Source organism: Dendrobium catenatum, unplaced genomic scaffold (assembly GCF_001605985.2).
Source record: "Dendrobium catenatum unplaced genomic scaffold, ASM160598v2 fragScaff_scaffold_216, whole genome shotgun sequence".
Lineage (NCBI taxonomy): Eukaryota > Viridiplantae > Streptophyta > Magnoliopsida > Asparagales > Orchidaceae > Dendrobium > Dendrobium catenatum.
The window spans coordinates 76,441-139,509 of record NW_021318678.1 but is presented as its reverse complement, the minus strand read 5'-3'; the positions used below and the strand labels follow the sequence as shown (position 1 = coordinate 139,509).

General features: G+C 32.1%; 3 protein-coding genes across 5 annotated transcripts; all 3 read left to right on the top strand.

The window, feature by feature from the left end:
* Positions 1–2,878: 2,878 nt before the first annotated feature.
* On the top strand, positions 2,879–10,039 carry LOC110093118 (cyclin-dependent kinase F-3). Of its 3 annotated transcripts, XM_020817907.2 has the most exons (18): positions 2,879–3,070; positions 4,433–4,777; positions 4,861–4,939; positions 5,199–5,267; positions 5,412–5,501; positions 5,953–6,100; positions 6,191–6,293; positions 6,377–6,429; positions 7,113–7,179; positions 7,411–7,519; positions 7,599–7,664; positions 7,749–7,817; positions 7,892–7,952; positions 8,045–8,155; positions 8,759–8,790; positions 8,903–8,948; positions 9,486–9,570; positions 9,684–10,039. In XM_020817907.2, exons 2-18 carry the CDS (start codon positions 4,770–4,772, stop codon positions 9,829–9,831), a joined length of 1,344 nt encoding a protein of 447 aa, XP_020673566.1. In that variant the 5' UTR covers positions 2,879–3,070; positions 4,433–4,769; the 3' UTR covers positions 9,832–10,039. The 3 variants fall into 3 exon arrangements, 2 of the variants coding, with proteins under 2 accessions (XP_020673566.1, XP_020673565.1); XM_020817906.2 differs by lacking the exons at positions 2,879–3,070; positions 4,433–4,777 and having other exon boundaries at positions 4,850–4,939; XR_002302668.2 differs by lacking the exons at positions 2,879–3,070; positions 4,433–4,777; positions 8,759–8,790 and having other exon boundaries at positions 4,850–4,939; positions 9,684–9,740.
* A 14,034-nt stretch (positions 10,040–24,073) lies between these two features.
* On the top strand, positions 24,074–40,478 carry LOC110093122 (FHA domain-containing protein FHA2). The gene is made up of 3 exons (XM_020817912.2): positions 24,074–24,745; positions 38,892–39,049; positions 40,099–40,478. The coding sequence occupies exons 1-3, from the start codon at positions 24,127–24,129 to the stop codon at positions 40,306–40,308; spliced, it is 987 nt and encodes a 328-aa protein (XP_020673571.1). The 5' UTR covers positions 24,074–24,126; the 3' UTR covers positions 40,309–40,478.
* Positions 40,479–45,055: 4,577 nt separating this feature from the next.
* LOC110093121 (cyclin-C1-1) lies at positions 45,056–58,806 on the top strand. Its single transcript, XM_020817911.2, has 9 exons — positions 45,056–45,179; positions 45,263–45,369; positions 45,918–45,957; positions 51,349–51,393; positions 51,931–52,049; positions 52,156–52,270; positions 57,527–57,571; positions 58,091–58,238; positions 58,504–58,806. The coding sequence occupies exons 1-9, from the start codon at positions 45,148–45,150 to the stop codon at positions 58,642–58,644; spliced, it is 792 nt and encodes a 263-aa protein (XP_020673570.1). The 5' UTR covers positions 45,056–45,147; the 3' UTR covers positions 58,645–58,806.
* The last annotated feature ends 4,263 nt before the right edge of the window (positions 58,807–63,069 follow it).

Here is a 63,069-nt window from a genome sequence, read left to right as displayed (position 1 = left end):
TTATATATATATATATATATATATTAGAATTTTAATTGTCAAATAAAATATTTTTATCACAAACTCAAGCTAATGTATGTGGAGCTTTTACATTCTTGAGACTATGCTTCATGGGATGACTTTCTTACTACTTTCTCAATCAGCTTTTTAGTACAAAAAATTTTTGAATTAAAGTTTTTTTTTAACAAGAAAGATGTTTTTGAAAGCATTAAGAAAGTCATCCCATACGAAGCCTATACTTGGTAAGTAAGGCTTCATTTGAAACAGCCTTTTTATAGCTTTTTAAAGTATTTTTTTTTTACAAAATTTTTTTTGTACTTGAAAGTTGCTTTAGAAAATGGTAAGAAAGGTGCCCCAGATAAAGTCTAAGGGTTTGTTTGGAATAAATTTTACTACTTTCTAGAACAACTTTTATTAAAAAAAAAATAAAGTTTAAAAAAATTGTACTAAAAAATTACTTTAAAAATTTTTTGCACTTAAAAGCTTCTTTATAAAGCAATAAGAATTAAAAATTTTCAAGATACGTATGTAGTGTTTTCGAACTTGCAAGCAATCATTAATTGAAAATAGGGGGACATTGGTATGATCCACAAAATTAATCTAAATATTTCCATATTAAAAAAAAAAAGTACTCCAGGTTTAACTAAAAATCTTCAAAAATTATTTAGCACATGGACTCCATCTCAATAAATTTACATTTGATGAAAATAATTTGATAAGATGAACACAAAAGAAATAAAATCCAAGCTTGTGGGGATGAGGTTCTTAAAATTTGAGATGATGAACTTGAGGGAGGCCGGCAGGATGAGCTCCGTGGCAGCACCGGCGAACGTGGAGGTGGAAGCTGGAGGGAGGGAAGAAGCAGATTCTTGATCTCCCATTTTCCAGCTCTTGATACCATGTAAGAGTTTGAGAGAGCGGGAGAGAACGAGAACAAATGAATAGAAGGAAAATATAATACTATCTTATTATCTCAATTGAGTTGTTACAGAGTATATATAGAAGTAGAGGGATACAATAGTAAATACAAGCTGGTGTAGTATAAGCTAAATAGTAACGATTGCTCACAGTTTTCCCCCTAAAATGCCCAAATTAAGCTAGATTTAGTAAAATTAGATTGTTCTACACTTGCATAAGTGGCATTGGCCTTTGATCTGCCTCAACCCTCCCGGGACACCTCTCTCCGTGATTTAAAAAAACATCATAGACTTTATGTCAACAGTCGCAACCAAATTACTACCATCTACTCAATTAGTTTGAGGTATAAGGAAGTTAATTAAATTTTCCTAAGGGTGTGATTGTTGAGTCACATTTTAATCAACTAAGGGAATGCTCTTTGTGCTCATTATTACTAAGAATGTAAAATATTTTAGTATAATTCAAAATAAGGATCATATCATCCCACTTGAAGACTATAAAGGATCTCAGTTCTCCCTATATTTTCGCATTTTTAATTAGGAGCACTTAGGAATTATATAGAATCTTGGCAAAGGGAATGCTTTAGAGCCTTAAGACAACCATCCATGCACTTTAAAGTGCTACAAGACATTCGTCAATCAATGTCTCATAACATCTTTAATCAATTGACATCCGAGAACATTATGTTGCCAACATTCGTAGACCAACATCCAAATCGCAACGACAATTATGACCTTTCATATTCAATCCATCTTGACACCAATATTTTCCTTTGTTATCAATTCATGCACATTGTCATTTATCAAAATTACCACATCAAAAAAAATTATCTCCAATATTCCAAATTGTTTGCATTGTGTTCCTATTTTTCTCAGTAATGTGAGGATCAACCTTTATAATAATAATAATAATAATAATAATAATAATAATAATAAAGAGTAGTATATATATTATGATTGCACAAGGCAATATCACTTTTTCTCCCTATAAATTTTTCCAAAAAAATCCTTGTCCCTAGGTTCATAGAATTTTATCTCTCCTTATCTTTGAGAGTGAAATTTTTATATATGGTAAGAAGTAAATATGTAATTATCAATTTCTATAAATATAAAATTTTCAAAACAAAATAAATATGCATATTTCATATATCTTTACTGCATATTTATGTTCAATTTGTGCAAAAATAAAATAAAATTATAAATTAGTTTTTTTTTTAACATGGAACAAACATGTGTATATAAGTAATTTCCTATGTAACATCCAGAAGTAGGCTAATTATGAAATTAATGTCTAAATATTTATTTCTTAAATATTAACATTAAGGTTTCGATTGAGACGCCTTTCTTATTGCTTCTTAAAGAACTTTTTTGTGCAAAAATTTAATTTTTTACAAAAAACATGCTTTAAAAAATGATAATAAAGTTGTCTCAAACAAAACTTAAATCTAAAAGGACGCAATAAAATACTAATTAATATATTTATTTTTATCAAATTTTCAATAATTTAATTAGAACGATATTTTTTAATATAAGGAGCTAATTTAATAATTTGTTAAATTTGAGTGGCATTGCATACTATTTTTTAGGAAAATATTCTTTAATTAGATATTTATGAATCTATATAGTAAAATTTTAATTTGATAATAATAAAAAATATTACAATTATTTTCATTTACTTAATTGAAAAAAACCCTTCAATTAATCTAATAATTCGTGGTCCCCCATCCCCACCCCCACTGTCACGCGACTTGGTTTAGCCGGGCGGTTTTGGGCGGATCCCATCGCCAATTCCCTAAAAATTTTTCGAAACGGATACCACTACGATTCCGGGAAATAACCGAATCACCCCTATCTTATACGTTATTTACAATGCGCCCACCACGACGTTGGTATTTTCGTTATTTAATCTAAATATTGGGGCTTTATAGTAATATGAAATAAATATTAAACAATGTCCAGGACCCCTTTCTCTCCCTTCCCCCTCGCTCTGGCCCGAATTCCGCTCCTTACCGCCCGTCTTGCTATTCTCTCGCCTCTCCCACTCCCTCTCCCTATCTTCAAACTGAAGCAATTCTTCTTCAAATTCATCGAAGATCATATATCATTGGAGGAATTTTCTCCTTCTTCATCCTCACTTGGAAGTCGTTTAAATGGTGCGATCTCTTTATTTGTTCTCTGTTTATCCGCAACACTGCTGACGATCTCTGTTTCTGAGTTTGAATGATGCATTTGGGTGGTGCCAAAGAGAGTTGTTGTTTGATTTAATCGGAGCTAGAAATATTTTTCCTTTCTTTCTGTTTTTTTTTATTCCCTCTCTCTTTCTTGATTGGAGGTCTCCGTTTGAAGACCGCCGATAGTCGTATTTCTTTGATCGTTATAAATTTAAGAGAAGTTTCTGTAGTTTCTTGTGACGTTTATAACAGATTAGGAGATATGGTAGATGGGAAATTTGCACAGTTAATTTTTTTTTAATTGATGAAAAATGTATGCTCATATTCCGCCGCCCTTGTGTCTCCCCTTTCCCCTTTCTTAGTGCATTTATTGATTGCTAAAAAAATTTTAATTCTATTGAAATTTTCTTTTTTTCTTTCCTTCATAACCCTGTATCTTCTTTCTTTTTTTAGGATTGTGCTTTAAAGTGATGATTTCTTGAAGATTTTATTTCATTGCTTTTCTTTTGTTTTCCTCTGAGCATTCATCAAATTTACCTTATTTTTGAATACTTTGACGGGAAGGCATGTTGAGCCAATTTTGATTCTTTCATGGAAGGATCATTGGTCAAAATTTTCTCTTGCGGCTTATCATGTTATGGGGAGGACCTTTTGCTAGCAAGTCGGTATGTTCGGCACAAGAGAACTTTCGGCTTATGAGGTGTTACCTGTTTATGAGAATCCCAATAGTCAGAAAAACTGTTAGTTTCACATGGATCTTTTTGTATATGTTGTAAAATTCTTAATTTGGATAGTCCCAGACCCTAGAGGCCCTTTGCTTATGCTATAAGTGGACCGCTAATTCTCCCAATTGATGCATAATAGTAATGTTTAGGTGTTATGGTTATGTTTTTGGTATTTAGCGGCTCAAAAAGGTTTCTGCTTGTTTTTTTTACTTTGTTATGGTTACTCTTTGAAGGTAATGAATATGTTTAATAGATTTTAGATTGTCAAATCAATTAATTTTGCAGTTTTTATGTATCCATGATCAATGGCGTTATCTTAAGTTCTTAACTTTGAACACGGATAACCCATGAGTGGTGATTTTTCCCTTTTATTTTTTGGCCAGTAAACTTAAATATGAATAGAAATATTAAAGGGCAATAAAGGGTAGTTAAGATTGGACTTTCAATTACTTTGCTTGCCCTCGATCCTTTCAAGAATTTATATGTTTTGTTTGGGTCATTAGTAGAAAGACGCCATGTTTAGTTAACTGACTTGCACAGTCTACTACCATTAAAGCTCTTATTATAGTTTTTGGACTTTATTTCCACATAGTTACAACACATGCCTTCTTATTTGCAGCTCATTCAACTTGGTTGTTACAAAAGTAGAGCAGGTTTTTTGGTGAATGGATCTAAAGCATACAATCGCTAGCCTCTTGGGATCTGAGCTTTCAGAAAGCCTTTCTTTAAGTTCTCAGCTGCTAGAAGTTTTGGCTATTGAAGTTCTTGCATGCAGATGATTCTTGTTTTTGCAGTTTAGAGAAGCTCTGTTGAGAATGTTTCAAGCCTGCTACAGATTACTATGTTTTGTAACTGCTTCAAATTACGCAAAGCTCTGTAAAATACTTTGCTCGTTTCCTTATTTCCCTTCCAGTCCTGTGAAATTGTGTTGATCCCATCCTAGTGCATTGACAATCATGGAAAGGTTAGTTAGTGAGACTAGTTTATCATGAGGAGAAGCTTAAGCAAACAGTTTTAATTGGAGCTTCCTGCTTAAATGATCTGCAGGTACAGACTTCTAAAGGAGATTGGGGATGGAACGTGTGGAAATGTTTACAAGGCTCTCAATTTGATGAATAACGAGATAGTAAGTATTTAACTTTTATTTGAAATACATTTTACAAAGCATGGTACAATATGACCATAGTATGAACGATATTTAAGTATCTGTAGTGAAAGCATAAACTTGAAGATCATTTCACGTACCATGAATACTAAAGTTTGAATGGTCAATATCTGCATTTACTGTTTGCTGTTTTTATGAAGTTTAAATAATACTCTCTTCATTTGGCAAACTTATTCAAGGAAAAAGAAAGTTCGCTGATACCATCGTATGTGAATTTCAGGTTGCAGTTAAGAAAATGAAGAGAAAGTTTTACTATTGGGAGGAGTGTTTGAATCTTAGAGAAATTAAGGTTTGTCTCTTTTTACAATTATGGGCAGCCATGTTTTATTTTTATTTTTATTTTTATTTCATGTTGAGCACATACCAACCCCACATAGTGGGATTAAGGCTTGAAGTTGTTTTTTTAACACATTGTAACTTGCTGCTTCTGCAGTTGCTCCAAAAGCTGAACCACCCCAATATTGTTAAGCTAAAGGAGATCGTCAAGGAGAATTATGAGCTTTTCCTTATTTTCGAGCACATGGTGAGGAATTGGTTCTTTTATTTTACTTTAAGTATGAAATACAAAAGAAAGTGATATTTACAGTAAGTCAATGAGATTTTACTGTTGTTTAATTTGAAAACATATTGTTCCTGGTTACAAAATACACTTTTTCTTGGTAATGTATCTTATTTAGTCTATGTTTCAATAAAAATTTTTGTCTATTTTGGACTTCCATCATGTCATGCTTGCTTTTGTTCTACGGTGTGCTACCACTGCTGTGTTGTGCAGTGTGAGCATTTTTTTTTTCCATTTGTTGTGAATACTATATCTGGCTATCATTATTTGATGGTGAATGCATTAGCATTTTCATGTGCTCATTCTTTGTTTGGTATGGAAGCATCTAGAACCTAATCAAAACCTGACTACTGCGAAGTTTTTAATATGACGGGATATTGCGAATTGTTTATACTTATAAAATTTTTGTATTTAGGATTGCAATCTTTATCAATTCATGAGAGATCGTCAAATCGGACAAAGCCATTTTTCGGAGTCGGAGATACGAACATTAATGTCACAAATTTTGCAAGGGCTTGCCTATATGCACAGAAATGGCTATTTCCATCGGGATTTGAAACCTGGTCGGTTATTTGCACTCATCTTTGCTTTTCTTTTGGACATTTAGTGCGATAAATTTATTCTTAACGCATGATTATGAATTTGATTTTTAGAGAATTTATTGGTGCAAAATGACATCGTCAAGATTGGTGATTTTGGACTTTCAAGAGAAATAATGTCTCAGGCTCCGTATACTGATTATGTTTCTACTAGATGGTGTGTTTCGTCGGCCCACCTAACTTTAGACCTTGTGTAGCTTAAGTTATTTCATAAAATATTGTTGAATACTCTTTTACAAGGTATCGAGCGCCGGAAGTTTTGCTTCAATCTTTAGCATACTCACCTGCAATAGGTATGCTACGTCATCCTACCTACATAGGTTCAGGAATTCAGTAATTCTTTTCCGGTTAATTTAATTGCTGTCAATAAAAGCATGCTGTAATCTTAAAAACTATTCTTTCAAATTGCTTTGAAAGACCTATATTGAAATGCTGTTTGTCTCTAATTTTAGTTCTATGCGGTGAAGTTCTTGGCGAAAGTTTTTCTTATCTTTGTTCTACTTATTATTGTAGTTTGCATTATGAAATCATACTTTTTAAAGAACTTGGTCAATGCATAACCTCAAATCATTGAAATACTTTAGTTAGATTTCCTTTTTCTTTGTAGCTTGAACAAAGTTAAAAAAAGTACATGCAAATCAGTCAACATCTCTCTTATTGTGCAGCTATTATAATCCCCAAAATCCTGATGGATAATCTTCAAGTTCTCTTTTTTGTTTCTCATTCTGAAGTATGGCATACTTGATTACTATCATGTCAATATACACTATTTTCTCATTTTTTGCCTACTTGCATTAGTTTCTTATTCTTGTGCGGCAGCAAGCAGTAAGCCTATTTTAGATTTCACAGAGTGATAAAAACTTGTTGGCTTAAAAAATATATTCTGAAAATTTCTGTATGGAATATAGGGCCTTATATTTTGGTATTTCATTGCTTTTGTTGTTGTTGCTTTTGCTAACATGAAGAAAAATTCTAGACATGTGGGCTGTTGGAACAATTTTGGCTGAGCTCTTCGCACTCTATCCACTTTTCCCGGGTCAAAGGTAAACTTCTTTCTTTTGTCTAGTCAAGCAACAAAATTTTCTCCTTTTTCCTCCATTCCAACGGCTCTTAGCATTAAATAAGTCTCTTTGTATTCTATTTGCTAATGAATGTTTTAAATAATGACTTTTTTTTTCATGACTTCAAATTTTGTTTGAAGTTAAACTATGGTATACAAACTCAAAATATTTGTTAAATTTAGTCCTTGTGACTTCGGATTTTTGTTTTTTCAGTGAAACAGATCAAATGTTTAAGATATGCAATGTGCTTGGGACCCCAGATTACAACATATGGCCTGAGGGGATGGAATTGTCCCGAGCCATTGGTTTTAATTTCTTTCAGGTAGAATAATTTACCTGGAGAATTATGGGCTTCTAATGATTTTATAGCTTCCATGACCTTTTCTTCTGTAATGTTCTAGGCTCCACGGGCTAATCTGGCCGATATCATCCCAAATGCTAGTATGGAAGCAATTGATTTGATCCAGGTACTTGTGGTAATTGCCCATTCTTTACATGAATTCTACATAGTTTCTACTGAAACCAAGTCTTTTATAATTGAATTTAAATAGAAACTCTGCTCCTGGGACCCCCGTAATAGACTAACTGCAGAGCAGTCATTGCAACATCCGTTTTTCCACGTAACTCTTTGAACCATTTTTTAATTAAAATATAAATTGGATATGGCTCTCTCCAACTTCGGTGCTTTGTTCAGGTGGCTACATATGTTCACTATCCCCTCCAGGATTTTCTTCCTGTGAACACAAACCAAACTGGTGAGCTGCTGATTACTGACTGGTGATTTTTGTTTGTCTTTATTATGTTTTTCAATTTCTAAGATTTGAATTTCTGTATATATTGTTTTCAGGATCTAGTCCAAATCTTGAATTAAGCCTATGGGACTTTGACAATGAATCAGAGGAGGAATGCTTTCTTGGTTTGACTTTGGGAATCGAACCCAGCAGCATTCCTAATCTTGGTAACCATTTGCCTTCATTAATTCCCCTTAGGACCTTGTAAATCTAATCATATTTGGGTTGCAGAATCTAGTATTTAAAAGAATAATAGCAATTTGAAGTTTTAACATCATTTGCATGAAATGATGTGTTATTAGTAGTCTTAGATTTCGTTTGAGATAGTTTTCTTACTGCTTTCTATAGAGAGCTTTCTAGTACAAAAATTTTTGAGTTCAAAAAATTTTTATGCTAAAAAGTTGTTTTATATAGTAAGAAAGCTTTCAGAAATGAAGCCTTAAGGTTTGTTTGGGACGGCTTTCTTACTGATTCTTTAAGCCGTTTTCTAATGCAAAAGTTTTAATTTTTGCATTAAAAAGTTGCTTTAAGATACAGTAAAAAAGCTGTCCCAAATAATGCTTTAATGTATATAGAAGCATTTGATCATTTCTTTACTATTGTTAGTGCATTCTATAGCTAAATTAGTTTTTTTTTTTTCTAAGAGTTTTTTCTCTTTAATATAGCTAAATTAGTTCTTCATATTTTAAGAGATGTATTTGCAGCTTCTGTTTGGTTTGTCAATACTTTTTTATTGAATTAGGTTTTGATTGATTCTCTTACATTCACAGATACCTATCACAATTCTCAACGTTCAGAAAAGGTTAAAATTTTTTATTCAAAATCACATTCATGATGCACGTGCTTAATTTCTATTTAACTGGTTGAATGCTCTTTTTGGATTATTTAACCTCATAACTTAATATGATGTGCAGGAAATCTTGTTTTGCGCTGGATATGAGCACCATTCTGAGCAATTAGGTTAGTCACTCCACCTTTTGCATGAACATTCGCCTATATAATTGCTTATTCTTAAATGCATTACTTATGAAAGCACTTTCTCTATTGAGATTTGCAAAACTAAGCAGTTGCTATATAGAAAAATGTTCCTTTTCCTTTCAGCTGCTGTAACTTTTGAAACATGATATGTTTAGGCTTCGTTTGGGACAGCTTTAGATTACTATTTTTTTCCTACTTTTAAAATATTTTTATACTAAAAATCAGCTTTACATAGCATTAAAAAAAAAACACCATTTTTGATAAAAACTAAGCAGCTGCTATATAGAAAAATGTTCCTTTTCCTTACAGCTGCTGTAACTTTTGAAACTTGATATATTTCGGTTTTGTTTGGGGTAGCTTTAGATTATTATTTTTAGTTTTATAAAGCAATAAAAAAATCGTCCCAAATAAAACCTTTAAGAACACTTCAGCAGTTAAATGTAGCTTCTAATATGAGATATATTTACTAGAATTAACCAAATTCCTCAGACCAAAATCCTCTATTTTATTTCTCTGCAGTCTTCTGGCCTCTGATTACTCCTGAAAACAATATGAATAATTTGCCAGCAATGACTTCACTTTCATTATCATACATGCCGAATAGGTAAAACTTTTTTTTTTTTCTTTTTTCTTTGTGATGGGATTAAAGAACCTTAAATTTTTTTGTTTCTTTTTCTTCTTCATCTCTTAAATTGCTTGAGACTTATTTCCTTGTAGCCAAACTCCCATTCCTCCTTTCAGCATTCCAGAATCCTCTTCGTTTGACACCCCCCATCAGCAGCAGCCAAATTTGATGGACTGCCATTTGTTTGCACCGATGATGAGCCCATCTTTACCGATCCACCGTGACTTTTTCTTTCAGTGAATACAGTTTCTCAAATTTTTTTTTCTCTTTTTTTTTAGAATCTGTGCAATTAATGGCATTTAACTCCAATAAGTGTTGCTTAATTGTGGATAATTGTAAATCAAAAGTTTTGTTTTTGGTTATTTCTTTTCTTTTTTTTTTTAACTCCATTTGTAGATAAACAATTTGAGAATGGCTATTGAAATATATGAAATTGTTTTTTTTTTTTGTTTTTTTTATCTTTTTATGATAAAAATAAAATATTATTTTGTGATTTGTTGTGTTGAGGAGGCAGTTGGGTTTAGGTAACCTGAATACCTACCCGATCTTACCAACCTATTTGTGGCTGTGCTTTGTAAAGAAAGCATTATTGTGCATTATTTTATCTCTTTGAATAGTAAGTTTTCTTAAAAATTTAAAAAATAATAAGATTATTATTTAAAATAAAGTTTTATCAATTTTTTAATTTTTTATTTATTTGATGAAACTATTTGTTTATTTAAAAATAATAACTCATTGTATATATTTAATATATATTGTATAGTAAGGATCAATTCATAATTATTGAGAAGTCCTGATACATGCTCAATTTTGAAATGAATTTTTATGAATTATTTTTTAAAATATTATTTTAATAAGAGATTTTTTAATTAAAATAGAAAATCATAACTCAAAGTTGGAGCACAATAAAATTTATTTTGAGTGAAGTAGATGCTTGAAATTATAAATGTAATATTTATATTTTTAACTTGCATTGTAAAAATTTTAATAATCTTATATCTATAAAGTTTGATAAATATATCTAATAAGATATATATGTAATATCTACACTTGATTTTTTTTTTTAAGGAATGCTGAGTGATGGTTGTCACAATTATGTAGCGCTTAATAAGCAATATTTTGGCAAATAATAGGCCATAATGCTTTTAATATTATTTTAAAATTTGAGTGTTTATATAAATAAAAATTAAAATTTGTATTATATATAGAAATTTATTATAAAATTTGTATGTAAACCCCCTCGTAATTAAAATAATTTTTTAACATTTTATATCTATTCAAAATAATATTTATTTGATCAGCGGTTGTTTTATAGGGGCCACTGATATTAATTTTATTATTTAGATTTTAAAAATGTTAAAAAAATGTAAAATGTGATAATTAAAATCCAATCAAACAACTTTTTTTTTTCTAAATATCGTTTCAAACTCTTTATACGTTGTCCCTTTTCTTAAGGACAATTTTCTTTTTAAAAAATTTTTATTAATTAAAAATAAGTCTTGAAAATAATTACATTTGAATAAAGATAAGATTAGTTACAAATAAGGCAGAGCATAAAATAAATTACATATTTCACACAGAGACCTCCTAAGTATTTAATTTAAAAATATCAGAAATTCCCAAATATATGATCCCTAATATATAAATTAAAGAGCATATTTTCTCTTTGGTACCCTTTTAACATACAATTTACAACACGCCCCTTATTTTATCCAAACCATCAGCACACTTAAATATTTAAGTTTACCAACTTTAGTATAATTTTAAAATAGAATTGAATAAATATGGTTGTAAAAATGCAATGTTTTATAGAAAATAATTTTCAAATAATGCAATTATAGGGGACTAAATTGCATAGTGCCTCTTTTAACAAAAGTTGTTATGAGTATGGTATAGGAGCTATTTGGTTAGCTTAAAAGGAATGCACTAATGCAATGTAAAAATAATACAGTATAAAACAAATACTTTTGAAGTGATTTGAACGAGTATAAAGTAAATTCAGATGAATATATATTTTTTAATTTGGTTTGAAGTAAAAATAAATATATTGTAAAGTTTAAACATGATAGTCAATAACAATGGTGGTGGCCGACGATCGTCAGTGGTGGTCGGAGGGGTGGTGGTTGTGACTGCCAGTAGGTATGGTGGTCGGCAACGAGTGGTGGAGGCTGGCAGTAGTGGTCAGCAGCGGTCAAGTGAGTTTGCTTGCTGTGTAAAATATTTAAGCTCAAAATTGGATGAGTTTAATTTACCTCAAAAATAAACTACAATGATTTACATTATATTTATTTTAGTTTGAATTCATTTTCATCCAATCAAACATCAAAATTATTAAAACTATTGCATTATAGGGGACTAAGGCTTCGTTTGAGACGGTTTTCATATTGCTTGTTAAAGCAGCTTTTTAATATAAAAATTAATTTTTTGTATTAAATTTTTTTTTAAGAAGCAATAAAAAAGCCGTCCCAAAGGAAGCCTAAATTGCATAGGGCCTATGACAAAAGCCAGCTGTTATGAGTTTGGTATAGTGGATAGTAGATTTTTTATTGGTTTGATTGCTCATAATTATACTGATTATGAATTAATGCATCATTAAGCATGATTTTGTATTATAATGTTTGGGCGGTGGGGATAATCCATTTTTCTTTAAATGACCACCGCCCAATAAGTCTAGCTGTGGGCTCTATCCATTCTACTTTTTGGCTGATTTATTTTTATTTTTATTTTTATTTTCAGAAGTTGTCATTAGTCCTATATTATTATTATTATTTAATTATTTTATTTTATTAATGAGAATTATATGATATGATTATAAATTAATTAGATCAATTTATTATGATTACAAAATTCTAACTTATTAATTTAATTTTGAAATTAAGTTAAATTGAACAGAATTTTAATTTAATGTGTTTAGGCCACCAAATTTGTTGTGAGAATATTTTTTTTTATTATCAAATATAATAAACTGTGATAGTAATAAAAAAGTTGATATATATATTTTTTATTTCTATAATAATTATAATTTTTTATTTATTTACTTTTTTTTTACAAATAATTGCAGTCTGCCAAAATATGTTTGATGCGCTTTTGGGTTCAAGAAGTGAGAATATTTGGCTATTATCTATAGCAAATTGGTTTGGGTATTGATTGGAAAGTAGCTCTATTTGGTTTTAGGTAAGATCTAATGGTGGATTTAGAATTTGGGTATGGTTAGTGAGGAATATTTCTCAAATTTGTAGGAGAGCTAAAGTTATAGACAATTGAATATTTATATTATATATTATACCATATTATATAAAAATGAAATCAAGAGAATCTTGTAGGTCTTTTTATAATTGATTAAATTATGATTAGATGATATTGATTCTAGGTTGGTCTTAGTTTATGATGATGGTCTAATATGTATAATCATACATATATTCTCAAGTATCTTATAGATATTTAACAAATATTGATAGAATGATTCATACCTGATAAGTGCTAGTATAAAATTCTAACTCAATCAAGAATGGTCGGCCTCAACTAGACGTACCTGATAACATTGGAACTTGACTGGACAAAACCACCCAAGAAGAACATTCACAAGGGAAAGTCCGACGGTTCACATGGGACTCCCCAAACCTGGTGAACACATCTTCTTAGCAAGAGTTTCCTTATCCAAGCGTCAAAAAGGCATATGTGGTACTTATCACTCTAGTCTTTTGAAATATTTATCCTAAAGAAGATACAAATACACTTTCGCGTGATTGGAAAACCATCAGATTGCAATCGCCATATCTTAAGTAGATTTGACCTCCACATCAGAACAACCTAAGAGCTACAAGTAGGAGGTTGCCACTGTGGCGAAAAGACTCGCCAACATAAATTTTTATAGCTCGACTAATTAGAAGACTCTCTTTCATCAACTAGCTCATGATTACTCAGCATAAGAGAACGTACCCGGAGACTAAAAGATACCCAACAGATTACGACATGTTTCCTAAGTAGTTCGTATTGGGCTTCACTATTATTGTGAAATTTATCTTTTCTGATTTGCCCTTCGTGTAACCCGTGAATGCTTATAACTAAAGGGTGAAGATGCTTTTTTTTTTTTTATCTTTTAGATTTTTTTTCAAGCCCTGCTGAGTTAATGAAATATTTTCCTTCGAGCTTCACCTAGCATTACTCCTAAACATCCAAAATCCTCTTCTTTCCTTCCTATTGACCATAAGCTCTAGGGTTCTTGTCTCTTGAGTTTATTTGCTAGTAAGATTGGGTATCATCTTCAAACAAAGTTATTGTAATAAGTTATTTCTCTATTCGATGATGTAAATATATTATATTACAAGTGAAAATATCATAGTTGCATAGGTAATGAAGAATCAAAGTTTTAATGATTGAATTGGTGAGAATACTTTTGATAAGTTTCATCATCTCTTGAATGTGCATGCAAGAAACTCGTGATAATATCAAGCCATTTGTACATGTATTGCATGATGGAGTATTCATGGTTATCCAAACTCTCTTTTTTAACATCCTTGAGCCTTTACTTACAAAGTGAAGAACATAAATGCAACTCTCTAAGCAAAAGTATTCTCAGGGTACCATACAGAGTGATGTTACATATCAATTAGATCAAGCAAATAAAGCAAAATATCCAATTATTATATCCCAAGCAAAAGCTCAAGAAAATGTTAAGAGCCTAATCAAGATTTATCACAAGTGTCAACTAAAGAAGAAATAATTTAATTTTGAGTTTTAATATTTAAATTTCAAATACGTATCTACCTGACTTTTCATTTTTTAGAGAATAGGTTTGAATTTTCCACTTAAGGAATGTTTGAAGATAAAAACATTAATAAAAGTAGTTGACGCATGCCTTCATTAATGGCCACACATACTTTCTCTCTATAATTCAATTTTTCTTTTTAAATAATGGAAATCATTGTAACTTTATAAATAGTGATGACATTTAATTTAAAAAATTAACATTTTAATGACAGAAAAGTTTCAAAAATTTTATTATCTTTGGTTAGTACTTTACGACCTACATAGATCAACTTTGATGGGATTAATTGGTCACTCTTCTTAAATCTTCTTTTAAACATTTATAGCATCTTACTCCACATCATAGCCATCTATCAAGATCATTCATCCATAACTGAAGCCATAAGAATCATCCTAAACGTCACTTGGAATCCCATGGCCAAGATTAGGCTCCATTGTAACTAATTATATTCTTCAGCATTATATAAACACTAAACCCTTATAAAACTCAGCTAAAAGATTTAGATTTTAATTTCATATCCTAGATTAACCCTCCACATCTATTTCACTGTATTTACTCTTCACAAATCACATTCTCTAATGAAGTTAGTATTGGCTTTCCCTTCATCATACCCTTTAAAACCCCTCATCATTCCACCATAAACTCCAAATCACTTCTCCACATATAAAAATAATTATAAATACTTTCAGTTGTCAGTCTTCATCATAAAGCCTCCCATCACTATCACCTAGGATTTAAATAAACATGGGGACATACTCTTATGAAAAATTTCAACCCTACTAAACCCTCTCTTCTTCGATGTTATTAGGTAGGTCTTTGGGACCTTATCTTAGTTTATTTTTCATAGATCCTCATAGGCTTATAAAGTGCATTAGTTAAAAACAAATACTCTTCTATAATCACAGTGAGGCATCTTTTAAAGTCCTTGTGCTGCTTATTATTTTCAGTCTTCTTACATATTACCTTTCTCATTGAGTTCTTTCCACCAAGATGAGATAACATTTTCTTATAAGATATTTTATTTTCTTCTAATACGGTGGAGTCCTCTTCATTAATGTACTATAAATTAAGCTAAAAATTTGAACCATAAAAAATACTATCATTTACATTCTTCTTCTTCCTCCCTTGCTATATATTTTTTAGAGATGTCTGCCATCTACTCCCACTCTTGGGTCACTCATTCCTTCTATCAACAACAACACGTCAACTTAATTTTATTGTCCTTCCTCAAAGCAGAGAAGAACCTCGATTTAAAGGCTCTCTCTTTTCATCTTCTCTCAGGGCAACATCTCCCTCTTAGGGCAATATCTTCCCCCTCTTGTAATTAACATGATAACTTCTTAATGATAGACTAATTTTCACTCACTTGTAGTTCATAGGGTACATTCCTAATGATAGACTAATTTTCACATTACTAAAATATTCAAATCACACATATTTATACAACAAACACCTAACTACTATGATTTTAAAAATTATCACCCACTTCTCAATAACACCACCAAACAAATAAATTAATTCTAAATGTTTCATTAAATTCTTAATAATTTGTTTATCAAATGTGCTATTACATAAGTTTAATTTTTTTTTAATATTCTATTTATATATAAGAAAGATTTAAATAACATCCATATAAATTTTCTAATACAAATTATGATGGGTGGTTTTAGATAAACAAAAATTTAAATGAGAGCATAATTAGGTCATACATGAATTAAAAGAAAACAACCACATAAAAAAGGATATGAAAAAACAGAATAGGATACATCACCAAGCTAACTTAGGCTTAGTTTAGGACGACTTTTTTATTGCTTCTTAAAACGAAGTTTTAGTACAAAATTTTAATATTTGTACTAAAATTTCATTTTAAGAAGCAATAAAAAAGCCATCCCAAATGAAGCTTTGTTTGAGATGGCTTTCTTACTGCTTCTTAAATTATTATTTTTAATTTTTGTACTGAAAAGCTACTTTAAGAACAGTAAGAAAGCTGTTTGAAATGAAAACTTAGGGTCCATTTAGAGGAGCTAACTTAGGCTTAGTTTAGGACGACTTTTTTATTATGTGTTTGAAAGCTATTATGAATATCATAATGTTTGTACATATAAGTCATACATGCACTTATTTATGACTATCGCACTCTAACCGATTTGATTAAAAAAATATTTCTCATCACATAAATTTTTAAAAAATAATATGTCGACCAAAACATTGCTAGACAAGGCCTTCAAAAGCCTGATCAAGTGGCAGTTGGATTATGCTCTTTAGCGAGGAAGAGAAGGTCAAATGACATAAAATATTATGGCAAAATGGAGCATAATAAGACCTCTCTATAAAGTAGAAAGAAAATTAGCCAATTTGACTGCGTGAACTATAAGAGATGGATGTGCAGAAAGGAATATAGATTTGTTTAACTATGCAGTGGAAAGAAAGGATAAAATATCTCAAGAATTAGTCTATAAGGATACCATAAAGGATATAATGACCACTAAAAATGGCAGTGATCCGAAAATTATGGTTGGGTGGTTTGACAAAGGCGGTCGGTCTGTGCAGATTTGATGAAGGAGAGCAGGATGGTAATCTGACGATTGTTATTGAGAGGGAAAGGTATGACAATGACAATTAGATGGGGCCCAATGGTGGTGGCCAGATAATGAAGGTCTGATGGTGATGATATTGTGGTCAATGTCTGACATCAACTGTCAGACTAACTATGATTGAATGGTGGTTGATGATGTTTATTATATATTGAAGATGTGATAGCGACGATTAGATAGTGGTTTGAGAGTGGTGTTCTGGCGATGATGGTGGTCGGGTGGTGATCTAATGGCAACAATCAGTTGGCGATCGATTACTCTGGTAAGGAGATGATGATTAATTGATGGTGGTCTAATGGTGACAATCAAGCAGAGGTTCAATGACTATTGTCAAGCAATAGCCAATGGCAATTTTGCTCGAGTTCTAGAATTCCTCGAACATTTGTGCTCTCTTGAATCTCTGGACAATGATCCTTCTCATAGAGAGATTTTTTAAATTTGTATGTCTCATAAGTATGAAAAACAAAATTGGAATACTCCATTGGATGGTCCATACTATTTCTCTTAATCATAGAGCATTTCATTTGGCATTTAAGTGTCTTAATGATGCTGGAATTTAGCGATCCTGGGCTCATTGGATTCATTTCATTGAGATGCTTGATTTGACTACCAACATGCCAAATTTAGATATCGTTTATTCCTTCAGTTAATGTTCTAACGTTTTTTATTATACTTCAAGACCTTGATTTGAACTTATTTAGATTATGATCAGCTAATTTTCGGGGTCATCAAGCTCGCCTCTTTGAGCCAATCAGTTTAACAATAAGTTTACTAAAATCAGAATTTAGATGGCCCTAAACTTAAGCTTAGAATCTTTCAATTCAGGTATGCCTTAAGATTCATACTTAATCAAGCTAGTTTTTTATACTCTATCAAAAACAAAAAAAGCATCAAATATATAATACTTCCAAAAAAATTTATGACTTCAGAAAAACTGACTCAAATGCATCAATACCTTCTGCAGCAAAAGGAAAAACAAAAAATTCTGAGAACTTGGCCCAGCTTAACCACTATTTTACCTTAAATAATAATAATAAATATATAAATAATGGATGGCAGCCAACAACTTGCCTATAAAAAATCAATCATTTTTCCTGAGGCCTTCTCCAACCGTTCGGCACACAAGCGACTGGAGAGTCTCAGACGTGCCAACCAAACTCCATTTTTGCCGGCATTCAGTCGCTTATGAACAGTGCAACTCAAATATTGGAGTCACACTGTTCACTTTCGCCATTTCTTTCGCTCTACCGAACTCCATCTTAGAAAGGCGCGAAAGAAACGATGATGATTTTGGTGCAAAATAGTGTTCCACTGGAGATGAATCACGACACTTTTTTATTTTACTGCATTTTGCAGTGAAAATTGAGAGTTTCGGTTGGAGATGCCCTAACAACACCAGAATAAATGACACTTGGCCGCAGTAACATAAAAGTCCACCAGGAAGACTTATGTTATATTTCTGCTTTTTTTACTACTTTTAAAATAAACTTTTACTATAAAATTAAATTTTTGAATAAAAATTTTCTTTAAAAAAAGTAAGAAAAAGCCGTCCAAAATGAAGTCTTAGACTTCATTTAGGACGACTTCCTTACTGCTTCTTAAAATAATTTTGATACTAAAAAGATGATTTAAAAAACAATAAGAAAGTCATCCCAAACGAAGTTTTAAACTTTTTAAATCAACTTTTTAGTAGAAAATTTTTTGAATTAGAATTTTTTTGTAAAAGAAGTAGAAAACTGTCCTAAATAAAATATTTATATATTATTAATATAAATATTAAACTAAACTAGTTTCCTAATTTTGTTTATGCATTTAGTATTTCTTGTTACAAAATATTAAAATATTTATTAAATTTATGCTCAGAAAATAAATAATAATAATAATAATTATTAACAATTTTCTCATATTATTTAATTATTAGAGGCTTCCCTTATTTTTGAAAAAAAAAATAAAATAATGCAGCCTTTATCAGCTAATTAAAGCAGTGGGGCACGTTCTCAGAGAACAGAAAAACTCATTATTGCATCTTAATGAGATTGCGCAGAAGTAAGAATAATTTTTTTTTTAATGAATGAAAATCTAAATAAGTTTTTATTCATTTATAACCTTTTCGATTGGTTGGCAAACTCCATAATTTTTGAATTGGGTAGAAAAGAAAAATCAAATAAAAATTTTGAAAAACCTAAATAATATTTATTTATACAGCCTATTAGTAGCATAAGCTTTCAACCAAGAAGTCTAGAGTCAAATTTATATAAATTTGAGAATAAATTAATTGAAAATAAAAATTTTATTTTTTATTTTTTACTGTAAAATATAAATTGTTTAGGCTTCATTTGCGACGACGCCTTTCTTACTACTTTTTAAAGCAAATTTTTGTATAAATTTTTTTAAAAGTATCAAAGAAATAGTGGTCAAAAGCTATCTCAAATAAAGTCTTATAGAGTTGAATGATGGGAAGCTAATATCTTATTTTTTATGCAAATTAAACTTTATAAGAAATAATAGATTATAGATTTTTTAAAATTTTATAATTTGTTGCAAATTGTTTATTTGAAATAATAAGGTTTTAAAATCTATTGAATTTAATTATGATATTAATTTCACTTGCTTTATATGTAAATATGAAATTACATCAAACTTGATAGTTTAGTGGAGTTTAAAACCTATTTTAACTTGTAATTACATTCAAGTAAATATTAAAATTTAAAAAAAATTTATCAAATTATTTAAATGTATTACGTCATCTATTTTTTGTCAAAACCTGCCGATTAATTCATATCAAAGAAGATAGTAACGAATGATCACAACAGAAGGGGTAAACTACCTGCGGACCCCCAATGTATCATTACTGAAACTTAACATGAAGGCATAACAATCACATGAGGTTAGCTTAGGGGTGTCAATAAGTAATTTGATTTGAAAAATTTGGATTCAGATTAATCCGTTTAATGCATAAGTTGGGTTCGGATGTGCATTCCGATCCGTTTATTAAATGGGTCAAATTGACCCGCTAATCCAATTTTGATAGAAAAATGACCAATCTTACAATTTTTCCTTAACTTTTTTATTAAGTAGTATAAACTTCTTATTTTTAATTAATTAAACTAAATTTTATGATTAATAAACTAATAAAGTTTTTTTAAATTAAAATGGTTATTGGGTCGAGTTAAGGTTTAGCTTGCTAGCGGGTCAGATTCAGATTGAATTTTTTTACCTGTTTATTAAACGGATCATGTTCGGATTGATCAGATTTAGGCCAGGTCAATTTCGGGTTGAACCTAAACCCCACTCGTTTAATTATTTTGCACCGCTACGAATAGCTCATGACTTATTACATATAACACATGTATTTTATATAATAGTTAAGAACCTTATATAATCACATGAAGTCATGATCCAAACTATCAAAGATATGCAAAATCTTGATCGTCATTAAAAATACCTGCAAGATACAAAATTATGCATAGGCATATGATCCTCATTATAATTGATATGTCATCAAAAAATTATCTTGATGGGGCACGAATCACGAGGCAAAAATCAAATTGGAAACTTCAAAAATAAAATTTGGGATCTCTTTTCATAAAAGACTGGATAACATGATTTTGAAATGATTAGGTGTTTTAGCTAGCATCCAACTCCAGACAATATGTAAGACCATAACTGTACTTAGAATAGATTCAGATTTCTATTATGTAGTGCCCAACTTAAATCGAGGTTATTAGGCATACTTCAAATCATAAGTCCTCACCCTCAGAAAATATAATTCCAAATACTAATAAAATACAAACTTAAATATACTATATTCTCTTTAAAATATTAAAGTCCAATATATGATGGATTTGGGTGCTTTCTAGGAGATCCCTTAATCTTAAAGTGCTCCATACATGTCAATGCTTTGGCTTCCAGAAAGAATGGTATCAAATTGACCTAATCCCCTTCAAAAATTTCTCACATCTTATCCTTGTCTTAATCATTGAAATTTAAAACAAATATTTGCAACTATTTTAATTTAAATTATTCTTAGAAGGTTTAGGCTTCATTTTTGGGACAGCTTTTTTATTGCTTTCTAAAACGGAGTTTTAGTAAAAAAAATTTTAATTTTGAACTAAAACTCCGTTCTAGAAAGCAATAAAAAAACCGTCCCAAACGAAGCCTTAATTATCATAAGATGTGATTAATCATAAAGGATTATCTTTATGGGGAATCAATAACTCCGGTGTAAAATAAACCTCAAAAGATAGGGACAAAATATCTGAGAATATTAACATTTTTATAAAAGTTAATTTTTGTATTCAAACTACTTCGTAGAATGTCATGTTCACCTCTTGAAGCAATATGATAAGATTATTGTGATATTTGATAACAAAATTGGTGAATTTTCAAAAACCCACTCTCATATTTAAATACTATTTGAGAATGACATTTTTGTCTTTCGAGGTAGTATGTTATTCTTTTATTTGTATTTTACTATGAAAGTAAATGATTTTTAAAACCCTATTCTCATACCTATATAGAATTTTGTTTATATCTTTCAAAATAGAATACTATTCTCAATGTCATATTCGATCACAAGAATATGAGCATCCCTGCATTTGTGTGAATTTTAAACTAAAATTTTATTTTCTAACAATTCCCCACCACTAGCACCACTATCATCACCATCATAACACAACTCAATCACTATCATCGAAATGCTACCCGATTGTAAACCACTACTATTGGAACACAACATGTTCACCATCATCGAGACACCACTCGACCGCCACCATTACACAACTATCCAAACAACATTGTCAGACCTTCAATGAATTGCCAGCATGAGACTGAACATTGCCATTGGATAACCTTCTAACAACCACTGTCATCATTAAATCACCGTCCGTCCGACCACCAGTTTCAGACCAACACATGAATGAGCATTGATAGACTTTAGCCGTTCGACCATCATCACACGACTATGACCTTCAACAACTATTGCTCAATTAGGGTCCTCTGATCACCTTTGCTTTACTAGATTCTTCTTACCATTGTCACTTGATTATTATCCTTCAACGACCATTGCCTGACTATGGTCTCCTGAATACAATCCTTCAACCTCCATCACTTGATTACAATCCTTAAACCATCATCGCCCAACTATTGTTGTCTGATTATATCGTATGACTATAATCACCCAACTATGGTATTCTAACTATCGTCGTCTAGAGTGCAGTCACCTAAACACTATCGCTCGATTATGAATCTCTGACCATCATCGCTTGATTATGATACTTAAACCGCCATTGCATGACTATAATCTTTCTACTAGCATCGATCAAATACAATCTCCTAGCATTATATCCTTACTATCCTAAAGATCCTTGACTTTCTAGTTTGTGGTTGCTAATAATGCAATACATGATGTCGTCTATAAAGCTAATTCAAGTCATTGACATCTAATTTGACTCCTAATATCAACATTAAGATTTATTTTGGACTTGTTTATCTTTAGTTTTCTCTCCTCATAGGACAATTACCAAAAGGTCTTTAAAGTTGGTTAACTTGCCAATAAGGCTCTTGCAACTTTCACCATAATATCTATTTTATACCGTTTATGTCTATCATATTTTATCAATGTTGTTAAAACAATATTTATAATCAATAGTGTACGCTAATGAAATCATTTCGACTGACCACATATAAACTCTGATCTCTCTTACAACTTTTTTTTTATTTATATATGTGCTTCATTTTCATAAAATACTAAGAATATTAACTTTTTTTTTTACTGTCATGAATATTCTGACATGAAACTATATTTGTGATGCAAAATAAATAAACATTCTCTCTAATTCTTACCATCATTTGAAGGCCCAATACCGAGTTATACCGGGCTTTACCGATCAAATACCGAGTTATACCAAAGTTGTACCGAGTTTTTCCCAGAAAAACTCGGTATAACTCGGTATTGGTCTTCAAAGAACGGTATTCCTCATTATTATCAAATAATACCAAGTTGTACCGAGCAAATACCTAATTTTTTGACGGTAAATTGCCTCTGACCGGACGCTCCTCTACGTCCTTGCACCGAACGTAATAAAAGTTCCCTGAGAACAATGGATGGAGACTGAATTTTCTGGTTCTCAAATTACGTATATTCTAATAGTTTGTTGTATTATTTTCCAATTATGGAAGGAAAGGAATAGTAGAAGATTTGGGAATGAAATTCAAAGCTCTTCTTCTTTGTTGTTTGCCGTCAAAAGAATTATTACAGGGAAGATCGCTAAGTGGAGAAATTTTGATGTTCTTCTGGATAAATCTGATGGTTGGAGCTGTTTACTGGCGGGGTTGATTTTATTAACCAGGACAATGATAAAGCTCCTAATTGAAGTTCTAGATCTGTATTCCCCTTGGATGTTCTTCGGTTCCCCTTGGATGTTCTTCGGGCAACCAAAGGATTTTGCCTTTTTTCTTAAATCTGAGTCCTGGTTAATCTCAATGGAGCTCATTTTGAGAACTTTGGTTCTGTTTTTCTACCGACTCTTTGGCTTTGTTTTCTCGATTATCAGGTGTTCCTTTTTCTCCTGGCGCGACTGTGATGATAAGGGTCCAGTTCTTCATCTGGGAAGGGGAAGCGCTATCAATTTCTGTGAGCTCATGGCTTCTTCTGGGGTCTTGCACAATTCTGGTGTGCTGCAGGTTTTGCTGGCTGCAGCTCCTTTTGCCTCAATTTTGTGTTATTTTTTTATTGTATGGGTGGTATAGTTGGGGTTTTTTCTTCCATATGACATTCATAAGTTTTTGTTTTTGCTTATGATGGATTATTCTTACATGTATTCACCTTTACTTGTAACCTCTTTTTTATAGTAATATATGGGCCTAGGCCCCAAAATTTCCCAAAAAAAAAAAAAAAAAAAAAATTTTCTTCCTATTAATTGAATAAATTTAAATTATGTATTAATTATATTGTTACCAAAAGCCCAATAATAGTTTATAAAGTAAATTATATTTGCTTTTTTTTTCAATTTTTTTTAATGAATAGTTAAAAAAAAAACATTTTTAGCTTTTTCTCTATTATTTTGATTGTTCGACTAATTAAAAACTTGAACGAAAGCCCATTTATTTCGGACACACTCAAGAGGGAGGCGCGCTCCCGCTCCTGCTGTGTTTTCTTTCCCCGAGTTCCCGATGACGATGGTCGGAGGAAGCAACGCCGCCGCTTCCAGCGAGGTTGAGGCTGGGTTTGCGAAGCTCCAGGGCGAGGATTTCGAGTACTACATGCAGACCTATTCGATCATGCTGGGGCGCAACAGCAAGAAATCGGCCGTCGACGTCGACCTCTCGAGCCTCGGGGGTGGGATGAACATATCCCGCCATCACGCTCGCATCTTTTACGATTTCCAGCGTCGCCGTTTCGCCCTAGACGTCATTGGAAAGAACGGCTGCCTCGTCGAGGGCGTACTCCACCTTCCAGGAAACCCACCTGTCAAGCTCGATTCACAGGACCTTCTTCAGATTGGAGACAAGAAGTTCTACTTCCTACTTCCCACTCGATCCATCTTTTCTACAGCTTCTGTACACCGCCACATTCCACCGCCTCCTCTGCCATTCGCGGGGCGAAAGATAGCCTCCGCCCGGCCAAGGATCGCGGGGTATGAGGAGGTGCGGGAGATGGAAGAGGATGACGATGAGATGGAGGAGGTAGGAGGAAAGAGGATGAGGAGGGGAGTGGCGGAGGGGGAAAGGTATGGTGGTTACAGTTTGCCGCATTCTTCGCTGCCGGGGAAACCGGGACTCCCGTCAATAGGTCAGTATGGATATAAGAATATAGCGGTGGCGTGATCTGTGATTTTATTGGACATCCACATTTACGTACTTGTAGCCGTGGTTTGGCCAAACTTTCTGCCTAATATTAGGGTGTCTCTTGCTTTTTGTTATCTGTTTATTTTTAAGTCTTCAATGTCATTTTTAGATATGCAGAGCACTAGTTTGTTTAAATTGCAAAATTGGCTTACACTAGGTTAAAATGACACAATTTGGTTTGAGCGAACATTGGAGCCACCTGTTTCTACGCCAGTCTGTCATCTATCTTTGTTGCGTTTGCATTTAAGGTTCTCGGGCCTCTTAGAGTGTTCTTTTTTCTTTATTTTTGCGTGAGTCTATAGGTGCAATCCTTTTGTACGCTTTGGTTTATTGAGTTGAGAGAACTTCTCATGTTTGAGGCTAGCTTGGATTCTACTGACTGTACTGAATCTGCCATTAGAACAACAACAACAACATCATGCCTTTGTCTCACTATGTGGGGTCGGCTACATGAATCCTTTTTTGCCATTTTGTCCAGTTAAAATTCAAAGTATTATTTAAATCTAATAAAGAAAGATCATTTCTAATATTTTCTAACCAAGTCTTTTTAGGTCTACCTCTACCTTTCTTAACATAAGTCAAATCTAACACCTCAACTTTCATAACCGGGTTATCGGAAGGCCTCCGTTTAATGTGACCAAACCATCTAAGGCGACTCTCTCAATTGAATCTGCCGTTACGGTTTCTTAAATTGTTTGCTCTTGATATTTTTTTCTTTTAGGTTGCAAAAGCCAAGCTCATTCGCAATATTACTCTAGTGTAAATGTAGGATACATTGGATGATGTTGAAGGGCTTCCTAGGGTTTGGGGTTGGAAAATTCCACTCTAATACATTGAGAAATTCAGAGAAGTCAAGATGTCCATACATATTCTTAAGCACTATAAGTCTTTTATGTGTCTTTATGCATGCATGTTGATTTAACATGGTGTGAGCTTATTTTGGATAGTTTATGTTCACATTAGAAATGCCAATGGGTTGATTTGGTGGCATTGTTCATCCCCATCCTCATTCTTTTTTTTTTTTTGTGGCCATATCCTCCAATCCTTTCCTTTATAAGTCCTCTTGGATATCCTGTGGCAATATTTGTTGGGGCCTCTTCCCTATCCTTTATATTGCTTCTCTATCATGATATATGTTTTTATTATTGTTGTATCATTTTGCATCATTGTTTAAAATTGAACAATAGAAGGCTCGTCATGAGGTCAGCTTTAGCTCAATTCTGGTGAAAATGCCTCAAGCTTTTTTTATGAGGTTTGCGCCTCAACTTGGCTAAGGCTTGTGTTGAGAAGCGCCGCACGTAACTGGAGTGAGGTGTACGCCTCACCCATATGTGATTGCTAGAAAGACTAGGCCCACTATAGGAACAAAAATAGAGGGAAAGTTCAAATCTATCATAGAATGGGTACCTCGATTTTATATATTATTATTAAAAATGACCTAAATCCTAAATTGAAGCCCTAAACAAATAATGCTTTCATGAATCCCCGAGCCACAAAACTTCCTCTTGTTTGCCTTGACCTCCAGCCCGCTGCCTTTGCTGCAGCCACCATTATTAAGTGCCGTTGGGGATCACTTAAAAGTCGCATAACACCACCTCCTCCTCTAAAAACTTTTGAGTTTTACTCTCATCTTTATGTTGTTGACAAACATTTATGAAAGAAAAAAATGACTGAAATAAATGAAGAACAAGTAAATTGGGAGGCATGAGACTCCACTGAATGAGGCATGGAAGAGACCAATTTATTATGACGACGACACAAATTATGACCCCCTTGGTCATGATAGCGTAGATGATTTATGAATTGTTGTCAATTATTTAAGCTTTCTTTAAGAATAAAAAATGGATGAGTAAGAAACTGAGAAAGAATGAACTTGGAGTTAAACTTGATGTTATATAATGATTTTATGCAATTCTTATATTTTATATTATTTTGCTCTTATAATATTTACATTTTAATTCTATTTTATGCAATTTATCACTTGTCACTTTACATCTTGTGTAACTTTTTGTTTTATATGCATGTCAATTTATTACTTCATCGTTCAATCAAAAGTTAATATGTCTTCCTTTAACATATTATTTGAGTGTTACATAAAAAATCATTTTAATATTTATTTTCACTTTACACATATTTTGTATTTTGGGCTTACGCCTCAAAATGCCTTGAGACTTACGCCTCAAAATGCCTCAAGGCTTATACCTTGCCTCATGAATGAAAAATTCATCAATACCCAGTTGGTCAATTTTAAACCTTGTTTTGCATGCCTAGTGAAATTAAAAGATGTAAAACACGTACTTCAAACATCTTAATTTTTTTATTCCTAATACAGTCAATTTTCTTTTTGGTACTCATTTAAGTGATTGACATTCATGGAACAGTTTGAATGTATAAATATTTATGTGGATGTATGCATGCATGATGAGGAAAGGATTGTCCACCAGATTGATGAGGTATCATACTCAAGCCATAGTCTATGTGATGCAGGACATTTTAGGGTATGATAATCACTAATGCAAGCTTAGGATGTCATGTGTGAAGAATTACATAAATTATCATAATTTTGTAGTTTCTCAATTTTTAATTTAGGTAAAGATTGACATCTTTTGTGGCAAAATTAGGGAAAAAACACTTAATTAAGTTCCAATTAATAAGAGAAAAATGGCCAATATCTAAAAGTTCAAAAAAAAAAAAAAAAAAAAAAAAAAAAAAAAAAAAAAAAAAAGAACTTTCACAACAATTAAGATTAACATCACGAAAGCGGAAACTTGTATGTATTGGACTTGATAAGATTTAATCATGCACACAAATCAATCATAAAATAATTTTGATTAAAGAACAAATGATAGAAGTTATCAATTAAAGATCCATGCATCATGTTGGCCGTGGAAGTTGTTAAGACCTAAAAGCATTTGAATAATCTATATCCAACACACACACCCAAGTATTGAGAGGAAATTTGAATTTTATTAAATCATATGCATAATTTTACATGCATAAGGACCTCTTATTAATAATATAAATACTAAAAAAATTTAAATTCTTAGAATCCTCTAAAATCAAACCTAAAACTGCAAGTGTCAATTCAATAAATTTGGATTATAGTAGAAAAAACAAGTTTCCATTTCAGTTTCAGCCAAACAATTAATTTTCAAATCCCGTTTTTTTTTTTTTTTCAATGGCAAGCAATTTTAGTTGCTCCATGGTGCATTAGTTGAGAATAGAAGAATTACGAGAGAATAAGTAAAACAAACAAGTAGCAGTAAATCTAGAACAAAATAAATAAAGGCTCAGTTTTTCTGCATCAATCAATTATCAAAAGTAAAGAGCCGTAGATGGAAGGAATAAAGGGAAATTTAGCAATAGTAATAGAGAGGGCCTTAACTACAAAGAAGGCTTTAACAACATGAGCATAGAAGACTTCAACTACAGATATGATTTCAATAATAATAATAATTAATAATGAGTAAATTAGCAACAAATAATGACTGAATATTTGTTGAATCAAAAACAAGGGAAATTCACCATTTGTTGAAATGCAAAATCAATTACAACTGAACTAGAGAATACGAGAGCTGAATTATAATATCTTGCATCGGTAAATCTAACCAAACAAGGTAATCAAAATGCTAGAGAATGAATCCATTTCTCAACACAATCATAGTTAGAGGCACGCTTTATAAGGAAATAGATTAGGCAAGTAGAAATTAATGCGGATGAACAAATAAACCAATATGAAATTATGAATATATACAATTTTTATTTTCTAAGAATAAGGACTTTCAAATTTGCATCATTCTACTAAATTTCAGAAAATTTAATTCCAATGAATTAAGTATTTAATAGTTAACTTGTAGATCTATAGGAAAAATTTGTTTGCTTCTTATAAGATAATTAATGAATCATCACAAGAATGCATGTCATCCCAAGGGCTATAATCCTGCTGCATTAGATCATGGAACAAGATAAGTGGATCTATCTACTAATGTATTGAATGTGAATTTGCGATGAGGAGATGAATGTGAAAAAAATAAAAACTTTGATAGCATGTTTATAAAATAAAATAAAATCAGATATATTGAAGCAATAATAATACCAGAGCTTTTTATAATTTTCATTTTTTTATGTTCTCGCCCTAATGAGATATAAGATTTTATATGGCCTCACATTTCTTGCATTTAACTGTTTTAAAGATCACACTGTAGGAAGTTTTTCAAGATTTAGATTTATCTTTTTTTTTTTATCACCTTTCACATATCCCGTATTCACAATAGCAATAAAAGTACAATCGCCATACTTAATGGTTAGTTTCCTGTGAATTTTCTCATGCAAATCTTGCAAATGACAAGATGCAAGTATTGAGAATACCAAATTACTAATATGCATCCTTTGGTTTGCTATTAAGGACCTATTAAAGAAGATGAGATGATAACAAAAATTGAAAATAGATACAATTATATAAATATAGATGCTTATATAGAGTCTTCAAATATTAGTTAAGGCACCCCTTATTAAAAAATCTGTTAAAATAGAAACATTATTTCACTTTATCCGTAACATTTTCTCTATGAATTTGAAAATCAAAATAATCAAAAATAAAAAATAAATAAAGTTGTAGTTTGATTGGTAGAAATAATCTAGTTAGAAACTTCCTAAGGAATTAACTTCAATTGTATGACACTATTTATGATCCTCACGATAGTGATAATGCATTCATATAGAGCCATAATTTAGCTAATTTTGTTTTACTTTTATGTTTATTAATTTTTTAATCCAAATGATGCCTTTTAGTGGAATTGATGATGCAACTATACGCTCTGATACTAATTTGATACATCATATCTTAGGGTTTTAGGAAAAATATTGAAAATTTATGGTGTGATGTACGAAGAATAATACAAAAAATTATAATGTGTTCTTTTGAGCTTTTTATTTAGGCAATCCCTTTTTATGCAAAATCATGAAATTCAATTCATTGAAATGGTAAGATTGAAGTTGCAAAAATTTAAATTTTTTGGAGAAAAATATGAGAATGAATATAAAATTTCAATGCAATTAAGATTTACACTACAAAAAATGAAAATTGATATAACATAATCAATATATCTATCATGCACATAAATCAATACGAAAATAATTTAGATGAAAGAACAAAATAGAGAAGTTATCTATTGAAGATTTAGGCCTCACACCTATATAGGGAGAATGACCTCCCTGGAAGTTATCATTAAGAGTTACATGATGCAGGACTAAAATGTTTTAAACAAATGCGATAAGAATTTGCACGCTTCCTTGATTAGAATAATAAAGATTAGACTATTAGCAATTAAAACGACAAAATAAAACAAGAGAGGAGTGCCTACGCTTAGGCCAAGCCATTTGTCAAACACTTGAAGAATCAAAACAATTTAGAAATTCAACATGCAAAGTAAATAGCTTTCAACAACATCCCTAATCTAACAATAAGATTAGAAGCATAGAGGCATGCTCAATCCTACGTTTACTAAGCTTAGGCGTAAGGCGGAACACGGCTCCTTGTGATTTATCACCACTTATAAGCTTAGGGGATTAGAAAGGTAATTGAAATTGGGAAGAAGTTCACCTTTGTCAACGTCCAGACATAAGTAGCTGAAATGTTGAAGAAGTTCGTCGTCGTTTTCCTTGAAGGTTTAACTTTGTCGAAGCCCGACAACAAGTAGTCAAGAAGTTGAAGTGAAGACTACTCTTGAGAGGGAGGAGATTATCTTGAGAAATCAAGAGGGGAAGAGGGATGGAGGTGGTCGGCTAGGGATGAGAGCACGGGAGAGAAATTTGGTTCAGATTTTTGAAAAAGAAGGTGAAGGGAAATCAAGTATTTGTTTCCCCAATTAATCCTTTTACTTTGAGAAAGGATTAGGGTTTAATTAGGGAAGGGTGGGGAGGCTAAGGAGGAGGAAGAGGAGGTTTGAATTATTTCCAAGGGGGAAGGAGGCTTATGGAAATATTCCATGGGAGCCCATGATGGGGTCGGCGGCTTCAACGGGATGGGAGGGAATTTGTGGAGAGATATTAGTGTTTCTTAATTTGGAGGTAGGAATTAGGAAATATTTAATTAAATCCCATCTAATTTGAAATTCAAGTAGGACTTAAATTTAGTAACTTTCCTAAAATAGGAAAGAATTTTCATATTCAAATTACTTTGAAATTATGATTTTCTAAATTAAGAACTTTCACTTATGAAAAGTAGTCAAAGGAGATTTGAAATGGTGGAGGGAGGAATGGGGTAGTAGGGCCGGCCAAAGGGGATGGAGGGAGAAATAGTTAAATTACTTCTAAAGAGGGGAATTGGGATTTAGGAAATAATTTTCTTCCCACCTAAAGGGGCCGGCGGCTTTGAGGAGGTTGGAGGGCTTGAATTAATGAGGCATTTAATGCCTACTTAAATTAATAAATTAAGTTTGGAAAGAAATATCTAATCCTCTCTTAATTTAAAATTTAAATAGGACTCAATTTAGTAAGTTTCCTAAAATAGGATTTTGTAAATTAGGAAGCTCTTTCAAATTCAAATTAATTTGAGTTTGACCATGAAGAGAGGTACCAAAATTATGAAATCTATTTTAGGAAGGTTATAGGGCACGTGTAGAATGGGGAGGAGCCAAGGGTGGCCGTGGATGAAGTAGGAGGTTTGGGGGGGGAGGAAATAGATGGCCGGCGGCAAGGGGTTTTGGGAACTCCTTAGGCCGGGGGCTAGAGGAAGAAGAGGGAAGGAAAATTTGATAGAAAAATAAAGAACCACGAACCCGGCCGTCTTCAATGTTGGTGGGTACTCCAAATTCCATATTCTAGGGATCTCTCTCTCCCTTTCCAAGCACTCTCATGATCTCTCAAGAACTTGAGCAATGACACAAATTTTTGTATCATTCAATCATTTACTTTCAAAGAGAAATATAGGGGCTATAAATAACCTCGTACAAAGGACTCAAAATAAGAAAGACGATAATACCCTCAGGGCTTACATACGACCTCCCTTAAGTAAGGGGTAAAAACGGAAAACAGCTACAACATAATAAAAGACAAATACATAATAATAAAAGAAAACAAATACATGGAATGACTCAAAAAATACATCGACACGATCATGTCCATGGATTGACGGCCACGCCTCATATATATTTTTCATGCTCTGATGTCCCCATCATTACAAGTGCTTGAAGAATCCACATCCAAGTGCACAAACAAGTATTGAGAGAATATTTGAATTTTATTTAATGAAAGACTTAATTTTTCATGCCTAAGAACCTCATTTTTTTAAATAAAAAGTCCTAAAAACAGTAACCGTTCATAATCCTCTTAAGTTCTAGTCTAAAACCACAGGTTTCAATTCAATAAATTGGGATTCTAACAAAAATAATAAATTATCAATCTCAATTTTAACTAAACAATCAAATTCCAATTTTCGAATCTTATTTTTGCAATGCCAAGCAATTTTTTGTTTTTGCTACAGTGTACTAGTTGAGAATAAAAGAAAAATCAATTAGTCAAAGCACTTGTAGAGCAAACTATGGGAGAATAAGAAGGAAATAGTCAACTAGTAGTGGATCCAGAACAAGCGAAATAAAGGCCTAATTTTCTTACTATATTGAATTTTTGTATGGGAAGAATCACATTTTTGTATTGGAAGAATCCTGGAAAGAATTAGTGACAATCCAGCAACAGTAATAAAGAAGGATTCTACAACAAAGAAGGCTTATACAACAGCAGTGACAATCCAGCTTGAGCTAGTCTGTTGACAAAACATTAAATTAAAAAGATTGATATGGGGTGTGGAGTAATTCACTACATGTACATCTTTCTTTTTTAAATTGCGTTTCTTGTTTGCTTTTGCTGCAAGTAGTTAACCTCCATTTTGAAAGTTGGCTTGATCTTGAAGTTTAACCACCATGGTATCCTCCTGTAACTTTGTATAAAAGGAGAAAATTTTCCATGGTATCCTCTGCGACTTCTTTAAAATTAGAAGAAATGTGTCATTTTTGCTTATGTCATTTTATGGCCAAAGATAAAGCAGTACGGTGGTTGTTCAAAATTTTACTTAAAGTACTTAGAATTATTTTCGTACAAAATTTCTATCTCCTATTCTTTTTGAAGAACAAATTTCATCTGTGCCAATGAAAATGCTCTTATAAAATTCCTAACTTCTATATACACCCTCCAAATGATTTCATTAGGATAGAGAAAACATTTGTGGAATATCTTATACATCTACTTGGAGTATAGTTATTTAATTAATACAACTCAACAATAGCACAACAACAATCTAATTCTTGGAAATGAAATTAAACTATATTTGTTCTTTTTTATGCAGTTATCTTAGGGATAAATTTCTGAGAAGTGTGGATTATAGAGTGAATTCCATATATGCGGGTAACATTGATGATGTTGATGGTGATGGTGATGGTGATGGTGATGGTGATGGGTTTCTCTAATCAAAATTTAACTTGTTTGATTAAATATTGAAAAAATCTGCCTACAACTTTATAAATGTATAAATTATTGAAATAGAACTTGGCTACTATTGGAAAATTTTATCCCTCAATTCAAACTCATATTATTTGTTTTCATGTTTAATGCTGCCACTATCTTGTTCCTTTCACTGATGGACATTATGTACCATTTATTGTTGTTGTTAGTTTATTATCTTTTTTATAATCTTTGGTCTATTGGAATTAAACTATTTATGAAAAAATTCAATAGCTCAGATGAGTTAGGGGTTGAGAGAGTGATGGACGGGTTGACAAATAGGTTGTATTTATTTATCCTTCTTCATTTCATGTTGTATATCACTAGTTCCATATAATGCATCATATTTTTCCTATGCCCAACGCAAACTAATCCTTAGGTTTCTATGATGCTTATTAATATTTAAAGACTTATGGGAGATGTTAGATCAATTTGATTAATAAGTCCTTTTTAATAAAATCCTAATGATTAATAGATTGTCAAATGATTGAAGAAGCTTGGGTATCAATTTGTTAGAACAAAAAGGTGTTTGGGATAGTAAAAGTTATATAAGAATCAAACTTATGAGCTTACAATTAAGTTATGGATTTGAAAAAAATATATGAATATGGGAGAATCAATTTTGTTTTTGGACAATAAGAATTTCTAGGAGGTTATTTTTTTATAACATGATAACTAATGGAAAAAATATAGATTGTATTGGAGGGATCTTAATATGTTTTATTGATCTTGAAATTGCGTTTGATTGTGCATCTAAAACTTGATTTGATGGGCATTAAGGATAAAATGTGCGTTAAATATATTGAACTCATTAATGCATTGAGCGATGACTATGATAGTGGTTGTTCTAGAGTTACAAAAAGGTTCTTGATCATGGAATAGTTAAATCAAGGGTTGGTAATAAGTTTAAGACGTTTGTCTTGGTTATGTAAATGCTTACACAAGATTTAAAGTGAGGTATCTTGGTATATATATCATAGTGTATTTTAGTTGTATATTACATGATCTCTTATTGAAGTTTAATGAAGAAAAAAAAAACTCAAAGATAAGGGGATTAAGATTAGTATCTTAGCAATGCAAATATTTAATATATGGTATCTATACTAGTGGATGTGAACTAGAGTTTCATTTTGAATATTGTTGCTGTATTTTTGAGATCTTAAATTTATTGGAACCCTTTTATAAAAGAATGGTGATATGAAGGAGCATTGGATTTTATGTAAATATTGTTTGGTTATTTCACTTGATAGGAAACTGCATATAGCCCCCATCATTCCGCATTTATTAGTTGCTACTGTATGTTTTTGAGGTTTAGGCCAAATTTCATTTCTTTTTTAATGTAAAGGTGGTTTCTTTTTTAAGTTTTGTTAAGCATCTTGCTGAGTCCTAGTGTCATTTATTTTTGATTTAAAGGTTGTTTCTTTCTTTACTTTATTAAGTTGCCTTATTTTATTTATTTAGCAGCACATGGGTCTGCTATATGATCAAATTGCTGTTTTCTAAATGTAAAAAAATAAAGAGCCAAGGTTTACGTTTGTGTACATTTTTCAAGGGATAGATTAAGCCTATGCCTCTCCTATTGAAACCGGTTTCGTAGCCACCTCGTTTGGAGAGTAGAGGGGGGTTCACCTTAGTCATGCTCCATGTGTTTGAAGGGATCAAACATACTTTATTGAGTATGTCATTCGTTATAGTTTGAATTGGTTTTCATTCTGGAATACTTACCTACTTCCTGTAGTATCTATATGGTATCCATTATTATCACATGTTCATCTTTAGCTCTCATCTACATATTCCGGCAGTTGATATTTTACTATAAAGTTCTCATCTATATGGTATTTGCTATAAAGTTCTTGTTGGAAGCTCAAGTGGTCACTCAAGCAATATCGGAGTTTATTTTTAGATATTGCGAGACAAATTCAAAGAAATGCACGACGTTACAGTTAAAAAATACTCAGTTCTCATATTAGTCAAAGATCCATTTTTAATATGCAATAAAAGACAAGGCAGCATCAAAATCACTAGTGAAACAAGTACTTTAGTGTCAAAGCTTATTTGAGAAAGACCAACAAAAACATCAAACTTTTATCCTACTATGTGAGGTTGGTTACATGAATCCTTTTTTTCAATTGTGTACTGTTAAAAGTTAAATTCTCATTTAAATCTCATAAAAAAGGTCAATTATAACATTTTTTTTAACCAAGTTTTTTTAGGTTTACCTCTACCTTTCTTAACATAAGTCAAATTTAATATATCTACTTTCCTAACCGGGTCATTGGAATGCCGCCATTTTATGTGACTAAATCATCTAAGGCGACTCTCTAATCTTATCTTCCACTGGAGCTACTCGAACCTTTTCACGTATATGCTCATTTTGTATACTGTCTCTAAGAGTAAAGTAACTCATCCACCTGAGCATCCTCATCTCTGAAACACATAACTTAATATTATGCTTCTCTTTTAATGACTAACATTCTGCACCATAAAGCATTGCGGGTCTCACTACCATCTTATAGAATTTTCTCTTAAATTTGAGGGGGACTTTCTATCACACAGCAAGCCCGATGCATTCCTCCACTTCAATCATCCAACTTGAATTCTATTAATAATATCCCCATCTATTTCGCCATCAATCTGAACAATGATCTAAGATAACTAAAACTTGTACTCTGATTAATGTGATCACCCAAAGTCACAATCCTCGCACGAATTATTATTACTAAAATTACACTCCACATATTCAGTTTTAGATCTACACAAATGAAAGATTTTAGACTCTAAGGTTGACCTCCATAATTCAAGTTTACCTTCAACTTCCTCTCTAGTTTTATCAACAAGAAGAATATCATCAGCAAAAAACATATATCAGGGTACAACCTCTTGCAAATGTCTAGTGAGAATATCCTTGACTAAAGCAAAAAGATATGGGCTTAAAACTGATCCTTCATGTAATCCAACTGAAATAAGTAAATATTTGGTCAAACCACCTTGTGTCTGAACACAAGTAACATATCATGCATACATATCCTTAATGACTTGAAAATAAGCATTATTAACCCCTTTCTTTTCTAGAACTTGCTATAACACTTCTCTTGGAATTTTATCATATGCTTTCTCTAAATCAATAAATGTCATATGTTGATCCTCCTTATTACATATCCTCCTTATTCTCTCTATAGTTCTCCATCAAACCTCTCAATAAATATATAGCTTCCATAGAGACCTACCTGCATGAATCCAAACTGATTTTGTGAAACATTAGTTGTGCTCCATAACTCTCTTCCATAGTTTTAAACACATTAAATTAATTTCTCTATAATTTACACAATCTTGTGCATCACCTTTATTCTTAAAGATATGAATCGACATACTCATTCTTCACAATTCTGAAGTAAGCTATAAATTCATTCATCTCCTAAGCATTTCCACACCTCTATTTGAATATCATTAGGTCCAATAGCTTTTCCACATTATATTTTCTTTAAAGCCTCTCTAACTTCAATTTTATGAAGACGTTGATAATAATAAAAATATATATTTTCATTTAGGATGCTAAGGTCATTAAAGTCAATCGCATTCTCATAATCTTTATTGAACAGTTTATAAAAATATCTCATCCACCGTTGTTGAATATCCTCTTCTAATAAAAGCACTTTTTTGTCATCATCCTTAATAGACTTCACTTGAATTAAATCCTTACTACTCTTATCTCTATGTTTGGCTAACTTATACATATATCTTTTGCCCTTCTTAGTATCTAATATATTATTTAAATCATTAAAAGCTAAAATTTTTACATCGCATATTATTTTCTTAAACTCCTTACGGGCCTCTTTATATCTTTTTCAATTATCAGAATTTTTATATCTTAACTAATTTTTATAATAAATCTTCTTGTTTTTTATATTTTTTACACATTTTGATTCCACCACAAACTATTTTTACTAATAGAAGTTTTTCCTTTTGATACAACAAGCACATCTTTTGCAATATTTTTAATATAACAATCTACTTTTTCCACATAACATTAGCTTATGCACAAACAAAATCTTAAGATCTAGTATCTTACTCTTAAAAATATTTTTATTAATATTCTTTAAATGCCTCATCTAATCCTATAATAATGTTTTACTTTATTTTTTATTTTCTGCCTCTTCATCATCAAGTACAAAACTAATAAACGATATTGATACATAAATTTTCATTTGAAATAATTTTACAATCTAAACGAACTATTTTTCTTATTAGAATATCATCAATCTGAGTTTTATTATATCCATTCTTATAAGTGATGAAATGCTCATCTCTTTAAAAAAAAAAAGATATTAGCAATTACAAAATTATAAGCTAAAAAAAAAATCTAATATGTTCTTACCATATTCATTAGTCACTCCAAACCTATAGCCATCATGAATGCTTTTAAAATCATTTACCTCTCTACCAACATGTCCATTTAAATCTCCTCCAATAAATTTTTTTTCTTCAAAAGATATCTTTTATATTAATTTTTTTAAGTTATTCCAAAATTTTTATTTTAAACCCATATCCAAATCTACTTGAGGAGCATAAGTACTTATAATATTAATAATCTTAGCATTAACAATAATATTTAAAGATATAATTCTATCTTCAATTTTATTAATTTTTACAACATTATTTTTTAAATGCTTTTTTTATAATCGCACATACATCATTTATAGTACGACTCTTTGCAGAATATTATAGTTTAAATATTAAAATATAAATTTCTTTAGCATTCTCTCCAACCTATTTAGTTTCCTGAATGCATATAATATTTATTTTTCTATAAATCATAATATCTATTAATTTGATTAATTTTCCTGTAAGGATATTTATATTTCAAGTTTCTATCATAATTTTAGTTTCATGGACTAGCTTCTTTGCCCACATCCGTCCATGATGTGGGAATCCTTGCCTATTTAACATTACACTAGGGCGTTGATGCAGCGGCCCTTGCACATTTGTCACTGTATTCAAGCCATACAACAACAAGCAAATAAATAATTACCAAAATAAATAAATACCTGCTACCACAGTCTAGCAAGTTGTGAAAAATTAGGAGTGGTTGTGGCAGGCTATGAAGAATTAGATTCTAGTTCGCTCACACATGCACATTAAGAAGAATTATTTTGTATTAGTTACATGCACAAGTTTATTCAATCAAGAAAACGCATGCAAAGATAAGGAAAACCTGCGATACGCACCATAGATAATATTCATTAGATATTTCCACATATTATTTTAGGGCAAAAGTATAAAAACTTATAAATAGTATCAAACCATGAGGAATTACCAATATATAATGCATTGAACCCTATAATTTCCAGCATATGAATGCTGTTTTTTATTTTAAACTTAAAACACCATCTGGCACTGTTTTGTACATGCAACCATTTTATATGAAATAGCATGCCGGATTGTTATTTTATCCGGCACCATGTAGAAGTACTCATAGTTTATATGTTGCGTTTTCGATTTACATTCAAAATTTTGTTGATTTATGAAATTGCTACGATATAATGTGTATGTTAAGATGTTTAATAATGGTAAAAATGTTATTTGTTTGTTTGCAGAAAAGAAGTCTGACATGAGGTCGCGGTTTGATAGAGAAACAGACAACCAGCAGCTCTTGCAGTTAGAAGAAAAAGACGTTGTATCATCTGTTGCAACTGTGTTGTCGGATCTTTGTGGACCAGGCGAATGGATGCCCATGTTGAAACTTCATGCAGAGGTTGAAGATTTTTCCTCTATGTAGATTCTGAGCAATTTTATATTCTGATAATTATGCCAACCTTATTTAGCCTAAGAATCCTCTATTTATGCTTGGGATCCCATCAAAATTTACTCCTTTAAAAGACAAGAATTGCCATGTCTTGGCTTCAAACACTTGACCATTTGAGGTAATTTGAACCTCTGACATCTCCTTGGCCAAAGGGCCAGCGCTGGGAAGCTAGCTATCTAGTCGCCCATCTACCATGGCCTTACCGAAATCTTTTTCAAAAGGATTTTGAAAGTATGTTTCGGAATGAAACCACTAATTAAGGCTTTGTTTGGGACAGCTTTCTTACTGCTTCTTAAAACAACTTTCTAGTATAAAAAGTTTAATTTTTGTACTACAAAGCTACTTTAAGAAGCAGTAAAAAAGCCGTCCCAAACGAAGCCTAAATCACCATGTTCATCTGCATTAGTGTATATAAATTAGAGATTGACTCTTCTGCATGTATTTAGATTATTTTTGAGGTTGTTTAGGCTAGTCAAATCTGAAAGGCTTCAGGATTATGTTTGAATTTGGCTGCAACTTGATGAAAGTATATAAAATTTGTAGCATTTAGATGAACAAACAGCTGCCAGATGCCTCACTTATAACCCTATACACTCCTGATAGCTGTTTTTAAAAACCTAAATACAGCTTCCATTTCGGCTTCGTTTGGGACAGCTTTCGTGCTGCTTTTTAAAACAGCTTTTTAGTACACAAAAATTTCAAATTCAAAAAATTTTTGTACTAGAAAATTTTCTTAGAAAGCAAGAAGAAAACCGTCCCAAATGAAGCCTTAATCTGAATTCTCAAAAAATGCGTTGACTTGACAAAATTGATGTATTTTCTCCATGTTAAGCATGATAAATTGCTTATTAGGAGCATTTTTAACATCAACATAAACACTTATTAAAGGAATGATTTAAATGATAATATGCTTATTCATCATCATCTTGATGGGCACATTCATACCATCTTATTCTTCCAGTTATTTTTAACACTTGTATATTTTTTTTTTTTTGTAGCTTATGGAACAATTTGGAAATACATGGCATCATAGCAGGGTAAGGAGGTATCTGACGTCAGAGGACTGGCCACAGAGTGAGACCAAAGCGAGGCCATGGTTTGGCCTTCTTGCACTGCTCAGAAAATACCCTGAGCACTTTGTGATCAATACAAGATCAAAAGGAAGGGTCACCTCAGAGTTTGTATCCCTAGTCTCCCTGCTCTCTTAGGCAAGATAACTTCACAATGTTTCAAGCTTCATTCTGTGAACCTGTAGGGTGTCTCCTGCTGCTGTATGTATATTAATCCAAAATTTCTGTTTGTGATGAAAATATGGCACTTTTATCTTTCTAAGTTTCATGCTTTGAAATCATAATGATGCTGCATTAACCTCCTGAAATTTTGTGCGAGTCTTTCAGGTATTATTTGTAGTATTAGAAAGCTTTGGGCTCTTCAAACTAAAAGCTAGCTTAGTGTTGCATTAGCAGAGTTCATGTTGTTTGTGTATTCGTGTGTATGATGGGCTCCCAATATATAGTAGTGGTCAACTCTAATCTGAATTTTTTTGAATCGGTCTGATGGGTCAGGTCATTTTTTGACACCCCTACATTGGCTGACCTTGCTAATGAAGAATTTTCACATCTATCCATCAAATCTAATTCATTCGACATGACCAACCAACTCTATTTTAAAGGGAAGACTAGAGCCTTTTTAAGGATGAATTATTCTGTGCGAACACCGGATGAGGAGAACCATCTGGCTTGTCTCTGTAAACATGATTGTGTTTTTGCTGTTCATGCTGTGCTTTTAAAACCGAATGGTTCTTCTTGTTCGGTGACCGCACAGAATAATCTCTTCTTTTTGTGAGAATTTGTCTGCTCCATCTAATTAGGAAGAAGAAACCCTATTTTTAAGGAAAGATTGGAGTCTCAATGTAAGGATTTGTGAATCCCAATCACCAACCATAGTTATGTCTCATGCAAGATAGGTTTTGACATCTTTTTAAAGAAGATTTAGTGCTTATTAAGGAAATTTATGATCTTCCCCAAGCTCTTTAAAGGGGTATTATAATTGAGAGGGGTATAAAGGAGAGAAATTAGTTTAGATTTTTTTCAATTCCATATTTTTGATATATTTTATAAAGTAATAATACATATTTTAAAATAAAAATATTTTTCTTTAAAAAAATAGAAAAAATATTTTATTGAAAATAAAAAACACATAAATACACAAACACATCGCATAGGAAGCTTGTGTCAGTAGCTGGTGGTTGCAAGCCAATTGCTAAAACCTTGGTCATGTCTTGTATTTTTTTTTTTGACTTGATAATTTTATATCACAATTTTTAATATTTAATTTACTTTTAGAATTATAGTTGTTAATTTTTAAATATGGGGAAACTAATACATCAATAAAAAAAAGCACCCATCAAGTATGGATCTTGATGTAAGTAATTGAATAAAAACTTTTAGAATCAACTTTATGATCATCTAAACTTTTTTTTTTTTGTAAAATTCATGAATGAGATGAACTAAAAAATATAAAAAGTTTCTTGATCCGAGTCCAAATGGACGAAACTCAACTACTCAAAAGTATAGTTGTAAATTTATTCACACCATTTGAGGTATGAGATGATCTAAGAATCTTGCATACTTACAATCAAACTAAGCATTTTTATAACTGAAATCTAATGAGGTTAAGATATCTCAATTTTAATATTATTAAAGTAGTAATATACCTAGAGAATACCGTATGATCAAGGGGATCAATACAAATTGTCTGATTGAGTGTTTTGATTTCTAATGAAAATAACTTGGAATTTTTCTATCTAAAAATCTATAAATAAACCAAGCTTCTACACAATGAGGGAGGGAAGGGGATAATTCCACATGAAAGATTTTGAAGGAAAGAATCTAAAGCTAAACTTGCATGAACTTTTCACCAGCAATTGACTATAAGGTCGACATCTATCATCACGACCAAGGCATTATTTACCATGGTGTTGCCCATCATAAAATCAACTTTGATTTGGAAACATGTTCATTATCGCAAGTAAGGTTTATGCTCGTCATTGATGATAGCTATGATGCTCCTTATTATAAAATAAGATTGACATTAGCCAACTAGGATAATGCCCAATGTTAGCATTAATATCGACGCAAGCCATCACCAACAAATTTAACACCCTTATTGAAACTAACTATGATGCACATCTTCAACACCAACTATAATCTCTTTCATCACTAATAAGGCCAATATCAACTGTCAACACTAATAATAATGCCCACCATCATAAACAAGATTGATGTCCACCATAAATACTAACTTTGATACCCATAATCAGTAACAAGGCTGACGTATATTATCGACACCAATATTGATGTCTAGTGTTACTATAACGTCAATAGATCCCATTAACACAAACTCTGATACATACATTGCTAATAAGGTGGATATTTTACGCCTTAGTGTCTTATTTGAAAGAATTATCTATTTACTTCTTAATTAAACTATCTAAGCCACTAATCTCTTTTAAATAATATAATCATCAGTTAAAGCAATTATAAATCATTTTCATAAAAAATACATACTTAAATTCATTCCTCAAAATTTATACACATAGTTAGGAGGTCAATTAATAGATCAGAGCATCATTTTAAACTCATGACTATAAAAGAATAAGTCAAAATACAAAATAAAAGAAAATATGAGAAATCCTGATTTGTCTCACTCCACTGGATCCTATCCCCATCCTAAAAATATATAAAAACCACAAAGTAAGCTAGCGACTTAGTAGGTTATAAGAACCTACAGCTAAAATCAATGCAAGGCAGTGGAAACAATATGCATGTAATTATTAAATTGACATCACTATGAACATATAGTGGTAAAAGCATGTAGTAATTAATACATACGGTGTTATATCATACGAGCAATAAAATCATTATAGCTATATATCTTATGAATAGTGATCAATAGCAATGAAATGGACCAGTATGTTTTATCATTCTCATGCATGTCAATTATAAAATAGCTTATACAGTGCTTTATGAAATCAGGACACTTACCTTACACGTCATATACTATCTATGCAATATATGTATATTAGGTTCCTATTAAATGCCTTATTCCAAGTATTAGTCTTATCAATTGCATAAGTCTTGTTTATAGTGTTATATGTGTATGCATGTCTTATAATATCAATATTATATGCAATGTGTATCATGTATGTCATATAGTTCATGTAATCATATGCCCTTGTATCCATCTTACAATTATATCACATGCTTGTATCAATCATGTCCTGTATCATGTACATATTATATCATACCATGACCCTTATGCAATATATTCAACATGCTAATATTATATGCATGTATAAATAATATAAGCAAGATTGGACATCCGTCTAAATGTGGTGTTTTTCCCTATATTCAATCATGTTGGCCAACCCCATAGAAATTAGTCTTAATCATATCAGTCTTGTTTCTAGAAATCAGTCTCATATCACATATCATAATTCATTAGTCATGTAGTTTTCATATAAGAAGTTATCATTTCCTACTCATCGGTGTATCATATTATACCAATTAGTTTCCTTATATCTTCATTTTTATATCTCTTAGGATTACATCACAAACTTTATTTAAAAATAAGTTTGTCAACCCATCCTCATGTATGAGGTAACATGTCTCAAATCAATTTGAATTAGACAATCATTTTTAGCTAGTCTTTCTTACTTTTACACACACTTCATATCATATAAATTACAGTAGTCAAGACCACATACAATCAATGTAATATTAAATATACTTATCAGTATACATGTAGTATGTCAAAAATGTACACTAAATGAATAATAAATATGTACATAACATATATTTCAAATTAAATGTAATACATTGATTCCTAATTATTTTATAATTAATATTATACTAATAATTTCATTTAAAATAGCATAAAACTACGAGCTGAAATTTTAATATTAACTGGTCAAAATACTTAGAATGGTGATCTCTATCACATATCAAAAGTTACATGTTAAAAAATCATTAAAAATGAGATATATCATATTTAAATCAATTTTAGGTGAGACAAAATTTGATAAATTAAAACCACTAAAAGTAGAGATAATATTCAAGTTACTTACCACAATCAAAATAATTTTTCTAACTAGAGTGATTGACAAAAATGAACTACCCTCTAACCCCTTATTTGCAGTTGGGGGTTGATGGATGACTCTATAAGAAGGTTATATCTAAAGGAAGGATTATGATTACTAGATAAAAGCTTGGTAAGGATTTACTATAAAATAAATATTTTGTACCTATATTTATATGAAAATAGTAAACATTAATCAACTCCAAATAAGGAGCCGATCCACATGAAGTTGTTGGCTAATTTTAGCAGGCTTAGTTGACTATTGGTGAGTAGTCATGCTGAGCTATTAGCTAGAGTTAATATGAGGGTTGAGCTCATCTTGTGGGTCAAGTTCATCCAAAGAGACTATTAAAATAATTTCAAAATTTTAATAAAACTTGATAGATTTTCATTTATAAATTAATAATGATTTCAAAACATATTTGACTATATATTTCCTTAATATAATCTCAAAATAATACATTCTGTTTTCTTCAATAAAATAATTAGAATACATCTTTAAACTAGACATAAGTTCAAAGAAAATATAATGCATTCCTTTGTTCTTCAAAATAAAAAAATAATGCAACATGTTCTTCAAAATATCTCTTAAGAATGAATTCTTATAAAAGATCGAATAAATAATGTTGTTATCGGGTTCAAATCTTAGATGATAAAAATAAAATATTATATTGGATAATCAATAGATAGCATGAAATTTGTTAAATAATTATGATTAAAAATTTTTATAAAATAATATGAATTATAATCAAGTTAAAATTTTAAATTAAAAATAAATAAATTTTAAATCAGTAAATATTGAACTTTACTATTTCTGTAAATTGCTCTGCCCACTTTGCGCCTTCATAAACTTGGCCAGCTCGATCTGTCTATTCGCCGGGCTTCGCCGGATTCCAAAGCCAAAAACAATGGCGGCGAATTTCTGGACTTCTTCTCATTAGTAGCACTTCTTTGTCCTCGATTTCCATTGCTGTTTCTTCGGGATCAAAATGTCTCTTACCTGTTTTTCTTCGACCATGGCAGCAAGCAGCTTGTTGAGCAGGATAAGATTGATGTGGTGCACCCGATCGACAAGGAGAGGGGTCTAACTCTTGAGGAGTTCAAGCTCATAAAGATCCACATGACCAACCGTAAGTCCTCTTCCTGCGGCCAAGAAGTTTTAGGTGTCTAGGGTTTCTGTTCCGGACTCTAAATCCCTTTGGTTGGGTTCATTTTTTGGAGCCTAAGTTTCCTTTCTTGATGATCATCTTGTTAGGTTAGGATGATAAGCGTGTTTGGTGTTTTATTGGCAATTTTATGAGCTTTAGCTGCCCTTGATAAGCTTGGAACAGCACTGCTTACAATTCTTGTGTTTATGCCATTATCGACACTTGATACGTCAAATTTATAGTTTACCTTCTTCGTAAGGTTGAAGGTAGCTAGCATGTCAAACTGTTTGATAACTATTTATACGTGTAAATTTATGTACAAAAACATATTATTTGATCAATTTAATCCATTAGTACTTGTTGTTTACCCATAACATTAATAACTGTTCTTATTATTTGGGGACCAAATTTGTTGCTTTAACAACACAAATTTATTGGTGCATATGTTTATAGAGAAATGCAATCTTCTTCTATATTGTGAAGAGATGCTTATGCAATTCATTATTAATTTTGCTTGAACATTTTTTCAGACATATGGAAACTTGCTCAACACGTGAAAGTGAGGCAAAGGTTTGAGTTTTCTCTGCTTCTAATGATGCATAACTGCCCAAGTTTTGTTTTTGAGCATTACATAATGTGCCTTAAGATTGTAAATCTTGAGATTTTTATCATTACCTGTTGATAGTCCAAGCCCTAGCAGTTTCTTTCTTTCTTTTTTGTATTATACTTAGTTCAGTGGGACAATGCCATTTATGACTTGGTTATTCTTTCACGTGATGCAAGATACTGAAATTAGTGGTATGAATGCGATGCAATTTTGGGGTTGTGTTTTAGACATAGAATATGGTTTATGGCTGCGACTCTGTGAGGAAAGCATATTTAGTTATTTAGGGAGTAAAATCCCAAAATAGTCTCCCGACTATTAGTAAATGTCTAATCTAATCCCAGACTTTCATGATGACCCAATTTAATCTCCTGACTATTAATAAATATCCCAATTTGGTCCCAAGGCCAAAAGTAACAGGTAAAACTAACCTTAATAATTAAATGTGAGGACATTTTGGGTATTATGATGTATATGATATTATATTTTTTTCATATTTTTTATTATTTATCATATTAAAATAAATACAAAAATTATAATTAAAGTTAACAAACTAAATAACAAGAGTGAATAATTAATAAATATGGTTATCTTCCATTATGATTTTTATTTTATTTTAATATGATAAATAATAGAATTTTTAAAAATAATAATATAATCTCTCATAAAATATCATCACATTTAACTGTTGGGGTTAACTGTCAGTTCTGTCCTTGAGACCAATTTGAGACATTTTTTAATAGTTGGGGACTAAATTGATATTATCATTGTTTGGGATTAAATTGGGTATTTACTAATATTTGAAAGATTATTTTGGGCTTTTACTCACTATTTAGATCTCATTTGACTTGTACAGATTATCTCATTGGCTAGTACGAATATTGCATGGATGGGGTTCATGCGTTTTTTTGAGTTGCTAATATGGAGAAGTCATTATTATTTAATAAAAATGAATGGAAAATGAGGATTCATAAGACTTGCTATAAATTGTTGGAACAAATAGTGATGATCAATTATCAATACAAAGAATTAATTTTCAATTTGTAGAAACCTATGGCCTTTTTGTTTATGGTTGGAGCAATGTTAAAAATCAATTATCAATGTTTGTATAGATCAAGGCATTGTTTAAAATTGCGCAATATGAGGCTCAACTCAGCGCAATTTTAGTGAAACACGCCTCGATACTTACTCTTCAAGCATTTTTATGAGGCTTGCGCCTCAGCTTGGCTGAGGCCCGCCTTGATGCACGCCTCGCCTTATTGGCGTGAGGCGTATGCCTCACCCGATTTATATATTTTTTTGTTAAAACTTACCTAAATCCTAAAGTAAAGCCCTGAACGAATTATGCATTCATGCACCCCAAGCTATAACAACTTCCTCTCAACCGCCTCAACCTCTAGTCCATCGCCTTTGTTGTAGCCACCTATATCGTAGCCACCTTTAAGAATCACTTGAAAGCATCACACCACCACCATTGGAGTATTATACTCATTTTTATGTTAATGATAAATATTGATGAAAGAGAAAGATGATTAAAATAAATGAAGAAGAAATAGATTGAGAGACATTGAACTCCATAGGATGAGGTAGGGAAAATACCTATTTGTTATGACAGCGACTCAAATAAATACCTCTCAGTGATGATAGTGCAGATGATTTCTGAGTTGTTGCCAATTATGTTAGCTTTTTTTAGAAATTAAATGTGGATGAGTGGAAAACCGAGAAAGAAGAAATTTGGAGTTGAACTATGATACATTTATGTAATTTCTATATTTCATATTATTTTTCTCTTGTAATATTTGGATTTCAATTTTATTTCATGCAAATTATCACTTGTCGCTTTACATCTTATGCAATTTTTTATTTCATATGTATGCCAATTTATTACTTCATAGTTCAATAGAAAGTTGATATGTTATTTTTTAACATATTATTTGGGTATTATATAAAAAATTACTTTTAACATTTATTTTCACTTTACGCAATTTTTAGATTTTGAGGCTTACACCTCAAAATGGCTTGAGGCTTACACTTTACCTCACAGAAGAAAAACGTGTCAATATCCAATTGCTCAATTTTAAACCTTGGATCAAGGTTTTATAATTTTAATATTTAGTGGAACCCAATGATAAGAAGTGGATACAATTTCTCGAAATCATCGAACGATAATAAAAAAATTGGAAGAAGAACACACCAAAACTTTTTTTTATTGTAAGATATATGAAAGAAGACAACAATATGGAGTTAGATCTTCAATTGGAGAGGAAGATCCGACTCTCTCAAACCCCTAGCCGGGTGGCTAGAGCCCTCACAACATAAAAAATTCTAATTTCAACAAACTCAAAACATAATCCTAAAATCACTCTATTGTTAGCCTTAAATAGGCTCCCCTAATTCCATCACAAATCAACCCCCTTTCCCTAAATTATCCCTTCTCATATTTGAATTCAAATCAGATATCTTGCCTTAAATAATTCCCTCCCAATTATATTAAAATTTTTATAAATAATACCCCTCTGATTAAGAACATTCTTAAACAGTTGCCTCTTGATTATGAAACTTCATAATTCCTTCCCAATCAAATTGGCTGATCCATTAATTCTCCCCTCCTAAAGTGACACCTTATACTCAAGGTGGAACGAAGGAAATAATTGTTGAAGCATTGGACTGAAAAATGGCCTGTCATTGGGTCGAATGATCCCTCCCTCCAGCATCTCCCTGATCATTATCTCCATCTCGTCCTTTTGGAGTTGGGGAGAATGGTACGGATGAACACTGATATGCGAGACTCATTCCTTCAAAATGATAGCATGATCGTGTTTCCGCAGAGGTTGCAACCCTTGAACTGGCTTGAACACATCTCGACACTATTGTAGGTGTTGGTATTAAAATCGGACCAGACCGGCTGATTCAACTGGTTGAACCGGGAACAGGCTGGCTAATCAGTCCCTTTAACTTTGAAAATCGTAGTAGCAGCTGACTAGGAAAAAGTCGGCTGAATTACTAGTTGGACCTTAAAACCGTCAAATCGGTTGGATTTGAAAGAACCGTCTGATTCAAAACAAACGTAATGACAGCCGTTGATTGCGAAATGAAAGGTCAAAATCAATCAAAATGTTTAGACCGTATAAGTGTATAACCCTAAGCTCTGCTCGTGTTTTTCATAGTTTTTATTTCGTTTGCGTATAGCCAACCATGAGTTTCGTTCGTTTCCTCTCAGCTCGCCATCGCCTTCGTTCGTGTATAGCCAGCCATAGGTTGCGCTCCTTCAGCCATTCGGTGGCCACATTTCATTGTCGAGCAAGGTTGTACTCCCATTGTCTGTGGCACAAATCACAGGTTTGTCATTTGCTCACCTTCACTTCGTTGTTCTTTAAAATATTGCTATATCTTTCTGCCACTTTTGTGGATTTAAAACCATAGGAATGAAGCTAAATCGTTTCTTCAACAATATAACTGTTATCAATTAATATCAAACATTGTCTTCCTAGTTGGATTATGTTTTGATAAAGATTTTTATCATCTTTATTTGAGATTACTGTTTTGTTTTAAATTACTAAGTTTATATATAGTTTTTGAATGTGCATTAGGCATCTTCTTAAATATTTTCATCAGGGACTTTATTGACCCTGAAACAATCAAATAAACCAATTAAGCTTTCAATTTAATAACAGAAACTACATTATATTTTTTCTGTATGCAAGAAGGATTCGTCAAAGCAAAAGGTTGTCTTGGATGATGAATTAAGTTTTTTATATGATTTGTATGTGTGGGTTTGAAATAATCAGTTTAATATTTGGCGGGAACATTCTTGGAGTGGTTGATAATTTGATGCAGGATGAGAATACTGCTGGAATGTCAGCTAACATGTATGAAAATTCCTTGGATTTAGCCATGCATGATGCTCAAGAAGTAGCTCAATACATCTAAGGTGTTTGTGAAAATGCCTCAATTTTTCTCAAAATTGTTTAGTTAGATTGTCATATTATTATGGGTTTAAATTATTAGAATTATGAGGTTTAGGGTTAGATTGTTATATTATATATTAATTAAATTAAATTTTAATAATATTATTATTTATTATATCATCTAGTTCGACCCCAGTCGAATCGTGAATCTCTCCTTCCGTTTCGATGTCTAGTCAGGTTTTCACAACCTTGCCTGTATGAGTAGCTGAATGATGTCTGGTTCTTCTATCTTCTTCCCATCTTCTTCTCCTTGCAAATTCTGTAGCTCCATCAAAAATCCCACTCATTCACCATTTCCCCTCCTTGGAAGTGGCTCCAAAGGTGGCATCTCCTCTTCCCTCAAAATTTTCACCTCCCTATCCTCCCACATTGTCTCTATATTAGGGTTTCCCCGACTTCCTTGTCCAGTCAACGATGCCCTTGCCTCCGATGTTGTCGGTTGAGTGTGAAGCTCCAATATTTTCTTCATCATATCCTCTAGGTTAGAAAGTCTTCCTTTTAAGGATGAAAGCATTCCTTCGATAGTTGAGAACTTCTCCACCAATCGGGTTTTGATTTGCTCCACTTTGCCTTCCAACCAATCTACCTTCTTTGTCGCCATAGGTCCCAAAAAGTGCTATGGTACCAATTTGATAGGAAGTGGATACAATTTCCTCGAAATCAGCTAACGATAATAAGAAATTAGGAAGAAAAACACAAAAAAAACTCTTTTTATTGTATGATATATGAAAGAAAATAGCAAGTTACAGTTAGATCTTCAATTGGAGAGGAAGATCCAACTCTCTCAAATCCCTAGTCAGAGGATAGAGCCCTCACAACATAAGAAATTCTAATTTCGACAAACTCAAAACATACTCCTAAAATCACCATATTGTTAGCCTTAAATAGGCTCCTCTAATTCTCTTCCAAATTAGCACCCTTTCTCTAAATAATTCCCTCGCATATTTAAATTCAAATCTGATCTCTTCCCAAATATTTCCCTCCCAATTATAATTAAAACTTTTCTAAATAATTCCCCTTTGATTAAGAACCTTCTTAAATTTCTCTCTCTTGATTAGAAAACTTCCCAATTCCTTCCCAATCAAATCGGCCGGTCCATCGGTCCATCACCCAACTGCTTCTTTTAATGTCTATGAGGATTAAGCAGAACCCAAACCACAAATGGTAATTGAGTCAAAGTGAGGCATTGCATACTTGTAATGTTTAAATTTCAATGCGAATTGTTTTTTTACAACTTTCCACATAAAATGTTATGAAAATTTCCATAAAATTCAAGTCTTTTGGTTTAGGAGTTATATTTGATTGCATCACGTATTGGCATGCTATTAATGATTTGGGTGGGGTGAAAGATTTTATTTTTTATTTATTTTTCATTCATCTATCTTTCAGGGTTATAGCTACTGCCGTTACTTATTTCAGACGTGTGTATACCAGGTACTTTCTAATAATACAATTTATTTTTTATAGCTTTCATGTTCTGTACATAGTATTAATTTGCATTAAATTATTTTCCTCTATTTTTTTTATCAGTGATGTTATCATTGGCATCATATTAGTTTAAGTTCGAAAGAAGCATCTGAAATTGTCATTTAGTGTTCATGCAAAAAATAAATAAAAAAAGTTAGTGCATCTATGTACATTCTTTGGTAGCTTGAGTTAGTTCATTTATCAGACATAAGAAGGAAAACGTTCTTTCATGTTGCTAAAAATATTATGTTGATGTTTTGCAAGCTAAGAAAGAATACGATGGCATGCTCGAGTAGGCCTATTAATCTAGCTTCTGGTACTTAAATTGACTTTTGAGTATATTAATGGGCATATATAAATCAACTATCTGCATATTTCCAATTTTGTTGTTAGTTATGTAATAGTTTTTGGCGATGTGTGTGACTTTAGATATATGATAATTTGACTAGTTATCTAAGATCCACTTGCAACTCTTACATTTTCTCATTTTCATCCTTTTTACAGAAAAAGCTTGACAGAGTATGATCCTCGGTTAGTTACAACGACTTGCTTGTACTTGGCATCAAAAGCAGAGGAGAGCACTGTACAGGCTCGATTGCTAGTTTTTTATATTAAAAAGATTTGTAAGTTTTTTTTATTTCTTCTATGCATGAATCTTAATAATTACATTTCTCTTGCAATCCTTAACATCTGTATTTGGGTGCTTGAACTAATTTTTGTTTATAACAGGTACTGATGAGAAGTACCGTTGTGAGATCAAAGACATTCTTGAAATGGAAATGAAACTCCTCGAAGCCCTTGACTATTATTTGGTTGTTTTTCATCCTTATCGTCCATTACTTCAGTAAGTTCTTGCAACGGATTATTAGAAGTGCATTTATACTGTTGTTTTAGCACAAACTTTAATTGTCCTATTGAAATTTGTATGATTGTTGATCTTGTTCTAGTGCTTGCCATTGTTTCTTATTGGGGAGCCAGCCACCTAAAATTTGAATAAGTTTTCAATAATCTTGAGAACTGTGTTTTGTTTTCAGATGCACATGTGAGCTTAGCAATCCAAACAAACTGGGATGATTTATTAGTGGTTCTACCTCTGCAGTTTTTAAAATATGTCCTAATCTACTACAAGATTTGCATTTAACTCTAACATTTGCATATTTACAATGTTGAATTGGGTGATGTGTGCTTTTTCTATTATGATGTCTAGTATTTGTGATGATTGAGCTAGATTTTCTATTAGCATTATTGTCCAAATAATCAATCTTTGCTTTCATTATTATTTTTTCTCTAGAAAGCTTATCACATAAATAGGATTTGTGTGCTAGTGATTCATTTTCCTTCTTAACATATAGAAGTTCAACTTGAATATCAGAATGATGTGAGTACAAATTAGTATGATTTTTCTTCTAAGTACGATAATTCTTCTTTAGATTGATAAATGGATCAGCCAACTTAAACCAGGCATCATTTAATTCATCATAGGATAGAAGTTCATTTACCTGATGTAGTTCTTTATCATTGAGTGCCATTAAACAGATATATGCTTTGTCGTTCATTTTTGCTTGATGTTTTTATATTTTAATTGTTGAGTCTATCCTTGTAAGCTTTAAAACTTTCTTGATACTTTTAAAATTTATTAATTAATAATTAATATATTATTAAATCATAATAAATTTAAAATATTTATATTAGATTATTCATCATTTTCATAATGAGGCTTAATCAACCCCACATCAAATCTAATCAAGTTTCTGAATTGGGTGATGTGTTCTTTTTCTATTAATTTGAAATTCAAAATTGAAATTCCCAAATTGCTTTGAACTAAATTAGGAAAGTAATAAGTGGATGATTGGAAATTGGAGCCTTGGAGAATTGGTAGGGTGCCTGGCGGCAATGCTAGAGTTTTTTGGCCAGCAGGTAGAGGAAGGGGGAGGGGATCGGGCCGATGATTAGGCGGGGGAAGGGGGCTTGGCTGGCGGTGGGGATTTGATGAAGGTTGGCCGGCGGTTTGGGATGGGGAAGGGGCTTAGCCAGCGGGTTTGGGTGGAGTGATAGGGTTTGGCAGGAAAAAGGGAGGAGGTAGGTAGCCGGCGATATGGGGAAGAGGAGGAAATGATGAATAAGAACAGATACAAGCTGCGAGCCCAGACTCTACCGGTGGCTGACGGGAATTGCTTGGCCCTCACTTAGGGTTCTCTCCTCTCTCAAGATCTCACAACAAAGAAAAGGAATAAGTGGCGAAATTTTCATTCAAAATCATTATCTTACCAATACAAAAGATATGGCCTTCATATAAAGGCCTCAAGGAATAAAAGACTCAAAGACTAAAATTGCCCTCTAGGCTACAACACAAACTAATCCCTTTCAGGGGTACAATGGTAAAAGCTAGAACTTAAATAAAAGAAATACATAAAATGCATCACAAATAAAGACTCCTAATCGTAGTCGTCGATCTACGATGCTTCCTCTAATTGACGTGCCATAATCTCCTGTTGATGTCCTCATAAGAGAGGAGTTGGGGGATATGTAAGAGGGTGGTGATGACTTTACAAGATATTCAGGTTATGGAAGACTTCCTTCCCCTAGACTTGGATGTACATATGTGATTCTGGTGATGAAATGGCTACAGACCATGGGAGAAATGAAGGTGGATTGAAAATCTCTGACCATGGAGGTTCAGGTAGAGGGAAAAAAGGCAGTGCTATGAGAGGATGCTAGCTTATGCAAAACCATAGTGTCACTTAAAATCACGCTCAGAACAATCCAAGGTGAGGTGCTTGGTGGAGTTATAGAGCATAGAAGGGGTCTAAGAGCAAGAGACTGGGGAAATCTCAATGGGGTCCAGTAAATTCTGTAGTAGTTTCAGGACATATTCCAACAACCTATTTGGTTACCACCACTATGAGAGCATGAGCACAACATCACTCTAAAGGAGGGGACCTATCCTATAGGAGTCAAACATACCAATACCCCTAAATTCAGAAAGAAGATATAGAGGCTGATCAAGGAAATTCTTGAAGCATGGATCATTAGACCTAGTGAGAGGCCTTGAAGAAGAATGACAATTAAAGATTTAGTTTTGATTAAAGGGCTCTGAACAAAAAAATTGTGCCTGATAAGTTTCCTATTCTAGTGATTAATGAACTGTTTGGTGAGTTATTTGAAGCATTGATCTTCTTTAAGATTGATTTGAAGTTGGGATACCATCAAATTAGGATGAAGACAGCTGATGTGCACAAGACGGCTTTTAGGACACATGAGGGGCACTACGAGTTCTTGGTGATGCTCTTGAGTCTCACCAATGTCGCTTCCTCCAGTCAATCCCTCATGAACCGAGTGTTCTAGCCATATCTCAAAAGGTTGTTCTTGATATTCTTTGATGACATATTGGCATACAAAAGAATAGAACAGAACACTGGGAACACTTAAAAGACAATATTGGATACCTTGATGGAACATCAGTTGATTGCCAATTAGAAAAAGTGCTTGTTCGGTCAGTCATAGGTGGAGTATTTAGGACACGTGGTGTCCAGAGAGAGGGTGTCAGCTAACTAGTCCAAGGTCATGCCCCAAGAACTTAAGAAATTGTGTGGGTTCTTAGTGCTCAACGATTACTACAGAAAATTTGTGAAGGGATACGACTCCATTGTGGGACCTTTTGACATAACAATTGTAGAATGATAGCTCAAATGGGGGGGAGGGAGCGACACAAGCTTTTTGGGAGTTGAAGAAAGTTATTATCAATGTACCAGTGCTGGTGCTACCAAATTTTGGGATACTATTTGTGGTGGAGGCAGATGCGTCAGGTTATAGGCTTTGAGTAGTACTCATGTGAGACTAGAGGCCTATTACATATTTCAACCAGATGCTCATAGTCATGGCAAGGCTCAAGTACGTGTATGAACGAGAGCTGGTGGTGATTATCTTGGCTATTCAAAAGTGGCGACTCTATTTATTTAGGAGACATTTTATAGTCAGGATGGATCAGAGGAGTTTAAAATCTTTATTGGAACAACGGATGGTTACTAAGGAGTATCAGAGATGGCTATCCAAGTTGCTTGGATATGATTTTGAAATCTTGTACCGACAAGGCTTAGAAAATAAAGCAGCAGACGCCTTGGCTAAGAGGGTCGAGGAACCTTAGGGGGGGGGTTACTGTAACCTTTAGCTTTACCTGATAAGGTCTAAGAGGAAATTACGATGGACTTCATTGAGGGTTTGTAACGCTCGGATGGATATTTAGTGATACTAGTGGTGGTAGATCGACTGAGCAAGTATGCCCATTTCATTCTACTATAACATCCCTAAACTGCCATCTCAATTTCCACGGTCTTTATTCAAGAGGTAGTATGCTTACATGATATTCCTGAATCTATAGTATTAAATAGAGACAAGGTGTTCCTCAGCCATTTTTGGAAGGAGTTATTCCAGATGCAAGGGATAATCCTGAAAAGGAGCATAACATATCACCCACAGATGGATGGCCAAACAGAAGTGATCAACATGAGCGTGGAGACATACTTGCGTTGTTTTGCATTTGACACACTAATACTATGTATGAGTGGAGTATTGGTATAATACATTTTTTCACACAGCCGCACGGACTATCCTTTTTAGGATTTTGTATGGGAGTGATCCATCTCATTTGATGCAATATGGGCAGAGCACTACACCAGTATCCAATATAGATCAGTACTTGGAGGAGAGAGAGACAAGTTACTAGCAGAACGCAAAGGGCATATGTTGAGAGATAAACAACTTATGAAAAAGAAGGTAGATGAACTCAAACGAGAAGTACAGTTCGAGCTTGGGATAGAGTTTATTTGAAACTAAGACCATACCGGCATAAGACACTGGTCAAGAGGAAGAATGAGAAGCTATCACCATGTTCGGGCCTTATGAGGTGACAGAGCGCATTGGGGAAGTAGCCTATCTTTTGAGATTACCAGCATCATCATCAATGGGCGTGCTATCAAAGATCACACACCCTCTTTCTCACTACTTGCAACATTGAAGGAGGACATGGAGGTGATTTTGGAACTTATGGAGGTCGTTGGAATACAACAAGGGATGACAGGAGCAAAGGAGGTCCTAGTTCGATGGAGGGATCTACCTGATTATGAAGCTACATGAGAATCATATGAGGTGATTAAGAAGTAATTTCAATCCTTCCATCTTTAGGATAAGGTGTTGGTTTAGGAGGGGAGTATTGTTACGGGATTAGCAGATTTGGGCCCACCCCCCTTGAGATATGAAAAGCAATCCTCGGGACATGAAAAACTACCCTTGAGATAAAAAAACTATCCTAGGGCATGAAAAGCCACCCTTGTTGGGATATGAAAAGTCACCCTTGGAATTTGAAAAGCCGCACTTGGGACCCACCACACCTTTAGTCACCTACCATTTAAGGATGTGTTGAGTGGTATCATGTTAAGAGTCAATTTCTCATCTAAATTTAATAAAAAACATCAAGTGAGAGCAAATCATGTGTTATTTTTATACTAACATTTTTTAACTATTTGATGTCATACTAAAAAGCCAAAGTATCATATGCCTTAACAAAATTCTCTCACATATAGGAGCACTTCACATCTGCCATCACTCCTTCAAACACAGATTCATAAATTAGCATGCACCAAGACTCAATTAATCACTTAATAGGCACTGTGAGGATCACCTGCTCTTAAACCTTGCTACTTGATTCAAACCGAACCATCAGGTTTGATATTATTTTTTGGAGTGTAAATCAACGTGGGATCACAGTTGGGCTAGATTATGTTTTTGGCTTAATTGCAGCCTAAGAATGAGGATTTGCCACTTAGTATTTTTAGGCCAACATAATTTTTATCTATTTTTAGTGGGACTAAATCAAAAGTCTTACTGTGCTTAGTAGAAATAATGGTGAAGGATGCCATTGAGAACTTGTTTTGCTTCACACATGTGATAAAGACGGATTATAGATAGTAAATGATTTGTATAAAACGCATATATTTCTCTTCATTGGAAAGCTATTATAGAGGTTATTTCATTTGGTTGTGACATTAAATTTGCAGAAATACATTTTTCCTGCGAGGCCATTAAATTCAGTTTCTTTGGCCAGGTTATTACAGGATGCTGGTATGACAGATCTCACTCATATCTCTTGGTAAGTTATCACCTAAATGTTTTCTTATATATATATATATATATATATATATTATATGTGAGAAGGTTGGAGTGGTTCCACTGGAAGATAAGATTAGAGAGTCACCTTAATGGTTTGGTCATATAAAATGACGGCTTTTTGATAACCCGGTTAGGAGAGTAGAGATATGAGATTTGACTTTTATTAAGAAAGATAAATATAGACCTAAAAAGGCTTGGTTATAAAATATTAAAAATGATATTTCTTTATTAGATTTAAATGAAAATTTGACTCTAATAGGACACAATGGAGAAAAAAGATTTATGTAGCCGATCCCATGTAGTGGGATAAAGGCTTGATGGTGTTGTTATTGTTTTAAGTAGTTGAAAACTAATTTCATTGCATTTTCCTCTGTTGCAATTCCTTCAAAACAAACAGAGCCTTAATCGTTCAAAGTTTTGACAGAAGTTTAAACGGGTTATATACACCCTACAATTAAAACTACGTTATGCATTAACAAAAACATGCCACGGCATGCAGGGGCCTTGTCAATGATACCTACAAGATGGATCTTATCCTCATCCATCCGCCATATATGATTGCACTTGCCTGCATCTACATTGCAAGCGTTCTCAAAGACAAAGAAACCACCGCATGGTTTGAGGAGCTACGTGTGGACATGAATGTGGTAAGTAACATAAATTTTCCTTTGCTTAATTTTAATATATCTTTTCAAAAAATATTTTTATCAGGATATTCTGATAACTTTTATATTAGAATGGGCAAACTTTATATACATATCTATACACACATGCTTATGATTTCTCATAATCTTTTTTATTATGTTTATATTTATTAATGTATAGTATTTTTGTTGTAATATCTAAAATTAAATTCTGATATTATATATATTTATATATACTTATGTAAATAAATATATTGATGGTCTGCAGGTGAAGAATATTGCAATAGAGATCTTGGACTTCTACGATTTCTACAGGGTTGAGTCCTTTAAAGGTATGGCTGAATCTTTCAAAGGAATTTCAGATGAGAAGATCAATGCTGCTTTGCATAAGTTGACACCAAAGCCATGATCTTTCTATTCCCTTTAATTCCTTGTAGAAAATTACTTGTGACTTGTGACTGTTGTGCGCAAGGAATATCATTACATGCTAATAAATAAAAGGGAAATGCTTTGTATAACTCGGAGTAAGTAAAAGAATTTTACTTTAGACCTTTTGTGTTAGGTTTCTTCATTTAGATTTTGTTTGGGACAATTTTTTTCCTATTTTTAAAGTACAATTTTATTTTGAAAACAATGAAAATATAGTGCTGAAAAGTTATTCCAAATGTAACTTGAATGTAAATTTAGAAATGAGCTGATCCTATTATCAAGAATTTTTTTTTTGGAACGGGTTATACATCCGCAGTGAAAGGGTGCTTGGTGGCGTGACTATTCCTCGGCTGATCTAGAAGAGGCACCCAACCTAGAAATCTCTTGGCCCGTGCTTGATTGGGCCCCACTTAAGAGGTGCTGCTGCTCGAGGGGAATCGAGCACGGGTGTAGGGTTCCTAACCGTACTTGTCCACCACCAATCAAGCTAAGCAACGGTGAGTATTAAGAAATATCATTGATGTTTTTGTTTGGGAGCTATTTCAAATGCTTGTGGTGGATTTGGGTGATTCTTGTGGGCTACTGAAAGCTCAGTTAGCTTGAAGAAATATGGTAGATTAAAGATGAAGTGGATAAGTTTTTTGTAGTTAGATTTGGTTGGGAAGTTCTATATTCGGATTAGATTTTTAATATGTCGATGGTCAAAAATCATAAGTACAAGTGGAGTATGGGTATAGACCTAAAGAAAATCAATAAGCTTGGAAGAAAGATTGCTACAATTGTAGGTTATTCTACAATGCAAAGCTTCATCAATACATAAATTTTTGTAATAATTAGATCAAGAAGTATTTGACTTGTAAAGAGAACATAAGTTTTGTGATAGTTGATGGAATTCATTGCTATCAAGTTTAACCATTTGGGTAGAAGAATGTAGGAGTATGTTATCAAAGACTAATAAATAACATCTTCAGGTTTGAAGAAGTAATTTTAAAATTTACATAGATGATCATTTAGTTATGAGTGCATTAAGGATGAAGATTAAAAATCGCTTTTATTAGAATAGGACATTCAACAAAGGGGATAAGATATTTGGCTAAGTTTTGTAATAAAGATTGTGAGAGTACGATTGATTTTAATGAACCTTGCATCCTTAATGAAAATATAAATTTTTATTTGTATAGGTGTATTATAAAAACTAAAGTTAGAGAGGTTTAAAGAAAATAAAGTGTGAAAAAGTTCTTGGATTTGATAATATTTTAATATAGGTGTGGAAATGCTTAGGAGATGTAAGAATTTCTTTGCTTATTAAATTTTTAATATTATTTTAAAGATTAAAAAGATGTCAGATGAGTGGAGAATAAGTGTGTTGATTCATATTTTTAAGAATAAAGTTGATGCACAAAAATTCTCTCTTAGAGTCAGGATACGAAACGAGCATATACATGAAAAGGTTGGAGTAGCTCTAATGGTAGATAAGATTAGAGAGAGTCGCCTTAGATGGTTTAATCATATCAAACGATGGTCTTTCAATGACTCGGTTAGGAGAGTAGATGTATTGGATTTGACTTATGTGAAGAAAGTTAGAGGTTGACCTAAAAAGACATGGTTAGAAAATATTAGAAATGACATTTTTTATGAGATTTAAATGAGAATTTGACTCTTAACATGATGCAATGGAGACAAAACATTCATGTAGTTGATTCCATATAGTGGGATAAAGGCTTGATGTTGTTGTTATTGTTGATTGTTTAGTGAGGAGTAAGGGATTATTCAAGCATATCTTGAATAGTTCAAAGGAAATTTTCTTAAACAAATTATAAACTAAGGCTGAATTCACTCAAGTATATGTTTAGGGACAAATCATATTGGGATATCTAATTATATAATAATAAAAATGATATATATATATATATATAAGCCCTCGTATCAGTCTTATCAATCATATTATATACTTATATTAGTCATATTGTCACGTCCTAGAATATAAATTAGAATGAATTGTATCTTTTATCTTTTAATAATAATAACCATAGCTATATAATTTCTTCCATTAATAAAATACCAATTGAAACAAAATTATTGATCAAGATATCAATATACATCTATATTCATTTCTCCAAAAATCATATACAATAGCTAGGAGTTATACATCTACAATATGCTATCTGACTACAAAAAAATAACTAAAAGACAAAATAATAGTAAAATCTAAATAATCTTATATTCGATCAGTCTCACACTCTTGGTCCTTTTCCTTAGCTCGAAATCATTAAACCACATATAATGAGCATAAAAAATATAAATTAGAATGAATTGTATCTTTTATCTTTTAATAATAATAACCATAGCTGTATAATTTCTTCCATTAATAAAATACCAGTTGAAACAAAATTATTGATCAAAATATCAATATACATCTATATTTATTTCTCCAAAAATCATATACAATAACTAGGAGTTATACATCTACAATATGCTATCTGACAACAAAAAAAATAACTAAAAGACAAAACAATAGTAAAATCTAAATAATCTTATATTCGACCAGTCTCACACTTTTGGTCCTTTTCCTTAGCTCGAAATCATTAAACCACATATAATGAGCATAAAACACCAAACAGGTCATCAAAATTCTATTATTTAACTCAAAGCATTTGATTCATAACGGTAGCAGTCAATACGATCGTGAATCTGTGTAAAAATAATGAAACATATATTGAAATAATAAACCCGATAAAACAGTGCAGCACGGATGTCAAAGCAGAAAAGTAGTAAATATTCATTCTTAAATCATACATCATAGCAATACTAATCAAATATTAAAGAAATTATACAAAACAGTAAAGTGAAAGTACTTAGGAAAAATGTTAAAATCCATAACAATACAGTATAGTACTATTCATTAATTGCATAAGAGTGTACACAGTATGCTCAGTTATACCAATATTAGTATTATTATCTTATATCACATATTCAATTATATAAAACATGAGCTCAGTAACAAAAAAATACAGTACCATAACAGTAAATCATTACTGTAATAGCAAATTCATACAGTGTTAGTAAATCAATATTTTACATATTTGTTAGCCAATTACATAATTAAATTAAGCATAGAAAATATATTATTTAATCATGCATAAAAATCAGTACACTATTAGTCTTGAAAAGTATAATTTCATTTCTGAACATGTTTTAAATAAAAATTATAAATTATTTTGCTACACATAAAAATAAGTATCAAGGCTATAAGTTAGAGGGATAGAATCATCATCATCTTGGGGAGTCTACTAAGATATGATTATATATGGTCTCTCTATCAACAATCTCAACAGAAAGTACATCAATGCTAACTACATAGTTTAATTAAGCATAGAAAAATATAAAATATGACATAGCTTCTCTACACATATAATCTATTTTTTAATCATACATAAAAATCAATACATTATTAGTTTTGAAAGTAAAATTTCATTAATGAAAATGCTTTAAATAAAATGTACAAACCGTTTATTTACACAAAAATAAAACTCAAAACTAGAAGTTAGAGGGATAGAACCAGTTCCATCTAGGGGAGGCTACTAGACATCATATTTGATTATATATAAAAAGTACAAACCATTTATTTACTCGCCGACTACGGTCCTTCCGACCTCCGTCACCTGCCGAGTATGGTTCTTCCGACATACATCACTCGCCGACTATGATTTTGCCGCCCCAAATAAATATGTCAACATTGATTCATCAAACTCCCACCGTGTAATATACTATGTATGATGTATATTTGCTACATCGAGCCAAGACCTTCCTCTTAAGAAAGTGCCTCATTTGTAATTGACTACAAACACTAATGGATTCATTCAAACTGGCTAGGCCTCATGATTTTTTCCCCTTTTCAGGGGTTTCCAGATAAAAGCTCTGGTGTATGTTATGAACGCTACACCCTTTCTTTTATCTGCTTGTGTGTTGGATATTTGTACAAAGCTAGGATATTAATTTTATATTTCTCTACCGCCACGAATATCCCAGGACGCAACACTACTAAAAATTAGATATGATTATATATGGTCTCTCTATCAACACTCTCAATAGAACATACATCACTGCTAACTACATAGTTAAATTAAGCATAGAAAAAAATAAAATATGGCATAGCTTCTCTACACATATAATCTATTTTTAAATCATGCATAAAAATCAATACACTATTAGTTTTGAAAGTAAAATTTCATTAATGAACATGTTTTAAATAAAAAAGTACAAACCGTTTTGCTACGCATAAAAATAAAAATCAAGACTAGTAGTTAGAGGGATAGAATAAGTTTCATCTAGGGGAGGCTACTAGAAATCATATATATCCACAATCTCACATAATTATGCCCCCACCAGTACATGAGAAAAGAGC

What these genes read in the sequence shown, in the direction of transcription:
- LOC110093122 (XM_020817912.2), top strand. Translation starts at nt 24,127, where the DNA reads ATGACGATGGTCGGAGGAAGCAACGCCGCCGCTTCCAGCGAGGTTGAG. An exon ending in ACCGGGACTCCCGTCAATAG is followed by an intron (nt 24,746 to 38,891) that starts GTCAGTATGGAT and finishes GTTTGTTTGCAG; the next exon opens with AAAAGAAGTCTGACATGAGG. An exon ending in TGTTGAAACTTCATGCAGAG is followed by an intron (nt 39,050 to 40,098) that starts GTTGAAGATTTT and finishes TTTTTTTTGTAG; the next exon opens with CTTATGGAACAATTTGGAAA.
- LOC110093118 (XM_020817906.2), top strand. Translation starts at nt 4,850, where the DNA reads ATGATCTGCAGGTACAGACTTCTAAAGGAGATTGGGGATGGAACGTGT. An exon ending in AGCATACTCACCTGCAATAG is followed by an intron (nt 6,430 to 7,112) that starts GTATGCTACGTC and finishes GAAAAATTCTAG; the next exon opens with ACATGTGGGCTGTTGGAACA. An exon ending in TGCAACATCCGTTTTTCCAC is followed by an intron (nt 7,818 to 7,891) that starts GTAACTCTTTGA and finishes TGCTTTGTTCAG; the next exon opens with GTGGCTACATATGTTCACTA.
- LOC110093121 (XM_020817911.2), top strand. Translation starts at nt 45,148, where the DNA reads ATGGCGGCGAATTTCTGGACTTCTTCTCATTA. An exon ending in GATCTCACTCATATCTCTTG is followed by an intron (nt 57,572 to 58,090) that starts GTAAGTTATCAC and finishes CACGGCATGCAG; the next exon opens with GGGCCTTGTCAATGATACCT. An exon ending in TACGTGTGGACATGAATGTG is followed by an intron (nt 58,239 to 58,503) that starts GTAAGTAACATA and finishes GATGGTCTGCAG; the next exon opens with GTGAAGAATATTGCAATAGA.